The sequence below is a fragment of the Protopterus annectens genome, chromosome 6.part1 (genome assembly GCF_019279795.1).
Source record: "Protopterus annectens isolate FY-2018-M chromosome 6.part1, PAN1.0, whole genome shotgun sequence".
In the NCBI taxonomy this organism is placed as follows: Eukaryota; Metazoa; Chordata; order Ceratodontiformes; family Protopteridae; genus Protopterus; species Protopterus annectens.
The window spans coordinates 536,136,561-536,208,649 of NC_056738.1; positions in this window are offsets into that span (position 1 = coordinate 536,136,561).

Consider the following 72,089-nt stretch of genomic DNA (forward strand, 5'->3'; position numbering starts at 1 on the left):
CACAACAATATATCTCTTTGTTAAGATACAAAAATAAATAGCTAGGTAATACATACATACACACACACACACACACACACACACACACACATATAAATAAGTAAGTAAATAATGGTTGCCCCCCCCGCATTTGAGCACCAAATCAGTCTTTATAACCAAACATCCTCATCATCATCATCAGCCTCCCTTTTTCCCATTTTTTCTACATGGGGTCAGGGTAACGTGTTAACTGTCGCCAACTCTCTTGATTCAGTGCCACATTCCTGCCTTCTTCAACACTCATGCCTGACTGTCGCAGATCTTCTTTCACACAATCCATCCATCTCTTTGCTGGACATCCTTGCTTCTTCTTACCTTCTTCCTGTCTATCCCAAATCTTCCTCACCAGATTGTCTTCTGCTTTTTTACACATGTGCCCAAACCACCGTAATCTGTTCTCTTTGGTCTTTTCTGCAATTGGAGCTACTTTGGCTTCTGCTCTTATGTCCTCACTTCTTCTTCTTTCCCACAGTGTGCATCCTACCACCTTTATCAGGCACTTCATTTCCATCATCTCTAGCTTCTTCAACTGTTCTGCCTTTACTCCCCAGGTTTCTGTAGCATACAGTAGTACTGGTCGCACCACTGTCTTGTACACGTTACTTTTCAGCTTCTTTGGCATTCTTCTATCATAGACCACACCTGATACTCTATGACAGTTGGCTGCAGCCCCTCTGAGTCTAGCCTTGACCTCTTCATTCAGACTACCCTTGTCCTCAACAACCTCTCCCAGATACTTGAAGCTGTTTACCTGTTCCACTATCTTCCCTTCTAGCTTTGTTCTCAGCTTCTTCTGATTTCCCCAGTTTGCTGCCATTACCACTGTCTTATCTGTGCTTAGTTTCATCCCATGGGCCTTCAGATTTGCATTCCATTCTCCTATCCTTTGCTGAAGCTCTAGCTCAGAGTCTGCCTGTACTGCCACATTGTCTTCATACAGCAGCTTTGTTGATCTGTCTCCTCCAACCTTTTTGCTAATGTAGTCCATCACCAGTATGTGGGGTCAGAGCTGAACCCTGGTGTACACCGACTCCCACTGGGAACCCCTCTGTGAGGCCGACTGCTGTTCACACTTGAATCATTGGGTCCTTGTACATAACCTGTACTAATTCTACCAATGTTTCTGGGACTTCAAACCACCAGATCAGCTTTCTTGCGACCTTGTCATATGCTTTCTCCAAGTGTAGGAATGCCCAGTTGGACTCTCTTTTCCTCTCTAGCTTCTTTTCAAGTATCTGTCTCAATGCAAACATCAGGTCAGTTGTGCTGCATCCTGAGCTGAATCCAAACTGCTCATCTCCCATCTTACATTCTACTACTCTGCGTATCCGTTTATCAGTCATCCTCCCCAGAACTTTCATGGAATGTGGTAGAAGTTTGATGCCTCTGTACTGCTCACAGTTGTGGATGTCCCCTTTGTTCTTTTACACTGGCATGAATATGCTTATTCTCCAGTCATGTAGTATACATCTTTCTCTCCACACTGCTATTAGTACCCTCAGGAGCCATTTCTCCCCTATCTCACCCAGCATCTTTATCATATCTGCTGTGACCTCATCTGAGCCTGCTGGTTTCCCTGACTTCATCTTACTTAGTGCTGTTCTTACACTTTCGTCTCTCATTGTAGGCTGTTTCTGGGAAAGTACAGCTTCTGTGGGGTTTTCTTCATTCAGAAGCTGCTGTAAACATGCCTTCCATCTGCCTTTGATGTCCTGTGGACTGGTGAGCAGGTTGTTGCTGGCATCTCTTATGAAAGATGCCCGACTATCTTCTTTATCTTTCTATCTTTGCCTTGCAACCTGATATAGTTTCTTTGTGCCCTTTACTGAGTCACTTTCCAGCAGTTGGTAGAGTACCTCTGATGCCCTATTCTTTGCTATTGCAACTTCTTTCTTAGCATCTTTGTTAGCAAACCAGTAGTCCTTCCTAGCTTTGTCAGTCTTTTTTATCTCCCACTTCTTCCTGCACTCCTTCTTTCTTTTGATGACTTCCTGGACGTCTGCATTGCACCACCTCTTTATGTACCTTATTTCCATACCTGATTCTGGGCAACTACTGGTTTATGCTGTAGGCTGACTATATCACTGAGGATGACTCTGCAATCATGGATTCTACCCCAGTGCCTTTTCCTTACTAGGAGGAAGTCCACCTGAGTTGCATGTTGGCTGCTCTTGTATGTGATCTTGTGACTGTCTCTCTTTCTAAATCATGTGTTGGCTACTATCAAGCCATTTGCCACACAGAAGTCTAGTATGCTTCTCCTTCTTTATTCCTGTTGCCTCACCCATGTGGGTCCAGGCAGTCCTCATATATGTGTCCCGCGAGATGTACATTCATGAACCATGTGATTTGCCAGACAGAAGTCTAGAATGGCTTCTCCTTCTTTATTCCTGGCCCAGGCAGTCCTCATATCCTGTTCTGTCTGTCCCGATATGTGCATTCAAGTCACCCCATTATTAACACCAACATAGGTCCTGCAACTGCTGAATGTACTCTTTTCCTCACTATCACAACCCTGCTGTGGGGCATAGGCTGAGATTATAGGTCGGGTCCTCAACCCACTTATCACCGGTAACTATCCATGCCCATTTAAATCACCTAGAGCCATATTTTAGACCACCAAGTGGCTAGCCCTACCATGGTGCACAGTCTGTGATCTGTATTCTCCTATCTTGAGGATACTGTGCACAAAGTAGATGCCCAAAGTGGTTGGTCTGTACAACTGTTCCCCTATAGGGCACTATGTAGAGTCTGATCTGTTCATTAGTGAGTTTGGGATGGAAACATTCAGCATGATTTTTAGACATAGGAAAACACCATGGAAGTACAGGGAGAACATGCAAACTCCAAGCAGGCATTGGTCAGAGGTCAGAATCAAACCTTGTACCTTGTGCATGGGAGGCGAAGACCTTAAACATTATGCCATGTGGTCTCTTTTGGTTCCTCTCCTGGTTTATAACCAAACAACAGAAAGATAAACTAGTATCCTAAAAGTTGTTATGCAATAAGAGGCCACCATATGTGATGTTCCTTTAATACCATTTTGAGGACACTAATTAAAGTAGAGTTTAATGCTATTGTATGCTGAAATTGTATTAGAATATCAGCTAGCTGCTGAAAAGTATACTCAGTATGCACAGTGCATAAAGTAAGCACTCATAATGCACATCATTTTCAGCACCTCTAACTCAAACAAGAAAAGCATGCACACACTGATACAAATTAGACATACAAATTAATTGTAAATATATATGCTATGATTTTATTTTTGGATTGTAATTGCTGAAGGCAGCATTATGCCATTTTGCAGATACTTTCATATTAGGCCTTTAATGATTCCATCTACATTGCTTCACTATTCTCCCAAAGCAGAGCTAAACAGAAGTAGTTACATGCACATTTGGTAAGTAGCAGTACAACTTACTGTGAAAAAAGTGCAAATCATGAGAGAAGCAAAAAAGACCCACAGTGATTTTAACAACTGTGTAATTCTTCTATACTTAATCTTCATTTTCTAAGAATTGTAATACAAAACTGTGTGTGTTTTCATTGTAATTCTTAGTGAACATATAAAATTTTTAAGGACAGTAAAATATTTTTCACCTTAAACCAGGACTATCTTGTGCATTTTAAGAAATCAATGTTTGTTCTGAAACATTTAGCTTTATTAGTGCATTTGCCATTTCATCTTCTTTGCAGACATGATATTTAACAAGACATTTCTGTAATAGTTAATATCTCACTGCATACCTAATGCACGCCAGTTTTGGACTTCATCACATATGCAGAATTCATCTTCTGGTATGTGTGTGTGTGTGTGTGTGTGTGTGTGTGTGTGTGTGTGTGTGTGTGTGTGTGTGTGTGTGTGTGTGTGTGTGTGTGTGTGTGTGTGTGTGTGTGCACGTGTGCATGAGTGTGTTTGAGTGTGATTACATTGGAAAAGAATTGTGTGATTTATCATCTGCAGTTTAGCTAGATGTGATAGTAATTGGCAGCTGCTGTCAATAAAGCTGAAAGTGAAAACACAAAGGGAGAAATTATCCATGCAAGCCAACCAAACGGAGAGGGATGAATCTGCTTTCTCTATATCAAAAGGAAAATTGTGTGCCAAGACTTGCTAAAGGTGTTGTCAGAGGGGCATATAAACCTTGACAGGAGTCAGTCACCTAAGACAGAACTTACTTAAGTATGAAAGACTTCTTAATCTACACTATCTAAGAAATCTACCTCATGAAGGAAGCCATGCAAGAGGAATACAGAAAAAAATGGACTGCACTGAGAGATTACAGAGTAAAGACCACTGGCAGCAGGGTCTGTAGGCTAGGATTTAATAGAACATCAGGTGGGGGAATTCTGTAACTCATCCGTGGCTTACTGAAATTCCATATGAACAGGATGAGCATCCATCTAAATGAGGAAGAAGACAGATTATTGAGTTATAGTGGTAAAATTACAACTGGGAAAAATGTCAGAAACTACTGAAAGCAGCAAAACATATAAATGGGAATAAAACGGGGAAAAAAGCAAAAATGTTCAACTCATACACTCATTAAATGCACAATATGACATATACTAGTTGAAACATAACTCAAACTATAATGGCGCTGACGGAACAAAAATACATGCATAAATCATGCCAACCCTGACCAAACTCAATAAAATCAAAGTGTAGTCCATCTCATTCATTTGTAATTTTTATTTATTAATAATGAGAGATTACTAGGCAAGACTGCATTTTTTCACTTGCAGTTGAGGAGCATTGTCTGACTCGATTTGCTGAGACTCATAGGTTCTACAAAGGCAGAGGAAACAACATTCAGAACTATTTGTCATAGCGTTCATCACTGAAGTTAAGTTACCAGTTCTTTTAAGAAAGCTTCCTGTTAAAGAATAATGTATACAAACCTCATGCAAAATGAATAAGGGATCAGTAGTGGCAATGACAGTTATAAAATAGTCACAAGAAGATGACAGAATGTGAAGGCTACTGGTACACATTACATCTGTCATATAAATTAAAAGTGCTTTCTGAAGCTTTGTTGAATATTCTTTAATTTGCATTCAGTCAAAAGTTCAAACATTTGTCATTTGCAGTTCATTTATTTCTTAAAATAATTTCTAAGCATGATTTGCAATATACACTCTAACAAAGAGAATGTAATATATATTGTTCTGGGTTGCTTTAACATGCAATGAACAATATTAGTGAGTAATACAAGCAGGCTTGTTAGCATAAGAGTATGGCTAGAATAATACTACACCAGATATTTATGCTGTACTCTGGTCACACTAGGATCCTGCTCATAAGACTGGACTCCATAATCATATAGCAATAAAAATGAAACTTATTATCCCATCTGTCTAAACATGTTGAAAAGCTTCAATGCGATGGCTTGGAAAAAAAGCAAACTACTGCCAATCAGGAAAATGGGAGACAGCAATGAAGCCAACAGATTTATACTTGTTTATGCAGAGGGCATAACTTGCCCAGAATGGTGGTCTACTCTTCCTCTGATTGTGGTACAGGAGCCCTGAATCTGTTTGTTGTCAGATGTGCCATTTTCCTTAGCTGCCTTTTGCCTATTTGTAAATGATATAGTCAGCTTCAAGCAATGCAGAATCAGAGTCATTTTAACTGGACTGACAACACATGAGAAACCATCTTGGATATCACATGGTTGACTACTTGATTAGAAGAACAGAACCGAATATTACTTTTTTTTTTTTTTTGCTAAGATTCTGATACTTCACAAAAACACTAAAGCCACCTGGCTTTACATTAATTCAAGGAATGTAGCAGCCATCAATACACCTTTAATTAGGGGTGTGCAAACTGTTTGCCATCACAATAACTTCTGAATCGTATACCTCTAGCTGCATATATTCAAGTTTGGGCTAGCCACTTGGTGATATAAGCATTGACTCTGGGTGATTTGGTCACTGTTGATGTGACTCTTAGATAGACCCCATATAGAAATGGAAATAAATAGGAGTTGATATTGATTCCAAAATTATATGCCTCTAAATTCTAGAAAAAAATTGTCCCAGTCCCCTTCACCAAACACATCACACCTAATGATGTTTGACGAACTTTATTAAACTTCCCTAAACCATAATTTGTTAACCAGTATTTATTAATTCAACACATAGTACAGTTGAGCATAACATCCATGTAACATTAACGACAGCATGACCCCACTCATCTTGACTCAGTAAGCAGCGTCCATACCACCACTCGCTTACTTATGAGGCAGCGTACCACCACTCATTCATTTGCCATATATTGAATTACACATCCAACCAAATAAGCAGCTTACCTCTGCTCACTTATTTTACTTATCAAGCAGCGTCCAACTGCTCTCTTTCCTTCCTAAGTCATTGAATTGAGCATACAACACCAGATGGGGAACAGAAGAGGAAAGCCTGCCCCTCTTCTCCACCCTACCTAGACTGATAATAACCACAATCCCCACTATTCCACCATCAAAAGGGAGAGGGAGGGAGGGCAGGTAGCAAGTTCATGGCAAAATGTGATTCTTTCCCCAGTTACACTTGCCTAAATCCCTTAAGCCCCTCCCTACCCTTACCTCATTTCCTCCAGTCATCCCTCCTTCCCATTTAATCCTTTCATCCCCCACCCTCTTAATACCTGCTACTATATTTATCTGACTCCCCTACCTTGAAGATGTTCCTGGACAAATTGGCTTGTTACCAAACCTCATTTGTCCCAGTCCCCTTCAATAAATGCATCACATCAAATGATGTTTGACGACCTTTTTTTGAACTTCCATAAGCCATAATTTGTTAACCAGTATTTATTAATTACAAGCAACACATGGTGCAGCCTGCCCCTCTTCTCTGCTCACCAGCTTGACCAGGCTGTCCCCCCTCTCTCTGACCAAACTTCCAATAACTTAATCACCATTAAAAGGCATTAAGCCAAACATCATTTGGTGTACCCCATCCTCTCTAACCAAAACTGGATCTGTGTCATTACCTCCCAAAACCCTATCACATAAAAAACAAAATAACCAGTTACCTAAACATCTGAAAGCAAACCATGGACCCCTCTTCAATGCTAAAATAAACCATAATCTCCTAACCTAGCATGACCACAGTATGAGCTCAATGCTCACTTACATATCTACCAATAAAAACTTCATAATGATTCCCAGGTCATTAACAGCCAAGTGAACAACCAAGCTATAACCCCAATGACACTTGAAACCACACAGAGGCAATTGCATACCATCATGCAAAAGTGTAGCCCCATTTTACCCCCCAATGAATATAATAACCCGATGAGGTCTCTTTTCAAAATTCAATTTGATAGCAGTTCTGCCATCACACCAACTATCCAATATAAACAATAGGACAGTTAAACAACCATCATGGCATTGATACCTCATATCACTTCCATACTAAACAAATGTAAATGAACCCTAATGCTCAACCACTCCAGCTGAACCTCCTATGCCAGCTTAACAGGAAAACTCCAAATATTGAACATCCCCTCAATCATCTGTCCTTTCATCCAACAAGCCACCAACCACTAACCAAACCACATATGCCTCATTTCTCAAAAAATGGAAAATCCCCATCAACCACCCTATCCATCTGCTAAAAGGCCCAACCAGGCTGATTCCCAAGTAATCAACTAACAAATGCACCACAAAACACTAAACCAAAGTTAGACAAAACCACACAAGCATAAGCACCATGTACCACCAGAACCCTAAAATGCTCAATCTCACCAAAACAAAACAAGGTTAGTGACATGCCATCACCTGACATGCCTTGACTGACAGCACCATCAAACCATGCCACTGTTGTATCAACCAATGGATATATATATATATATATATATATATATATATATATATATATATATATATATATATAGTTAGATAGCTATCCATACCCACGCTAAGGCATCTACCCACAGCTTTTAAGCCCTTAACATCCTGTTAACTAAACTATAGCAACCATAAAATTGATACATGGACCTCCAACCCTATACATACCCACCACTAGCTCCTCGGTGCCCACCAACCTTCACACAAAGCCTACTGGATGCACCCAGAACATACTGGTCTTTTTAGATGTACTACTTGGTATAGCAAGTTCACGCCAAAATATTCTTTCCTCAGTTAGACTAGCCTAAACTCCTTAAGCCCCATTCCTACCCTTACCTCATTTCCTCCCAATCATGCCTCCTTCCCATTTAACCATTTCATCCCCCACCTTCTTAATACATGCTATTATATTTATCTGACCCCCCCTCCCTTGAAGATGTCCCTGGAAAAATTGGTTTATTACCAAACCTCATTTATACCATATATCCAACTCCTCCTTGACCCATGCAGGAACTTTTCCTTGTTGGTGCTTCGGTACCTTCCTTTTCAACATAGTGCCCAGGTTAGACAATGTTCCTTCCTAAAGCCATTACCCTACAAGCAAAATTTAACATCACAAGGACAGGCATAACCCTTCCTTCCTGACTTTGGATTTACTGCAAATGCAGTCATTCTTGTCTATCAGCAACTTATTTTTGTTTACATTAATTAGAAAAAAGAATAATAGAAGTACAATGTGGCAAACTTGAGTTTTATTAAAAGAGAAAACCTCTCCTAGTCCATCAGTAAGAAGCCTTTCAGGGAGGAAAAAAAGTTTATCCTATTGCAACCAGAAGGAATCACTGGAAATATTCACTTGTGAACCAAGAAATGGTCATATGTTTTGTTGTAACTTCCAAATTATTATCTGCTAATAAAAACCTAAATGATCACAAGCTTATCATACATCCTTGTACCAGTAGATCTGTCTCTCTTCCTTCTTGCTGTGGAAAAAAGCATCCCAACAGTGAATTGCCCATCCTCCTTTGCTCATACATCTTTCACATTCAATGAATGGTTGTACTAACCTTCTCAAGGATGGTACAGGTTACTGCACAACCCACTGGTGTGGTCTTATCATAATAACACATGTCATATGACCAAATCTCCAACAAATAATTTTCTACATGAATGGGAGCAACCGATAGACTGCCTTTATACTTAATTTCAAAGTCCAGGGTTCAGGCATGGCCCCATTGGCCCACATTATTCCAACTGCATCACACAGAGATGCTAATTGCACTTTTGTGACCTTCTTGTCAATGGTTTTACAGATGGAACCTCCCTTTATGAAAATGGTGTATTAGGTGAGGTTTCTCCTGGAGATTTTTATGTACAAAACCCAAAAAAATACCCTGAATTGTCTCAAACTTGAAGTATCAAATTGCAACATCTTCCATTTTACTGATATGTAACTGAGCTTCATGTTCTTGAATCCTTGCCACTAATGGGTATTCTTACCTGGCATCCTATAAAGGAGACTTTGTCCTGAACCCATAAGTTCCTTATGTAACCCCCCACCAGAATTCCTGGGTACTGGTACCTTTGTTAACAAGTACCCCACCTTTTTGAAACACTTGAAAGCCAGAAGTAACTCACCACTGACTGACCTTGCAAGCTGACCAATAATATCTGCTGTATTTAAAGGCACAAAGAATGTTTTTTTTTAAATGGCAATTGGTCTGATGAAGTCTGGCTGTTAAACTGGACGAAAAACGCTTTACCTGGATTTGTTTTTACTATTATTAAATTTGAAGTGTGCAGATTATCGCTCCATTTGAAGATTTTTTTTTTAGGTTGTTTCCATTTTATTGTTTTGAGTTTGGTCTGTATTTAAAGGCATAACATGGCTTACCTGGTGTCATGTTGTTCTTCCCAACCAGAGAGGACTGACTGTACCTTATCCACTGTAATAGTTAGCCAGATGTGAGGATTCCTTATTTCCCAGTGCAAAATTTTGTTTGTTACTATGAATCTGCTAAATCTCCCATCATTCTAGAGTCAAGCCTGGTCACCTCTTCCTTTATACATCTTCCATATTTCTAGGGAATTGTTCATATTACCAAAAGTGTACCACAAGGATCCATTCTTGCCTTCCGCTTTTCCATATTCATTAAACAACTTCCTTGTGACTTCCCTCATCTCCCACGTATTCCTCTAAGCTGATGACATGGTCATTTACCAATCAGGTCACTCTCACACCAATATTCAATACCAACTCCAGTCAGACTTACATGAGCTCCACCGATGGCTCATAAAACATAAATTACTTCTCAACCCCATCAAGACAAAAACTATGCTTTTTGGTGCTCCACAGAAAAGTAAGCAAGCACGTGACTCTTTAACTGTCTTTGATGTACCCAACCATTCCATGGAGACAACCTTCATCCTCAAATATCTTGGAATATAGCTTGATCAGTCATTAAACTTTCAGCATAGACAAACTGAGAACCAAAATAAACTCCTTCCTCTTCTGGGCTAAAAAGATCTCTCCTTTTCTATCCCAAGCAGCCAGAGCAGCCATTGGCAAAGACGTTCTCCTTTCTCAATTTGAATATGGGCTCCCAATTTTTACTTCTGCCTCCAAGAAAAATATTCCCAAACTCCAGACTATCCTTTCCACGTCTTTTCTCCTCTCTCAAGATTCACTGAAGAATGACCTAGAAACTAATGCATATATATTGTACATTACACTCTGCTTGATTGTATATTGCACTATGCTTGTTCACTAGAATGTATAGACACAATTATTTATATGTAACTAGCTTCGACTATTGCTTACATTTCTGTACTTTTTGGTTGTGAACTGTTGTGTATTTCAATCAAAATTGGTCAGCACTGATCAGTGAACTATCCCAGTAAACAAATACAAGCAAACAAACAAACAAATTTAACTAACTAAATAACTAACAAACTAGATCTTTCCCTGAGTCAGAGCAATAAAATAAATAAAGTCTAGTGCTCAGTTCTCCTATGCTCTATCCATAAATTTTGAAAACTTGACTTACCTAAAGCTGCTTGTGTGATTGCTAAATCCTTAATTCCCACTTCATCCAGCACCACTATTCTTTCTACTCTAATGACATTCAAATGCCCTGACAGTTCCATGAATTTTTTCCCTCCAACAGTTTTGTCCAGTCTGTATGATATGAAACCCAATGGTATCATACTGCTGGGAAGCAAGACCTGTCCCATGAGTCGACATTTCTAACTCAACTCTTGGGACTCCATCCATTATAGACTCCATTTGGAATCCCTGGTGATTTACCTGTCCCCCTACTACTGCAGCTGCCAGATGAGAGAGTGTATAAGTACCTACGTAAATGAAAAAAATTGGTCTCCATCACCAGCCCTTACTCTAAACATAACTCAAAAACTTGAATACACCCACACACTCAGCCTCAATAATAAACCGCTCTAAGAGGGGAAACTAGAGTGAAGTGAAGGGGGCTGCTGCCCAGCTGCAAAATGTTAAGGGGGATGATTGACTGATATTGGTCAGTCTTTAATGCATCACCAGCATTCAGAAAAGAATGCTGGTATTGTATTTGCTGTAAAGATTGAAGAGCTTTAGTGATCTTCATGTGATACTATTGAGGAAGCCAATCACTTTTAAGCAAGCAATTTGCTGCAGTTGATAAAGAAAGAATCCCCATCTTAAAGCTGAGGGTGGTTTTCAGACTTAGATCAGGGAGAAGTACATTCTGTCTTCCCAGCTGCAACCACAAAAAAAAACAACATTTAATGTTGCAAGCTTTGTTTCTTTCTGTAATCAGCTAGTAGTACTGGTTACAGACACTGACTGTTATATAATGAAAATAGAGAACATGCTGAACACACCTGAATTTTATTCTAAATATTCCTTTGAGGATCTTAAAACTGCATATGTAGAATGGAAGGTAAGCTAACCACACTGGTTAATAAAGAACTTATTAGTGAAAACTTTTTTTGTGTATTTAAACACTCCTCACCCCAAGTTACTTTGTTTTTTTGGGATTCCCAAACCCCAAAAGAATAGGTAATTTCCACCTTACAGACCTGTTATTGCAAGTGGAGGTTCCATATGAGAGGCCATTGTCATATACTTAGATTTTATTCTACAGCCTCTTGCTGAAAAGAACTAATTTTTTTCTTTAGATTCACTTGATTTTTTTAAGAAAAATAAAAGAAGTGTATGTGAATGAACAAAGCATATTGGTAACTATTGACGTTGAAGTCCTATACACTGTGTTACCACACACGTACTCTATTTTAGCAGCTACAGAGTTTTATAGCAGAAATAACAATGCTACAAAAGGGCAAACTGAAGACTTGGGAAAACTAATAAACTTGATGCTCCAATTTCTTTCAATTTCAATGGCCAGGCTTATAAACAAACAAGGGGGATTGTCACGGGTGCAGATATGGTTCCTAGCCTGGCCAATGTAGCCTTAGGCAAATGGGAGGAGGAAGTTGTGTTGCAAAGTGAATACTGGAGATTTATGACCAGCTACCTTTGGTTTATTGATTATGTATTTATTGTCTGGCAAGGTGAGAAACATAAACTCACTGAGTTTATTCACTACATCAGTAACTCCATCTCCTTCCTGAAATTTACCACTTATATTAGCTTGGAGTCAGTGCAGTTCCTGGATATGACTGTCAATATTAATAAAGGCAGAGAAAAATTAATTAGTAACTTATACAGGAAACCTAGAGTGAACTACTTCCTTTACAGAGACAGCATGCATCCAGGAAAAACTAAGCACAATGTAAAAACATTTCAAGGCTACAGATTAGCATGCATTACCACAAATCTGGACCCTTTTCTCAAAAATATGAGTGATCTTGAAAATCATTTCATAACCAGTGTAGATCAGTGTGTGTGATATACCTTTAAGATGCTTTCCAGTTAGCCAGTACATGCATATAAGTATATGTGCAAACAACAGTGCCATTTTGAGTGAGCAGCCAGAGTGAGAGCATGCATGTATGTAGTCTGTTAGTTAGATACTTTAAGTTCAATGTTACTGCTAGGTGAGAAACATAAACTTGCTGAGTTTATTCACTACAGCAGTAACTCATCTCCTTCCTGAAATTTACCACTTATATTAGCTTGGAGTCAGTGCAGTTCATGGATATGACTGTCAATATTAATAAAGGCAGAGAAAACTTAAATAGTAACTTATACAGGAAACCTAGAGTGAACTACTTCCTTTACAGAGACAGCATGCATCCAGGAAAAACTAAGCACAATGTAAAAACATTTCAAGGCTACAGATTAGCATGCATTACCACAAATCTGGACCCTTTTCTCAAAAATATGAGTGATCTTGAAAATCATTTCATAACCAGTGTAGATCAGTGTGTGTGATATACCTTTAAGATGCTTTCCAGTTAGCCAGTACATGCATATAAGTATATGTGCAAACAACAGTGCCATTTTGAGTGAGCAGCCAGAGTGAGAGCATGCATGTATGTAGTCTGTTAGTTAGATACTTTAAGTTCAATGTTACTGCTATCCATCCTGATGTGTTTCTATACAATAAAATACTTAAACACCCAAGCCTCAATCTCTTCTTAATGCACATAAGAAGAGTGACATGATGCAGAATGGGATCCAGAGTTACAGCCATGAAGCAACCGGTTAAAGTTGGAGGAATATACAGGAGTGGATCATCCCTACTGCTGAAATAACTCACAAAACAGGCCAGAAACAAATTCCAGGTACTAAAACCTGCTTAAATGATCTCTTTCTCTATAAATATAAAACAAAGCACTCAGAACACTCAAAATGAATTTCGTATTAAATTAAATGTCCAAAATTGTGACATATTGATAAAAATATTCAAAATAACTGCAAGAATATTTGAAATAATATCTAGATCACATAAAATATACAAAAAGAAAAACAACAGTATTTTTTATGTGCTACATTTTCATATTAACTAAAGCTATTCAAAGTATCCAAAGTGTGTAAAGTGTTTGCAAGTGTGTGCAGTATTACACTGCAGTTAATTCACAGAGTACAGTTATTTCAAAGAATATTTCACAAACTACAGTTATTTCAAAGCATATTTCACAGAGTGCAGTCTTTCAAAGAGTTTATTGTGCATTTGAATATTATTACAAGTACCTGGTGTGTGTGAATGTTTATACATAACAACAAGGGCCATTCTGCATTGTGTTTTACTATAATCTGTGGGCATGGCAGAAGGGTTTTGCACCACTTGTGTTTGATAACAATATTGCAGAAAATTGGACAGCGTTTGAGCAGGAATACAATATTTTCATACAGACTGCATTTTCTGACAAAGACGCACATACAAAAGCATTTATTCTGCTTAATGTAGCTTGTACAGAGGCCATTGAAAGAGAGCATTCATTTGTGTATGTACCTGCTGTGTTTGCAGGAAAGGTGGAAGACCACCATATTGTAGTACCAGCTGAAACAAATGAAGAACCAGCATGCATAAAATGCAAATTCAGAGAAATGTATAACCCCCAAATACATTTTACAATGGAATGCCACTTATTTTGCACAATGTGTCAAAAGCCTGGTGAACCTTTTGCAGCATATATAACTGACTTCAGAGAAATAAGGCTAAAATGTGCAGATATGGTGATTTGAGAGATGAGTTGATAAAAGACAGGCTTGTGTATGGTATTAATAATGACACAGTGAAAAATGTTTTGCTTTGAGACAGTGATTTGACATTGAATAAGGCCATTGAGATTTGTCAGATATACGCACTTACAGAAAAGCACACAAGTATTCTTACAAATGAGAATAGTTGTGGAAGGCACACTGACAAAGCCCATGTTGATAGTATGCAACTTGTGGTTAAAAGAAACAGGCCCAAGCACATGGCAGCTTCTGCAGGTCCTGTAACAGTCACTGGAAAACCCAGAGTTTTTCCAGCAAATTCCAGAGCATGCTTAGTGAAACACAAGGATGAGTCAGCAAAGTCATATCATGTGTCCCCACCCAGCTTTACAGTCAATTGTCTTAATTGCTGTGTTAATCATGAACCCAAAAGAGAAAAGTGCGTAGCTTTTGGTCAGCAGAGTCATTCTTGCAATAAAAGGAATCATTTCAAAAGGTTTTGTAAGTCAAATAAGGCACATCATTTTATTAAAAGAGGACATTCCATGAGGCAAGTTTATTAATTAGAAAGCTGCAACCCTACTTTTTATGTTGATGGTGCGTCTGCACTTGGTGAATGCAGTAGATTTGTGGGCAAAGAACAAGATCTTTTGCACTATTTGGATTAATGAAAGTCCTGTAGAACTCAAAGTAGATACCGGCTCAAAGTGCAAAGTTATGTTACCCAAAACATTTTCTAGAGTAAAAGCTGCAGAACAACTTGATTTGACAAAGTGTGTGAAGCTGGTTTGCTTATGGTGGTGAAGAGATTTAAACTGAAGGCTCAGTGGTGCTTTCATGTTACTCTGCTGGGAACAGCAATGACTTGCAATTTTTCATAGTCAAGAGACATGTGCAGTCATTATTATGCCTCAGAGACAGTTTGAAAATTGGACTAATTTCATTTAATAAAGAAGTTCACCATGTAATCTTGAATGACAACAGCTCAAATTTCCCTAAAATATTTTTATGAGTATACTGACATTTTTGCAAACTACCAAGTGTGTTAGTTGAAGTTAGACCCAGAGGTCAGCACAGTTATCAGAAACCAGCACGGAACATTCCAGTAGCTATGTAGAACAGAATAAAAGCTGAGCTAGACAGAATGGTCCAGCTAGGAATAATTTGTTCAGTAGAAGAACTTACTGAATGGGTATCCTCCATGGTGGTAGCTCATAAGAAAAGCTCAGATAATATAAGAATATGTATTGATCCAAGAGATCTGAGCAAAGTATTAAAATGTCCTCATCATCCAATGCGCACAGTTAGAGAGGTTGATGCCCTCATGACAAACGCCACTGTTTTTTCTGTCTTAGATGCAGAGTTCATTTTGGCAAATTTTGCTTGACTAAAAATCTTCATTGTTACCCACATTCAGTATACCATTTGGAAAATATAGATTTCTGAGAATGCCATTTGGAATAAATTTTGTCAGTGAAGTTTTCAGCGTGCAAAGGAGCAATTTTTTTCTGGCTATCTGTGTGCTACTATACTAGATGATATTCCAGCAGGAGGCAATGGTGAAGTCAAACATGACATAAACCTCAAGGAAGTTCTGGAAAGAGAATGTGAAGTGAATCTTAAGCTAAATCCTCAGAAGTGCAAATTCAGGGTATGAGAAGTTACTTATGTTGGTCACTTGTTTACCAGTTCAAGTTTATGACCAGATCCTTCAAAGCAAACATCAACTCTAGAGATGTCAGCTGCAGACAATGTTCAAGCCCTACAGTCTTTTCTTGGCATGGTCAACTTTCTAGGCAAGTTTATTCCAGATTTAAGCAAACTGTCAGCACCATTATGAGAGCTGACATGCAAAGATGTAATTTGGTCATGGTCAGAAAAGCACCAAAGAGTATTTGATGCCATGAAACAAAAAGATGCTAACCCACCAACTCTCAGCTACTATGATGTTCACAAACCAGTTAATCTTTCCTGTGATGCTTCTAAGTTTGGTCTAGGTGGAGTCATTCTTCAAGGGGGTAAACCAGTAGTCTATGCATCAAGAACTCTTCCCCAAAATGAGGTGCAGTATACCCATATTGAGAGAGAGTTATTGGCAATTGTGTTTACATGTTTGAAGTTCCATGATTATATTTATGCTCAATGTACCCATATTGAAAGTGACCACCAACTATTAGTTATGATTTTAAGAAAGCCTAGGCATGTAGCTGCAGCTTGACTGCAACACATAATGTTCAAATTGCAGAAGTACAATTTCAATATTGTTTACACAAAAGGCAAACTTCTTTATCTTGCTGATACTTTATCCAGATCACCAAGAAAAAACTCAGAACAATATAACAATGAGCAACTTGATTTTAAAGTCATGGAAGTGGGACATTTTGATTCCACAAATCATGATGAGCTCAGAACTCACACAGCTTCAGAACCATTTCTCCAGAAACACAACCACTTTATCAGTCAAATATGTCCTTCAAAGCTTTCTAATTTACCAGTAGAAGTGCAACCTTATTTTCCATACAGAAATGAGATTTTGTCAGACAATAGTATCATCATGAAAGGTCCTAAAGTGATTGTTCCAAAATCCTTGCAACAAGAGTATAAAGATCTTGCATTGTGGCCACCCAGGTACATAGGTTCATAGGTAGGTACTAGGCTATTGGCCCTAGGGCCTATACAAGCCTAGCCAAAAAGGTACCCTGGCTTTCACCATCCAAGAAAATTATTTTCCTGTGTCCCTGTCAAGCAGAACCACAGAAGTGGTCCCCGGGGTGAATTTCCTATTACCCATCAAATCATCAAGATTTTTCTTGAAGAGTGCTAATGAGGATCTCTGTTTGACATAGATAGGTAGTCTGTTCCAGAGTATGGGAAGTCTCTGGGACAGGAATCTATAACTCCAGCATGTTCTCTTTATTGTGGTGACAAGGTTTAGGTCCCTAGAGCGTGTAGCTTGGAGGGATTGGGATTTCTTTAAGTGGAGCATGTCCAACAGCTCTGCGTTTGACATAGCTTTGTATGTTAGGCAGAGATTGCCTCTGAGTAGGCGATATGCGACGGAGTAAATTTGGAGTTTTTTGAGATGGTCTACATAAGGCATCTGTCTGAGGCCAGTAATCCTCTTTGTAAGGTATTTTTGCGGCCTTTCCAGTTGTTGTAGATGTCTTGTGAGGTACATACCAAAAGGGGCTCTGTACTCTATAATGGGTCTAATGAGTGATGAGTAGAGGGGAACAATGACCTCTTTTTGTCTGGATGAGAAACCTTTTGTGATAAGGTGTGCCACGTAGAAGGATTTCCTACATTGCTATTTATGACATATCTGAAGCAGTGTCATGGTTCTATCTGGACTCATTCACAGATGATCTTTCAAAAACAGTGACAAACATGAGCACTACACCCCTGTTGTGCTCTTTTACACACTTACCACCCTACTGATCCTGTGTGATCGGTCAACAGAGTATGTCATCATAATATCCTGGCATGTCCGAAGGTCGGTGTCATGTGTACTCTCCAGTCCAGCTGGTGATTATTGGACTTTTGACACAATGTTACAACTACCTCATGTACACAGACAATCCTCTCCACCTCCCAACAAACTCAGATATATGTGAGAGATGCAACTATATAGACGAACAGGGGGCTGAGCTCTCTTGACCCATGACTGGCACGGTCTATCAGGTGGTGAAGGTAACCACACACACCAAAACTCCTGTCTCATATAGACCTATAGCGATAGCACAGACAATACATTACCACACATCGGAGGCTCTACATAAACTCAGCCTAAGCAGCAGAGACCTCCAAAGCAGTCACACAACCAGCCATTACCCCATAATATTACCCACATATCACATAGTTCACAAAGTCAGTGTGCCACACAGTCACTGCCCTTAGGGTAAAGGAACACACCTATTACACTTCTCATAGGTGACTCTTATTGTCAGACACACTGACGTCCCACTCACCAGACTGTACAAGGTGAAGGTCACTTTGAGCTGTTTGCCGGGTGCCAAGATCCTCCACATAACACATGCACTCAGGTCACTCCACAGCAAGTACATATATGGCTCCATCATTGTCCATGCTGGTGTGAATAACCTCAGACGTTCCTCCCTGGACTACATGACATGTGACATAGATGAGCTCTCTGATCATGTCGCCCAGGACAGTATGACCCTGACCTTGTGTAGCATCTTACCCTCATCAGGACTGATGTCACAGTATACAGACAAACTGATCACTTTTAACAGTTTGCTGACATATTGATGTCATTCAAAGGGGATCCAGTGTCTGTCATCCTGGGATGACATGCTCGACATGCCGCGTAGCTTCGCTATGGGCGGCTTGCACCTGTCACACCTAGATTTTTGAATACTGGCTGAGGCTCTTGCCACCCCCATAATGGCCTTTTTAAGCAAGGCTCATGACACAACCCACCTCCATACACGTTACAAGGTTAGAGAAACTAAGGGTTATGCTGCTCAACACCTGCTGTCTAACCCTCAAATGCACACTCAGGACTCTCCTCAGTATGGGGGATGTCGGTGTCTGTGCAGTGACAGACACCTGGTTCAGGCTCACGACAGCACAACAGCACTACCAGGTTGTACTTCATACCATGCTTTTCGGACACGTGACTCAGACCGGCCAACATTACTGGGGGTGTATTCATATACATCACAGATACACACACCTCCAGGTTATTAGCACTGCACGAAACATCAGAGACCATTCATGTGCAACTGACAGTCAGCAAACCTGTCTTTCAGTTTGTAGCCTGCTACAGTCCACCCTCCCAAACCCGGGTACCACACTCAGTATTCCTGGGAACACTGGGGGATATGTAGGTCTCTCCAACCACCATTATATTGGGTGACTGCAACTACCCAAACATTGACTGGGAATACTACTCAGGCACCAACACCCTCACACAACTGTTGCTAGCATATATAGACTCAAATGCTATGGCACACCTGGTCACCACACCCACAAGTGGGGAGAACATATTGGACCTGCTCATCACCAACATGGGGACTCTATGTTCCACAACAGAGGTATGCTCCTCATTGGTGAGGTCAGACCATACATTTATCTCACTGGACATCCATATCCCATCCCCACACCCATAGTAGGCTATCCCTGTGAAGAACTTCTCAGAGCAGACGTCACACTTCTACAAACCAAAGTGGTATCCTACAAAGACCCTGGGACAGTGGTAACTACGGCTCAGATGGCTGATTCATTTACGTACGCATTCTCTGGACACCTACTGGAATGCATGGATTGTGCTATCACAAATTACAACATGACTCACTCCTCCAAAGGCAGGAGACCTGTCTGGTGGACCCCGGACATTCATAAGCCATACAATGTAAGGGGGAGGCTACTACATGATAGAGCACAATACCAACATGGGAAGGCATCTCTGATCAGTACTGGCAGAAAGCTATGATCACTCATGTATTCATGTAAGGGCCACTGCTAACAGAGATCTGCACCAGAGACTGAGGACAATCACAAGGCCTTCTTTAGTTATGTCGGGAACCTGTATGGAAATTCAAAGCTATGCCGTGAATTACTGCATATTGAAAAAACATACACTAACCCGCAGACATTGCTAACATCCTGGCAAACAGGTTCAGTGCAAATGTCCCCACCCCCATCCCCCCTACACAGCCAATGTCCATCCCAACGGGATATAGCCTCCCTGACATCACAGCATCAATGGGACTGGACAGTGTCCCGGCCTGTGTGTTACACAAGCTTCATGACGAATGTAACCCTCACATTAGGTCATTGTTCCTTTTCAGAGTCACTACTGGATGTGTACCCAAGGAATGGCATACAGCAACAGTGTTCCCGCTCCACAGGGGTGGTGGCACAGTGGACCATGGAGAATGTCACCCTATAAGCCTAGCCAGCCTGGTCTGCAAACCTATGGAGCATATCATCATGGAAGTTATACACATAGACATCGGGAACATACAAACACTGGATCCTACACATCTCGCCTTAGTTGTAGGCAGATCTTGCCTCTTGACCCTGTTCAACTTCTTTAAACAGTTAACAGGTCCATAGATGTAGAGAAAGATGTCCACACAGCCTACCTGGGCCTCACATACACCTTCAACACAATATCCCACTTAGACATTTTACATAAGCTGACCAGCTTCGATATTGACACATATGTCACAGAATGGATTGCTAACTGGATCAGGGTTAGCACACACATGGTAAATTTTGCAGGTGCCATGTCTGACTATACACCAGTTACATGTGGCATCCCACAAGGCTCAGTCCTGTGACCTGTCTTGTTCAGTAAATATTTCTCTGATGTACAGGCTATCACAGGAGTGATATGGCTGACTATGTTCGCAGATGACTGCATACTGGGTGCCATAATCAACTCTCCAGCTGGCACAAGCATCCACAAAAAGGGTCTCACAGAGATGGATAACTGGTGCCAGAGCCATGGCCTACAGCTGAATGCCATTAGATGCATAGTCATCCCCTTTGGGAATGACAACGTGCCCACACATTACCATTTTGGTGGTAATCCATTATGTACGGTAGGAGTTGTTATGACTTTGGGTACACGAGTACTTAGTACTCGCGCCATTGACAATCACGTTGCCAAAGTGGTTAGACAGACCTTCTATATAGCCCACCTTATCCCATGAGGTTTCACATCTAAATCAAGTGGGTCATTGTGCCCCTATAGTCATCAGGCCCATGCTTGGATACAATGCCCCATTTGGTATGTACCTTACCCGACACCTGCAGCAACTGTAATGGCCATAGATTACCTCACCAAGTAGATCTAGGGACTCACATAGATGGCCTGCGCACTTTGGTGACCGTATCTCCAGCTATACTCAGTCGCTTACTGCCTGTGATCTGTGCCTGTTGTTTAAAGACATGTCAAACCCAGATTCCATGGACATGATCCACCTCAGGATATCCACATCCCTTGGAGCTACATGCTCCAGGGATGTAAACCTCAGCACGGATGTTAATAAGACATGCGGGATGGACAGATTGCTATCCCAGAAGCTCCACTCAGTGTGGAATGGGATCCTAGTCCAGCATACGCAAGGACCACCACTGACCACCTACAGGAGACATCTAGATGAGTGGATGGGTGATCATATGTTTACCCCTGGGATATCTTCTGTGTCCCTGCTAGACAGAGGCACATTAAAGTAAATGTAAATGGGCTATCTTGTGTGACCTACTATTCACAGGCACAGTCTACTAATCTAACAGGGTTGCAATAGCCAAACACACTCTGGCTAGGCTTGAACATGCCCTAGGGCAGATAGCCTAATATCAGCCTCTGGACCTGTGATAGTGTTTGGGACGCACATTGTTTATTGATGATACTGATTGCAGGTTTTGTTTCTTCTTTGCTTTCCCACTTTCTATAAACAACCTAAGTATCTGCAGAACATATTTGATTTTGACAGGGTTCCTCTATATTATATATGTGTCTGTTGTCATTTAACTGTGTGCACAAGGCAGATTGGTGGATAGTGTGAGGTTCCTGGGTTAACACATGCAACTGCTGGATATGTGTGGCCCACTGCTGTACTCAGTCATGGCCTAAGTGTGTGAGCATGCCCAGTTCTGCCTTTCATTGTTTTGTTGCCTGACATTTGTCTCATTTATTCAAGTGTGTGAGCATGCCCAGTGTGGCCTTTCATTATGTTGCTTTCTGAGGTCCACTACATTTGTAGATGTGTGTGAGCATGAGCATTACTTGACATTTATACTATCTTTGTGTTGAAGATCAGGTTCTATTCTTACTGCAGGGCTCACCTTTGTGTCATAACTTGACGGGGATTATGCTATGCCTGCAGGGTTTCCATGAGATACTTTGCATAGACCTATCAACATTCCTTCATACAGACTGACCACTGACATATTGTTGTGGTTTAGTGGCTCAGTACTTTGACTATAGTGCACAGTATCCTGGGTTCGAGGCCTGTCATTGCTTTATATATTCATATTGAGCAGACATGACTGCTTACGGGCCAGTGGGCAAATATGAGCATGTTGGCTTTTGTTCAGACATGCCCAACTTAGACCATTGCTCAATGTTAACCAACATTGCTGAACATTGGTCAATATTGGTCAACATTGACCACAGTTGTGCTAGTTAGTGTGTGCAATTTTGTTTACATATACTGATTGGTGGTGAAAGCTGTTTAGCACTGCTTTATATTGCTTAACAGATGGCAATCATGCCTCAGGTGGTGCTGCAGGGCTGCCTATGTCGGATGCACATACTACACTCCCTATACGTGTTTGAGGACAGGTAGTGTCATGTTAGGCATCCCTTTTACTCTTTGTGCATGTCGGAGAGAGGTATCATTTCCAGGGTTCCTACTGGGCCAGTGTATGTGCTATGCGTTGCCTCTTTGCCAAGGCCAGGGCATACTGGGCACTCCTCCTTCTGCCTACTGAGGCAGGCTCAGCTTGTTCCTCCTCCGAGTCATGCTCTGCCTGTGATGGCCTTAGCAATGGTGGGGGGCTGTTTGACCCAGGCCTATGCTGGTCCTGCTGCAGCTGTTTTCGCAGGATCATATTATGTAGCATAGTACATACCATGACAATTTGGGTACATGTAGTTGGTAAGTACTGCAAGGCTCCACCAGATGTGTCCAGGCACCAGAACCATGACTTGAGCAGCCCAAACACACGCTCAATTACATTTTCTGTTTGTTCGTGTGCCTCATTATGGCGTTCCTGTTCAGGTGTGTGTGCGTTTCTGATGGATGTCATCAGCCACGGCTCCAGTGCATAGCCAGCATCCCCCACTAGGGGACCTTGAGGGATGTCCCCATTGGCATATGTCTGGTACAGCTGTGTCAGATGCCAAATATGGGAATCATGGCAGCTTCCAGGGCAGCCAGTACACACATTCAGTATTATGCCCTGGGCATCACACACAACCTGGCAGTTGATGGAGGGGAAGCCCTTGCGGTTAAAGTAGACCGTACCCCACTCACCGGCTGGTGCCTTGATGCGTATATGCGTGCAGTGGATTGCACCCACTACCTCAGGGTATTCCGCTATTTGCTGGAAGTGACACATGTTGCTGGCCAGTACCTCACGGGAATTGGGGAAGTATACATGATCACCGACATGTGCTGACATGGCATCCAGGAACTGGTGCAGTACCCTGGATGCTGAAGTCTGTGATATCCCCATCATATCACCAGTTGGTCTCTGGAAGGTACCTGTTGCTAATATTCTTAGGGCAACACATACCTTGGTTTCCACTGGGATGGCTTCCCCTCTGTTGGTTCTGTGTGTGAGGTGTGGCCTCCACAGCTCAACAATTTGCTGCATGAGGTCTCTGTCCACTCTATAGTGCTCCACTATCTCCAGCTCATGTAGCCCCTGATAGGTTACCCTGGGCCTGTACACTCTTCTCCGTCTCCTCACTGTGGGTTGTCCAGCAGCATTTGCATTGTCACCACCCTCAGCATGTTGCATATGTCACGTTATAACAGCAATGGCAGCACCTAATATTTCTTTGTGTCAGTAAAGCTTTTTCAGTTTTCACTTCTATTAGCTTACTGCAGTGTTCGAGTGTCTCTGAGGGAAACATAGTGGAATGTTGTTTGCAGAGTTTTAAGTGCTGGGCTGGGCTAGTGTACTGCCTATGTAATTGTCTGATTCTAATTGTTTTCACCTGCTAGCTCTGCTAGTACTCCCTGGTTAACTTCCTACTATTTGTTGTGCTTCCTTTTCCCTTTCTGCTTCCTCAGGGGGCAGCGCTGCGCAAACAAGAGCAAACACACGCACACGAGCTCACACGAGCGCACACATGCTTACACGGACTAACACTTGCTTATTCTTGCTAAAACGTGTGCACACGGGCACATACACACTTACACAACTTTAAACAACCTTACACATGCTTACTCCAGCTTAAACGCGTGCACACAGGCACACACGCATGCACACAGTCTTACTCGGTTTTACACATGCGAGCACACGTGCATACACGTTGCAAGCACTTCTACAAGAAACTTTGGTGTTATCCACGGCATACACCTTCAATTTCTTGACTTTAGCTAGGATACCTTTTGACACACCTCTTCCAGTGATGGGCAACTGACAGCATACACATGCCACTCTGCTGCAATGAGCTTCACTTTTTACATACATGCCCCCCCCCCATGATATCACCTATATTCTACTCTGATACTCTCCTTATCCTACTCCTTCACTCCACTGACTGTGCTCATTTGCTATGTAAACTTGGGATTCACTATGCTTACCCTCATTTGCATAGGATTGCCTACTAATGCTTGGTTACATGTCTTAGACTGAGCTTCCTCCCTTAGCAACCTCTACTCGGTAGCCATGTTGTCTCTGGACTGCCATTCCCTTGCATTATAATTTAGGTATTACTATTAAATCCACATTTGTGGATTATTAATTCTTGTTTTTCTGGTTTTTAGAGCACACCTCGTTTGTGCGGCGCTGCACTATGCTTAAACTTCGGCGATCGGGATAAAAAAATTATTTTATTTTTATTTTGCATCGGTCAAAATAGCCAATGGCCGCATTTTTGGCCATTGGCATGCTTCCTCCACTGGATGCATCCTTTTTTTGAAGCTGTCACGGCTCCATTTTGCTATTTGCAGAACCATACTCAGTTGTCAACAGAGTACATTTCTGCAAATAACACTACACTTATTTGGACAGGTTCAGCTATCCAGGATTGCAAATTTACCTCATTTGCATAGTTTTCAGCTGCAAATGAGGTAATTTGCATATCCTAGCCCTGTCCGTTTAAGACTCGTTTTGGGAGCTCTGTTGCATGCCCCTACCAGTTGTTCCTGGATCGCTCGGCAGACATGATGGCTGCATGGAGTCTTACTCTACTCTTAGACTCCATGCAAGCCTTCATGAATCCGGCCCATAGTCTAGCTGATGGTGTAATTGATTTTGAAGAGGGGATATCATGAGAGATGTCATGGATGGTGAGTTGGTCAGATGCTGTGATTTACCTGATGAATGTGATCTTATAAACACTGCTCTGACACTGCTATGGGAACAGGACCTTGAACGGGAGGTTCTGCTAGATGTAGATGAATGCTAATGTGCCCTGCATGAAATCTGTTGTGTTTGCACCCCTCCCCCCCAAATGATTGCATTACTGTCTTGATAAGCACTTGTAGTCTCATATGATTTTCCTCATATGTCCAGATAGTACCCCATCCTCCTTGAGTCTGGTAAATCCTAACTAGTGTGTCACCATACTGCACCTCACTGTGGCCAAGGCATTGTCCCTAATCTGTGCCACTTCCATGTATTGATGAAAATCCTTATGTATGCCCTGGGTTGACTCTAACCTTTTCCAGCTGACTCTCTGTACCAGTGTTGAGCCCTAAAAGTCTCATGGCATATTTGCTGTCGGTAGCCAATGCTTTTCGTTTTTCCTGGGGTTGCTGTTCAGGATGCCTCTCTGTAAAGGTGTCACTGCTGATACCATTACTTCTGAATATCTGCCATTATACTGAAAGTGTCTATCAGGGACTGGAGATACTGTAGAGGTGCATGAGTTTTCCTCCTATAGAAGCATGAGTGTAATGCCAGCATGTGCTTGACTTTGTGATGCACTGTTGCTTCCTGAAGAGTTACTAACATGTTGTTGGGTGAGAGATCCTGTCATTAAACCTGGGGACTGCATGCCACTTTCCTCAGGCTGTCTCATAAATACAGCTGTGTTGACTATGTCATCTTCCTCATCATCTTTAACAGCCATTCTGCTGTTGATAATCTCCAAAGTAATTGCTGTAGTGGAACTGTTTTGTTTCCACTGTTCTGACTTCATTGGCATTCTCTGCAGATGTGGAAGGTTCACCTGATAATAGTGGCTGCCATGTGTTTAATGTAATCATTCCATGTCAGCATTCAATTATCTATATAAGTATGTGTTACTGTTTTTAAATCAAACTTCCTGAGAAGATGTGTGTTGCTGCTGCAGATGTTGGTAGTAGCCAGTGACCACACCACCTCTGATTATTCCAGTGCCACCTTCGTCTGTGTCATAGTCATTCCCAAGAATGAAAAGAGGTATTCCTCATCTGGTCTTAAAGGGATAAGTGTTGTAGTCCCCCCATACTGGTATGGGTAATTGAATTCTGCCTCGCTTTGGCTCTATCACTTCCTCCATATAATTTGCAGTCTTCTTGCACTGTGCTAATGTGTGGTTCCATCCATCAACTGCATTAATGTTAATTGAACTTGATTTCAAGCTTTTGACTATCAGCTTGTTTGGGTCTCTCTTAACCAAACCAAAGTTTTCCATATGTCCTAAGTGCTGCCATGAGGATGCAGTTTTCCTCATGGCTAAAGTCATCCTTTCTCTGCCCTGATCCCCAGTTTTGCATTATTATTGTACATAAAAAATATGTCACAGTGATACACAAACAGATTTTAGGTTCATAGGTGTTTACTAGGCTAACGAACACAAGGCCCTTTTTAAGCCTAGCCATGCATCCAAAATCTCTGACAAGTTCTGATACCCTTGATTAGTGTAAACATGGGCCTGGAAGCTGAACCATTTACAGGTTACCTGTGTCTATTAGAGAAATAGGTGCCAAACGAGGGATGAATTTACGGTTTCCCATCTAGTTGTCCAAGTTGCACTTGAATTGGGTTAGAGAGAAACTCTGCTTCACATGGATGGGGAGCCTGTTCCATAGACAGGGTAGTCTCTGGGATACATGCCTGTCTCTCCAGCAGATTCCATTTATATCACAGGCAAGGATTAAGCCTTTAGAACAGGTAAATCTGGTGTTTGTTTTGTGGATATATAGGAGGTCCATCAGAGTGGGATCTTTTAATGTAATAATCAGTCAAACACCACAACAAAGAAGGCATGCCTGCCATCCTCAACAAAAAAGTCAGGTGACACAAATCCTATAATTATATATGTACAGAGAGTCTCAGTCCATCCAAGTAAAGCAGTGCTGAAGTAATGTTTACACTAACATGAATACATTCACAATAGTAGGGCAAGCTCTTTGTTAACATACATCCTTCCTTGACCCCTACTACTTTCTTGTAGCCATAATACTGTCATTTTTCATTCAGTGATGACTCTCAGAAATCTCCCAGTAAAGGCACATGTATGTTAAGCTAACATCACATCCTTGCCACTTCAGTGGTTTACAGTTAAATCATTGCATTTCTTTTTTTAACAATCTATTTATTGACATTATTTAAATAACATTTCCATTGAGTTTAATACCAAGAACAAAGATATCAAACCAGAAAACAAAAATAGTTAGATAACAGTGTTAAGTACAATGAAATGTAATAGAGTGACAGGATGGTGTTATCACATATGATTAGCAAAAAAGTTGAGAAAAAAATATTAAATCATTCAATAAACTATATACATATATACTCCCGGATTTACTAATCTCCCGTGCAGGACTAGTGTAGTCCTGCATGGAAGCAGCCGCTTAGGAGCAGGACGGCAGTGCACCATGCTTATTAATGAAGGTGCACTGACCGACCCCCTAGGCATACACGGAGCATATAGGAGTGTAGGGGGCATGTCTGAGAGCAGAGAACACAGAATAAACACGCCCCTGCAAAGTAGAACAGCAGAAAGTGGAAATAAATGAGCAAGGCTGCTCATAGGTGTCCTCATATCCCCACCAACAGTTCCCCATGTGTACAACAGCAACAAGACATAAAGATGAAAAGAAGAAACCCCCGTATTGTTGTCTAAAGCTTTGAGTACAGCTAACCATAGGTGCGCGGGTGTGCCCATTGCTCAGCCATGGTGAAAGCAGCCCAAAAGGCTGAAGAGGATAACAAGGATGATATATGCAAATGAAGCATGTCAGCAATAGTGTAGTGGGAAGAGTGTTTGCCTAACGAGCAGACATTCCCAGTCTGAGTCCCAGCACAGCACAGTCTATTTTACATGGCAAAGCATGGTATAAGCAATATTTGTAATGCAAAACCCACTAAATAACATCATTTTTATGAACAGGAGTACTGCAGGAAATGCACATGTGAAGAGTCAGTATTATAATGAATAAGCCAGCAGTAAGCAGACGTAAGCACAGATAAGCAGTAGTAAGCATATGTAAGCACTAGTAAGAGTGTGTAAGTGCATTTGCGTGGGGTTAAGCACTGCCGACACAGATTAAGCAAAGGAGAAGTTAACTGGGTGTAAGACACTGTGACCGGAAGTCAGCAGTGCTAACCTCTGCACAAACCTGCTTACAACCACTTGAAAGTGCCTTAAGCACACCATATCCAATGGCCAGTGTTCTGCCCAGCAACAAAACAAGCAGCTTTTGCAAGGCCGGAACCCAGGACCATGCACACCATACACAAAATGATTTACCACTAAGCCATGCCAGATATGCAAAAATCATATGTTGTCAGAAACATAACCTCAGCCCAGTCGTGCAACAGTACAGAGAATGTATACCTACAGCTAGATGGGCATGTGTATGCAAATATATCACTATCTAAATGGATAAAACATATCTATAGATGTAGTCACACACACACACACACACATATATATATATATATATATATATATATATATATATATATATATACATAAATATCCAGAGATATATACATATATATACAAATATATGAACAGATATATATGCAAATGCCGACAACAACACATATATATGTCAACATCTATATGTCCACATAAACACTTCAAGTGACATATATGTACGCAGATATATGTCTCAGTTGGTATATACGAACACAGTTAGAAATATGTAAGCAAATATTTATACCCAGAGAGGTAAATATGATCAGACATCTGTAGATACCAGTGGCAGATGAACAGAAACATATATGTCCACATGCACCGCCAATGGGCCTGAGAGGACCCAAACAATATACGTCACGTACGAATTTGCATACCACCCGCCCAGCCAGACATGTCCGCCCTGCAATAGACTACCGAGCTCATTGCATTGTATGTCTGTCATTGAACTAGGGAATTAGGTTAGCCCTCTGTTATGTTTCACATGTTGACATCACATACCCCTCTCCCCCACCCACTAGGCGGGCCGAGCAGTACAGGCCCATCCAACCCTGGCCATCCCCAACCCATACATGCATAACCTACAGTTCTGCTTCCCCCACCCACAGCACACATGTGCCGCCACCATCACTACCCTGGTTACCGGCCCTTAGTTACCACACCACCACACATTGCCCCCCAACCCCCACCCCCCTCGGGACCCATCCTGTATGATGTACCGACCCAAGTATCCTAGGTGTGGCACACACTGTAGTCCATGCACATAGCCAGGGGTACCTATGTAACCCTGGATGTAGACGAAGGTTGAATACCCAATGTTTGAGTTGTCAAGCATAGGACAAATGTATTCCTGGTACTAAAAATAGATTTTACGTGTGACTCTGTGTACCCTAATGGATTTAGTTGTAGGTATCGCAAAGCATATGTGGCACACAAGGTTGGCCAGTATGCAGACGAAACACAGTATCCAGCAATACCGGTCAACATTACAGAATATGTAGCTAAATATGTAGAGGTATGTGTGTTTGCATACATACCCATAACTAAATAAATGTATACCTCTCCCTCTCTGTAGTACAAATTTATGCATACATAGATATATATATATATATATATATATATATATATATATATATATATATATATATATATATATATACCCACATATAGATATATACATATGCAGACACCCACATGTCGTTTTTTATACACATATATATATATATATATATATATATATATATATATATATATATATATATATATATATATATATATATATATATATATGGGTCTAGGACTTTTGATCGAATGATCAAAAGTTCAAAACCCAAATGATGGCCGGGCATACTTATGCAAAAGTGCTTTTCACTGAAGAAGCACTTTTGCGTAAGTATGCCTGTTGCCGAGGCCGTACTACGGTGCATATAAGGGAAAATTCCGTTTTCCCCACTGTAGTGTGGTCTCAGAGGGTGAATATTAAAGTAGGGGGTGTAGGGGATGGGGGGTTCACCCCCCTGCTAAAACGTTAATGTAGTGTTTTTTTTTTAGAAACACGCTTTAACGAAAGCGCTTTTTCGATAAAAGCTCTTTTGTTAAAATGTGTTCGGTGGTTATGGATTCGGACGTTTGATCATTTGATGAAACGTCCTAGATCCATAAATATATATATATATATATATATATATATATATATATATATATATATATATATATATATATATATACATATATATACAGACATATACATATATATAGATATATATATATATATATATATGTGTGTGTGTGTGTGTGTGTGTGTAGATATACACAGATATATAGCTATGATATGATACAGCACTTAAGAATGACATTCACAGGCCATGCCAATGGAGGTGAGGGGCCCAATCAACAAACGTGTAACACATGGCATGAACCCCCCCACCCAGACAGGGGAAGCATGCAAACAAACACAGAATGTAAACAATCCACTGCCTCTCAGACCACAGGCAGTATACAACCGGGGGGGGGGTATAGTGGACCCGAGAAGTCTAATCTTGGAACAGAGACAGCAGCATCCCTTGAGGGACACCCCAACAATTGTCTTGTTATAGGAGGACACCCATGAGATGACCTTTCAAGGGGGGCATATACATACCCTGACTACAAGGGTGGGAAAGCCTGATGACTCATAGGTTGAGATAATGCACGAGATGGGTCCCATGAAGTGGAGAGTGGGCAGTGTGTAGTGGTGTGTTTAGACCCGACCTGCACCCAGAGTAAGGATGAGTGCTGTAGAGGAGGTGTGGGTGGGGGAACTATGGGTATGCAATTATGGGTCTAGACATGCATGTGTTTGCTGGAGTGGTTCTATTCGGACCGTCCCAGGGATGTAAGCAATAGTGTTCATTGGGCCGAGCCGTCACCCAACGAGCAGCCACTCCCGCTATGAGCCCCACTGCAGCACAGTCTACTTTACAGGCAAAGTACGTTATAACCAGATGTATTGTTGCAAATCCCATTAAATAACACCAAAGAACACATGGTTGCAACAACCCACTGTAGGCAAGTAAGCCAAACTACTTGGCATCCCAAAGTATTATTGTTGTCCCAACCCCCACCTAGGGGTATGAGTGGCCAAACCTACCTCCAAATGCAGTTTATATACACAGCTGTTGCTGCAGAAGAAATGGCCACCTGTGGACCTTCCCGTCAGCCTACCTGCACATCCCTGGACATTTCCCCTACTATCTGCCCCTCTGTGTGCCTCATTAACACCACTTACCTATTGACCCCCATTTCATTACTACTACTGTTCACAGTCACAGGTAGGTGTCACCCTCTTCTCCAACTATATTGGCGGAATCTGGAACCCCCTATCCATGTGTATTACCTCAGCTGTCCTGCACAACACATGTAAATAACACATGAAGGAACACCTCAAGCACACTTGGAACAGCACATGCTCACCACCTGGTGAATCCCCCCCCAACTAACACTCCATACCCCTACACCAACTAGTGAAACTGACACCTCCTCTCCTGTCCGCATGCAAATCCCAACATCCTGCATACCTTCCTTATTGCTTCACCACCAATCATACCAACAGCCTACTATACAGTTACAATGCCCCCCCCTCTACGGCTCTACCTACCCCTTCACTATTCACTTCTACTGTAACACACAGGTATGGCATAACTAAACCTAACCTGAATACCTGAGTGTAACCTATCCAGAACTATTAAACTGGAATCACAGTTCACCTTTAACTGACCGATGTCAACAGTCATACCTGACATGTAAACTTGATGTTTGCATGTATAATATCGACATGTTAATGTGAACTAAGCATGAAGAATGTGGTACATATCTATGTTAAGTCTGTTACTCTCTATGAATGTGTACACCTCAGTACTATGTGTAATGTGTAGCTGGGGATTACTGTGGAGCTTCACTCCCCAGGCCACCATTGACAATTGACAAGCATTTAGTTGGATTGTCCCGGACAACAAATGTGAACTAAATACAAGAAGTAGCGCTGGAGTATGCTACAGCAAGTGGGATTATGCTTGTTTGGGTGGCTGTAAGCAATGCCCAATCTGGTTAAGCAATGTGGAGGCCAACCCAGTGTAAGATGCCATAACCGGAGGTCAGCAGATCTGAGCCTTGTGCACACCATTGCATACCCACCTACACTTTCTCTACAGTGCCTTACATCCTCTGTAGCCAACAGCTCTTATCATACTCATTAACAAAGTAATCTGCACTCCCGGGTCCCAACCCCCCCACTCTGCACACTATAGTCTGAGTTACCACTAAGGCATTGCAGATAGGTTCATAGGTTCATAGGTTGATACTAGGCTATCTGCCCTAAGGCATTTATAAGCCTAGCCAGAGTATGTTTGGCTTTCGCCACCCTTTTAGATTAGTTGACTGTGCCTCTGTATAGTAGGCCACAGAAGGTAGCCCTTTTAAGGTTTGTTTACTGTACCTCTGTCAAGCAGCGACACAGAAGAGATCCCAGGGGTAAAACTACGATCCCCCATCCATTCGTCAAGATTTCTCTTGAAGAGGGTCAGTGAGGGGCTCTGCCTGACATGGATTGGGATTTTGTTCCAGAGTGAGGGGAGCCTCTGGGATATGAATCTGTCCCTCCAGCATGTCCTATTTATTTCTGTGCTGAGGTTCAGGTCCCTGGAGCGTGTAGCTCTAAGGGATTTAGACTTCCTGAGGTGAAGCATGTCCATTAATTCTGGGTTGGACATGGCTTTATATGTCAGACACAGATCGCCTCTGAGTAGGAGGTACGCAACTGAGTAGAGTTGGAGTTTCTTTAGCTGAACTGCATAGGGCATCTGTTTGAGCCCCTTGATCCTCTTGGTGAGATACTTTTGGGGTCTTTCCAGTTGCTGAAGATGTCGGGTAAGGTACATCCCAAACAGGGCATTGTACTCAATTATGGGCCTGATAAGTGATGAGTAGAGGGGCACAATGACCTCTTGATCTAGATGTGAACCCTTTCATGATAAGGTGGGCTATATAGAAGGTCTTTCTAACCACTTTGGCAACGTGATTGTCAAAGGAGAGATTGCTATCTACTTGTGTCCCCAAGTCCCTAATTACTTCTTCCGTACTTAATGGAATACCACCTATGTGGTAACTTGTGGGCACTTTGTTTTTTCCAAAGGGGATGACTATGCACTTTTTGGCATTTAGCTTTAGGCCATGGCTCTGGCACCAGTTATCCATCTCTATGAGACCCTTTTGGAGGATGCTTGTGTCAGTTGGAGAGTCGATTATAGCACCCAGTTTGCAGTCATCTGCGAACTTGGTCAGCCATAGTCCACCTGTGTTAGCCTGTACCAAGGAGAAATATATACCGGACAAGAGAGGTCCCAGGACTGAGCCTTGTGGGACACCACTTGTAACTGGTTTAGAGTCTGACATGGCACCTGCTATTCTGACCATGTGGGTTCTATCCCTAAGCCAGTTTGCAACCCATCTTGTGACACAGGGGTTGATATTTAAGCTGGTGAGCTTATTTATGATGCCCGAGTGGGGTATTGTGTCAAAGGCCTTTGCAAGGTCCAGGTAGGCTTTGTGGACTACCTTCCCTTCATCTATGGTTTTGGTAACTGTTCCAAAGAAGTCAACCAGGTTCAAGAGGCAAGATATGCCCTTAATGAAGCCAAATTGGGTAGGATCCAGTGTCTGGAGGTTCCCAATGTCTTTGTTTATGATTTCCATGATGATACATTCCATAGCTTTGCAGACCAGTCTAGTCAGGCTTATAGGGCAATAGTTTCCGGGGTCTGTTGTGGCACTACCTTTGTGGAGTGGGACCACTGTTGCTGTACGCCATTCCTTGGGAGCATATCCTGTAGTAAGGCTGAGATTGAACAGTGACTTTATATGAGGGTTTAGTTCTTCTTGGAGCTCATGTAAGATGCAGCCCAGGACACCGTCTGGTCCCATTGATGCTTTGTTTTTTGCTTTGAAGAGGGAAGCTCTCACATGTGCATCTGTGATCTCAGGAAGGCTACACTCTGTTGGGATAGACATTTGCTCTTTTGGGAGGGAAGGGAGGAGAAGTTTGCACTGAACCTTTCTGCCAGGATGTTGGCAATGTCTGTGGGTTCAGTGAATTTTTTGTCATTTTGCACTAACTCAGAGCATATCTGGGAATTGCCTCCCAGGTTTCTGACATAACTAAAGAAGGCCTTGTGATTATCTTTAGTGTCTTGTGCAATTTTTCTTTCAAAGCTGGCCTTAGAAGATTTTATGAGGGATCGTAGTTTCTTGCTAGTACTGATCAGTGATGCCTTCCCTTTTTGGGATTTTGCTCTGTCGTGTAGTAGCTTTCTCCTTCTGTTGTATAGCTTATTTATGGCTGAAGTCCACCAGACAGGTCTCCTGCCTTTGGAGGAGTGAGTCTTGGTTTTATTTTGGATAGCATGCTCCATGCATTCCTGTAGGTGTCCATAGAATGCTTTTGTAAAGGATACTGCATTTTGGGCCATATTGTCCACTGGCCCAGGGGCTTTGAAGATTCCACCTCAGCTTTGAGAAGTGTGAAGTTTGCTTTTGAGAAGTTCTTCGCTGTGGTTTCCTTGGCTAGAGGTGGGGATGGAATATGGATGTCCAGTGAGATTTGTTTATTGTCTGATCTTACCAATGAGGGGTATACCTCTGGTGTGGAACATAGAGACCCCATGTTGGTGATGACCAGATCCAGTATGTTTTCCCCTCTTGTGGGAGTGGTGACCAGTTGTTCCATAGCATTTGAGCTTATAAATTCTAGGAACTGTTGGGCGAGGGTGTTTGGGCTTGAGTAGTTTTCCCAATCGATGTTTGGGTAGTGGAAGTCACCCAATATAATAGTGTTTGGAGACACCTTCATATTCTCCAGTGTTCTCAGGAAAGCCGAGTGAGGTTCCTGTGTTTGGGAGGGTGGTCTGTAGCAGACTACAAATTGAAAGGCAGTTTTGTCCACTGTTAGTTGAACATGGATGGTCTCTGAAGCTTCATGCAGTGCCACTAGCCTGGAGGTGTGGGTATCTTTGATAAATATGGATACTCAGCCTCCTTTTGTGGTTAGGACCAAGTTTTGGGGCCGGAAAGCATGGTATGAAGTATAGCCTGGTAGTGCTGGGGTGCTCTCGGGAGCCTTGAACCAGGTTTCTGTTACTGCACAGATATCGAAATTCTCCATACTGAGGAGAATCTCGAGTGCATGCATCTTGAGGTTTAGACTTCTGGCATTGAGCAGCATTACCCTTAGTTTTTTTTCTTTGTGATGTCTATGGGGGTGGGTTTGTCTTTTGAGCCTTGCCTAAAATAGGCACTATGGGAGAGGCAAGAGCCTTAGCCAGTATTTGAAAACCCAGGGGTGACAGGTGCAAGCCGTCCCTAGTAAAGCAACGTGGCTTGTCAAACATGTCATCCCAGGCTGACAGACACTGGATCCCCTTTGAATGACACCAATACTTTAGCCAATTGTTAAAATTGATCATTTTGTCTTTATACTGTGGCATCATTCTTGGTGAGGGTAAGATGCTACTCAAGGTCAGGGTCATACCGGCCTGGGCTACATGATCAAAGAGCTCCTGTATGTCTTTTTTCATGTAGTCCAGGGAGGTACGTCTCAGGTCATTCACACCAGCATGGACAATGACGGAGTCATACTTGTACTTGCTTTGGAGTGACCCGAGTGCTTGTGTTATGTGGCGGATCCTGGCACCCGACAGGCAGCTTACAGTGGCCTTCTCCTTGTTCAGCCTGGTGAGTGGGACGTCAGTGTGTCTGCCAATAGAGTCACCTATTACAAGTGTACTAGGTGTGTTGTTTAGCCTTAAGGGCTGTGGCTGTGTGGCACACTGACTTTGTGAGCTATGTGCTACGTGGATATTGTTTCGTGGCAGGTGTTGCTTGGATGTCTGCTTTGGAGGTCTCTGCTGCTTAGGCAGATTTTTATTTAGAGCCTCCAAGTATGTTTTTGTGTGTTTATGTGTTTGGTTTGCTGCTGTGATAGGTCTATGTGAGACTGGATTTGTGGTGTGTGTGGCTACCTTCTCCTCCTGACAGGCTGTGCCAGTACTAGGTTGAGAGAGCTTAGCCTCCAGTTTGGCTATATAGTTGCATCTCTCACATATATTTGAGCTTGTTGGGAGGAGGAGAGGGTGATCTGTATACAAAAGGCAGTTGTAACATTGCCTCAAGATTCCCAGATTCACCAGCTGGACTGGAGAGTAAACTCGAAACTGATCTTTGGACATGCCTGAATAATATAGGGAACTACTTATTGACTGATCAGAAAGAACCAATAGGGAGCAAGTGCTTTGAAGGAGTATAAGAGGATGTAGTGCTTTAGTTTGTTTACCTATGAGATTACTTATACGAGCAAGTGCAGGGCTTTAGAATGAGAGTAGAGTGCTTAATTTGAGATTTAGAGCAGTTCTAAGGGAAAAAGTGAAGAGTAGACTTTGTGGAGTCGGGAATAGTTTAAGCTTGTTTAAGCGGCATTGCCCGATGCTGCTATGTGCGCAAGACCGCGCTAAAAGAGGGTTGCAGGGTTTTAAGAGATAGAGATCAAGGAGTTTAGAATTGACCCAAAATGGCCAATAAAACTACAGCTTCAAGGCAGTAACCACTCCTACAGGGACAGGCAGGCTGTTCAGTGTTAACCACTGCCACTGGTGAACACAGAGACTTCCCTTTAGTCCAAGCAAGCACTGGCCTCCAAGAAACTCACAAACAGTTCAGAAAAGCAAATCTGTAACTGAACATTCTTAAATTTCAGAAAGTGGGAAAAAAGAAAGATTATTTTTTTCTTTTATGTTTTAGTTTAAAGGTAGCAGAGATATACAAGTAGCAAAATAATCACAACAGTGCAATAAATGACCCCACAATTGAGCGCTGGGCCAAAGTCAGGTAAAATGCAGTTTTAAGAGAAAAAAAAACAATTTTAAATTAAGTGCAACACAGGAAATGCAGTAAACAGGCTCTAGTTGTGTTCTAAATACTGTTGCTAATACAGATATAAACTTTAGCAAGCTGGAAAACGCTGAAAAGTAGGCAGAAAAGCAGTAAATCCTAACAAAAAAGCAGAAGAAAATACTTAAAATCTCAAAAGTGGCTCCTTTCTCCTCTCAGCATTTTCTCCCCTTGGTAAGTGCTTCAGCAACAACTAACAAGCCTGGAAAGATGCCAAAACCACGAGGCAGCAGGGTTTTAAGAGATAGAGATCAAGGAGTTTAGAACTGACCCAAAATGGCCAATAAAACTACAGCTTCTAGGAAGTGACCACTCCTAAAGGGACAGGCAGGCTGTTCAGTGTTAACCACTGCCACTGGTGAACACAGAGACTTCCCTTTAGTCCAAGCAAGCACTGGCCTCCAAGAAACTTACAAACAGTTCAGAACAGCAAATCTGTAACTGAACTTACTTAAATTTCAGAAAGTGGGAAAAAAGCAAAATTTTTTTTTTGTTTTGTTTTAGCTTAAAGGTAGCAGGGATACACAAGTAGCAAAATAATCACAGTAGTGCAATAAATGACCCCACACTTGAGTGCTGGGCCAAAATCAGGTAAAATGCAGTTTTAAGAGAAAAAAAGATTTTAAATTAAGTGCAACACAGGAAATGCAATAAACAGGCTCTAGCTGTGTTCTAAATACTGTTGCTAATACAGATATAAACTTTAGCAAGCTGGGAAATGCTGAAAAATAGGAAGCAAAGCAGTAAATCTTAACAAAAAAGCAGAAGAAAATACTTAAAATCTCAATAGTGGCTCCTTTCTCCTCTCAGCATTTTCTCCCCTTGGTAGGTGCTTCATCAACAACTAACAAGCCTGGAAAGATACACACTCAGCTGCTGTTCTCACAAACATATCATCCAGCACAGTTATTCAACAGTATAGGAAATGTATGTAGGTATGTAGATTAATACCAGCAAATGTACATATCGCTCAATCACAGTATTCTGAGCAGTCTATGTGTATCAATGAACTGTGCATGTCCAAACATAGTGTGAGAACAGTAGTCTTGCATAATACTGAAGAGAACAATGTGGGGGTGTTTGGGTGTACTTTATGCACAGAATGTCACACCTGGGGCGTTGGTTCCGCAGAACCTGGAGATGAGGCTGGCCTGGTGTGTTAGCAAACCGCTGCTTCCCGAACCCCTGGCAGGATGCTACCAGTGGAATAAACAGTATAGACCACCAAAGTCTACCCATGACACAACAACAGGTCTGTCCCTGGTGGGACAAACCAAACCATGTGGGTCACATAGTTGTTTCCACCAGTATCGTAGAAGGATCAATGGAAGGTTCGAATGTATGTGGACTAAACAGATGACGAGCCTGCTGAGGCTTGGGACGAGACAGTATAATGGAGGAGTACTGACACGTGCAGAGAGGGAAATGTGTGGAGGTATGGTATGGTTTGGCTAGCAACTGGAGAATGGATGGATGCTGTGTACGTGGAGCTCGGGGGCCTGGGGAAGGAAACATGGGTATTAAAATATGGTAGAAATATGCAAATAAAGCAGAACAGCAATAGTTTAGTAAGTAGAGCATCCGACCAATGAGCAGGCATTCCTGGTTCGGATCCCTCTGTAGCACAGTCTATTTTACATGGCAAAGAACGTTATGAACAATATTTTTGTTGCAAGACCCACAAAATAGTTGAAATATATGAATTGGAGTAGTGCAAGATATGCACATGTGACGTATCACTGTCAGACAGAATATGGCACTAGTAGACAGATTTAAGCACAAATAAGCAGTAGTAAGCATATATAAGCACTAATAAGCGTGTTTAAGTGCATTTGTATGGGGGAAAGTATTGCCTACACAGAATCAGCAAAGTAGAAGCTAACTGAGTGTTAGAAACTGTAATCGGAGGTTAGCAGTGCTTAGCTCCACGCAAACCCACGCACACCCGCGTACAACTGCTTTAATGTGCTGTAATCACTCTGTACCCAATGGCCCATGTTCCGCCCAGCAACAAAATAACCAGCTCTTACAGAGCTCGAACCAAGGACCCTGCACACCGTAGACAAAGGGATTTACCACTAAGCCATAAGAAATACAAATGAAGTAGATGTTGTCAGAAACATATCATCCAGTCCAGTCATGCAACAGTACAGAGAATGTATACCTACAGCTAGATGGATGTGTGTGCAAATATATTGCTATCTAAACAGATACAACATATCTATAGTTGTAGTCACACACACACACACACACACACACACACATATATATATATATATATATATATATATATATATATATATATATATATTTATATATATGGGTTCACTTCAATTCACTGAACTTTCAATTCACTGACTTTCATTTCACTGACACCATTTCACTGAAATTCATTTCACTGAAACTTCATTTCACTGAAAGTTCATTTCACTGACAAGTATTATTACAAAGTAAATGGAATATGCCCCCTTCCCCACTGTAGTGAAACCCTGGAGTTAGAATATATAGTTAGGGGGGTGTCGGGGCAGATCCCCCATCGGGGTGTGGGGGCACAGCCCCCACTTACTTTTCTTTACTAAGCAATATTATATCAAAATGTAAGAATATCATATGAAATGAAGTGGGGCTGTGCCCACACCCGATGTGGGCTCTGCCCCCACACCCCCTAACTATATATTCTAACTCCAGGGTTGCACTACAGTGGGGAAGGGGAATATTCCATTTTATTGCTAATAATAGTTGTCAGTGAAATGAACTTTCAGTGAAATGAAGTTTCAGTGAAATTAATTTCAGTGAAATGGTGTCAGTGAAATGAAAGTCAGTGAATTGAAAGTTCAGTGAATTGAAGTGAACCCATATATATATATATATATATATATATATATATATATATATATATATATATATATATATATGTATATATATATATATATATATATATATATATATATATATATATATATATGAAATATCCAGAGATATACACATATATGTACAAATATATGCACAGATATACTTGCAAATGCCAACTACACATATATATGTCAACATCTATATGTGCACATTTGCACAGCAAGTTACATGTATGTACGCAAATATATGCCTCCATAGGTATATACGGATATAGTTAGAAATATGTCAGCAAATATATATATATATATATATATATATATATATATATATACCCAAGAGGTATATACGGCCAGACATCTGTAGATAGCAATGGTAGATTAACAGACACATGTATATCCACATGCACCATGAATGGGTTTGAGAGGCCCCAAACAATATACGTCATGTACGAATTGGCATACCCCCACCCAGCCAAACACATCTGCCCTGCAATACACTACCAAGCTCACTGTATTGCACGTGTGTCATTGAAATAGGGATTTCAATTAGCCCTCTGTAATGTTTCACATGTTGACCTCACATCCCCCTCTCCCCCACCTAGTAGGCGGACTGAGCAGTACAGGCCCAACCAAGCAAGGCTATCCTCAACCCAGACATTCATTACCCACAGTTCTGCTTCCCCCCACATGCCGCACACACGCAGCCACCATCCCTACCCTGGTCACTGGCCCGTAGCTACCACACCACCACACATAGCCCCCCTCCACACCCCCCCTTGGGACCCTTCCCTTATGTTGTCTCGGCCCAAGTATCCTAGGCCTGGCACACACCGTAGTCCATACACATAGCCATGGGTACCCATGTAACTCTGGGTGTAGATAGAAGTTGTATACCCAATGTTCGGGCTATTCCACATGGGACGAATGATTTCCTGGTACTAACAATAGATTTCATGTGTGACACTGTGTACACTAACGGATTTAGTTGTAGGTATCGCAAAGTATACGTGGCAGACGAGGATGGCTGGTATGCACAAGAAAGACAGTACCCAGCAATAACAGGCAACATTACAGGATATGTAGCTAAATATGTAGAGGTATTTGTGTGTATATATACCCACAACTACATGGAGATATACCTCTCCCTCTCTGTAGTACAAATGTATACATACATAGACAAACATATATATAAATACCCACATATAGATATATACATATGCAGACACCCATACATCCATACGTCATATATATATATATATATATATATATATATATATATATATATATATATATATATATATATATATATATATATATATATATATATATATATATATATATATATATATATATATATATATATATATATATATATATATATATATATATATATACATATATATGTGTGTGTGTGTGTGTGTGTGTGTGTGTAAATATACACATATATACAGCTAGGATATGATACAGCAGTTAAGAATTATATATGTTCACAGACTGTGCCAATGGGGGTGAGGGGTCCAATCAACAAACATGTTACATGTAGCATCACCCCCCCCCCCAGCTATACAGGTGAAACATACAAACACAGAATAAAAGTAAACAAACCACTGCTTCCCAGACTACAGGAAGGATACTACCAGTGGGAGAGACCCGCCAAGTCTAATCTTGAAACAAAGACAAGAATGACCCTTGAGCAACAACCCAAAAATTCTATGGATATTTGGGTTTCCAGGCATTACACGGATGTCCAGCAGCAGGGCATGCATGTTCTCAGACTACAAGGTTGGAGAAGCCTGATGATCCATGGGGCAAGACAACATACATGATGGGTCCCGAGAAGTGGGGAGTGGGCAGTGTGTACTGGTGTGGCCAGACCCGACCTGCACCGGGATTAAGGAAAAGTGCTAAAGAGGAGGTGCGGGTGGGGAACTATGGGTATGTAATTATGGGCATAGGCGTGCAGGTATTGGCTGGGGCGGCTCTATGTGGACCACCCCAGTGATGTAAGCAATAGTGTGCATTGGGCAGACCCGACACCTAATGAGCAGCCACGCTCAGTATGAGTCCCACTGCAGCAATGGCTAGTTTACACAGCAAAGGGGAGAATAACCAGATGTGTGGCTGCAAACCCACTAAATGACTCCAAAGAACACATGGTTGCAACACCCCACTGTAGGCATGTAAGCCGAACTAATTGGCATCACAAGGTATTATTGCTGTCCTCAACCCCAACCAGGAGTGTGAGTGTCCAGACCTACCCCCAAATGCAAGGTATATACACAGCTGTCACTGTAGAAGAAATGGCCAGCTGTGGACCTTCCCATCAGCCATCCTGCACATCCCTGGACATGTCTCCTACTATCAACCCCTCTGTGAGGCCCAATAACACCACTTACCTATCGACCCCTGTTTCATTTGTAGTAATGTTCACAGTCACAAGTAGGTGACACCCTCCACACAACTATATTGGCAGAATCTGGAACTCCCAACCCAGGTGTATTACCGCAGCTGTCCCAGACTACACACGTAAATAACACATGAAGGGAAAACTCAAGCACACTTGGATCACCAGCTGCTCACCACCTGGTGAAGTCCACCACCCCCCAACTAACACTCCATACCATTACACCAACTACTGACACTGACATCTCCTGTCCTGCCTCGCATACATATCCCAACACCCTGAAAACCTGCACTACTGCTCCCCCACCAATCAGTTAAATGGCTTACTATACAGTTAAAATGTCCCCCCTCCACCTACCACCTACACCTTCACTATTCACATCTACTCTACAACACAGGTATGGCATAACTAAACCTAACCCAAATACCTGAGTGTAACCTATCCAGAACTGCTAAACTGGAATCACACTTCACCTTACATTGACCTTCGTTAACAGTCATACCTGACATGTACACCTGACTTAAGCATGTATAATACTGACATGTACATGAAATAGCATGGGGGTATATGGTAGCAAGTGGGAGTACGCCTGTCTGGGTGGCAGTAAGCAATGCCCAGACTGGTTAAGCAATGGAGAGGTCATCCCAGTGTAAGACACCATATCCAGAGGTCAGCAAGTCCGAGCCTTGTGCACACCAGCGCATACCTGCCTACACTTCCCCCCGCCATGCCTTAGGCACGCTGTAGCCCACAGCCCTCGTCATTGCTAGTAACAACATAATCAGCACTCCCAGGTTCACCCCCTGCACACTATAGTCCAAGTGAGTTACCATGAAGGCATGGCAGATATACAATCAGCTGCTGTTATCACAAACATATCATCCGGCACAGTCAGTCAACAGTATAGGAAATATATGTATGTACATTAATACCAGCAAACATGTGCACAGTGCTCAGTGACAGAATTCCAAGCAGTCTATGAGTATCAATGAACAGTGCCTGTCCATGCATACTGTGAGAACAGTAGTCTTGCATAATACTGAAGAGAGGAATGGAAAACGGGGCACGCCATGGAGGGGTGTTTCATCCATGGAAGTGGGAGATGAGGCTGGTCTGGTGTGTGAACAACCCACTGCTTCTCAAACCCCTGGCAGGATGCTATCAGTGGGAGAAACAGTGTAGACCAGCAATGTCTACTCGTGACACAACAACAGGTCTGTCCCTGGCGGGATGCACCAGACCTTGTGGGTCACAATGATGTTTCCACTAGTACCAGAGTAGGATCAAGGGAAGGCTCGAACATACGTGGATGGATGAAGAGCTTGCAGAAGGTTGCATAGAGACAGTAAAATGGAGGAATACCAAGACATGCAGAGAGGGAAATGTGTGGAGGTGTGGTATGGCAGGGCTAGCAACTGGAAAATGGATGGATGCTGTGTACGTGGAGCTCGGGAGCTGGGGAAAGGGATCATTGGTATGACATTAAGGTAGAAATATGTAAATTAAGCAGAACTGCAATAGTGTAGTGGGTAGAGCATCCACCTAAGGTGCACACATTCCAGGTTTGAGTCCCAATGCAGCACATTCTATTTTCTATGTGAAATCGGTATATCAGCATTGTTTTGCTGTATAACCTACTAAATTACATTTTCACTTGAACAGGAGTACTGCATTACACATAGACCCACTTACTATTCAAAGGACATGAGACGACATGCAGGTATGTATACACAGACAATCTTTAATGGTGTATTTTACAATAATGTATGCCATTACCTACAGCACATAGATCTGGACTTATTTAATCAGTGAGGAATGCAAGGCCCACACAGAAAAGTAGATGCAGACAGTGCGGATACTATGCTATCCAGGCCAAGTCCGTCAATTCGTACAACTGTAGACAAAGTATTTACCGTCAAGATGGGTAACAATAAACAATAACAGATGTAGTTCAGTAGTCGCCAGGTACACCCTGTAGTCAAGGCCTAGGGGGACATTTATTATCTGTGATAATGTCTATGTATCTGTCACATGTATGGACCCTGACCAATAAATGTCGTGGGAGTCCAGAATATGACTGGGATGATAGCAGGAATGCTAGCAGTAAATAATGATAGGCCAATACCGAACAAATCCTAACTGTATCACAGCAGGACAAAGCCAGCCATATATGTGGAGGACAGAGGCAGGAACACTGGGCCATACTCGTAATATTGCTGTTACACTCCCTGCAAATTTCTGGTGATACAGGATTTGTTGCAACATACCCTTATGCAGGAATAACACATCAGGAACACAATTGGAAGTAGCCATGTACTGATAGCATGCAACAGACAGATTGCCAGGGATATATCTAGGACAAGACCTGTGTAGTGCACAGGCAAAAGCAAACAGACAATCTACTGGCCATCATGTGGATAGGCCCACTCTTGAGAGCTATGCAGACAGACTGCATTCCATCGTAAACTACTATGTACATGCAAACACTGCAAGGACAGTAAAATACAATGCACATAACAACACTACTCACTCTGTCTGTAGGTCTGGAACTTCTTAAGATTGTGTAGTTGTCCTGTATCTGCAAGCCCCGCTTTAATAGGTACTGCATCTTGCTGTCTGTAACACTGCTGCCCACATACAGGAAGGATGCCCTCCATACTGGAAAGGTGAAGGATCAACGCCCACATGAGTAAGCAGTTTATAGTACTGGGTTGCCATGACAATGGTTAACTGAATCACTACACAGCAGGCTGCACACAGTCAGCAACTGTTGCACACTGATTGGTGCAGAGCCCATCACATGATCATGTGCATCACCTACAAAAGCCATGTTGAAATTCATTCACTGGTGGTGGATGTACTGCCATCCTGATAGACACATGGGTGTCAGAGAACACCACTTGCAGGACAGTCATGTTAATGTGTAATGTAGCATGCACAAATGCCATAGGTGTGTAATAGGTGTACCAGCAATCTCACACCATATTTACCACCCTAATGTTAGTCTGTGTTCACATGTGGCACCTGTCTGTGTTGCAGCAAGGCAGAACAGTGCAGCTGTGAATGAAAGACAGTTACACAATGCGAACCAGATGTCTGTATGCACTCCACATATCTGTATGATACAGAATGTGATGTGTATGTGTACAGATATGCAGACACTCACATATACATAGGTATATCAACAACGTACAACATATATCTACACATATATGTACATAGATGTATATTTATACACATATATATAGTGGCACTGACAATGGCGTGCAGGTGAAATAGTCTGTAACAGGCCATCAAAGATAAGTGTCCTCACAGGGAGCATGGCTACAAACACATAGCACAAAGCATAGCACAAAGCATGGCACATACACATAGCACAAAGCTTGGTACAATACAACATATGTCCCAATGGTAGGTAAGCAGCTGGCATAACAATTGCAGTCTGTGAATGGTTTGTTGTAGCTGATATGGTGTGGGGAGACAAATATGTGTATTAAGAACTATGGTAACCCTGCTGTATGGGTGGCTCAGACCTGTTTCCATCCTTATGTCTTCCAGGAAACATGTCGCATAGTCATCCTCCTGCATACAGCGCCGATGAAACAGCAATCATTATCGTCCACCTGGTACAGCACTACATACTGCTGTTTGGCCAGACAGCCCATGACCAGCAGGAGAAGACTGCTCTGTGGAACGAGATAGTCTACAGCATCAATGATGTCAGATTGCATAACCGCAGCTATGAGCAGGTCCGGCATCATTGCACCGACCTGCTTCACCATGTACGTCGGCATGCAGCTGCCATAAGAGGGGACTACCTCGCAACTGGGGGCAGGTAACCCACCCATCCACTGCTCACCCATGTGCAGGAGCTGCTCAGCAGCCTTGTGGCAGCTGTCCACCTACAGCATCAACACCTGGCAGGGCAAATTTTGGAGGTGGGTGCCAGCAACACACCAGCTGAGGAGTGTTCAGGTAAGGCCCCATGGCACATCGGTATCCCACACATGTGTATGCATCTGCATCTGTACAGGTGCATCATGCAAAACTGAGATGTCATATACATAGTCTGCTGCTGTGTAGTAGTAATTAACAGTTGTGTATAAGCTGTAATATTGTGTAATTCTACTGCTGATGTAACGTAATGCTGCACTCACCTTTTATGAATGCCACAGCTGTGACCACTGACATCAGCTTTCTCACACTCCTATGTAGGTCCCTCCAGGATACCACTACGGCAGCAGCCTGTAGCCGGTTAGTATGTTTCGTGTTCATGCATGATAAACTGGGCATGTGATAGATATGGGATATCCTATGCACATGTCTAACACACCTACCCATACTGCATGCTGTACACATTCACGTTTTGTTGCTGTGAAATGCACTGCATCACAGTAGAGACCATGCTGGGGTATGGGAAGGGTACAACAGACACATGCAAGATAACTAACATCCTGACAATGTGCAATGTGTCCATAGGGATTTGAAGTGTGGTAGGACACATGGCCTACAGTAGGGACATGTGTGACTCACACCACCATGGCTGCAGCTGCACACAATCAAATTAAGTAAATGTTGCAGACGTAACCCTGACCCTACAGCACTCATGCAAGCAGTGTGTGCACTCCAAGGGATTTGCATATGAGTAGACCTTGCAACCATGCAGAGGTCTGGGACATGTGTAGGGCACCCCTCACAGCCATGGTAAGATCTGCTGGTTGTCAGTGTAATAGTCATGTACTGGTTATACATGCACTGCTGATGTTGTGATCTGTAACACAAACATCAGGCATCCACAACTGATAGCTGTTCACATATCATCCCAGGTATGAGTTGTTACAACACATAGGGGCTGTGAGCATTGGAGCTGACATAACCAACACAGTACTACAGAAGCATCAATGGTTTCTACACCTGCGAGATTTGGTGCACAGTACAAGGCAGGGTGTGGAACAAGTCCACAGTAACACTTTGCACATGGGTGCAGTGTTAACACAGGGAAGAGCCATCACCTACCAACAAAGCCCACACCTCACACACATGTATACTGCCATTAGCATAATGTCACTATAGTTGCACTGCATGCTGTTGAGCTCCATATGTAATGCATGTTGATAGAAAAGTAATGGGAGGACTGTGTGTGTGTGTGTGTGTGTGTGTGTGTGTGTGTGTGTGTGTGTGTGTGTGTGTGTGTGTGTCCATGTATGCACAGGCGATAATGGGATTGACCACATGGCGGTACTTCCACTTGGGATTGTGCTGTACATGAAGTGAGACATGGAACACCAGGACAACCTGTCAGGTATGTGAACACAGGATGGCTGATAGCATAATAAGGTCTGTAGCATGGAGCATGCATTGGGAGGCACAGTACATACCAGGTATACACATCATATATCCGGCAGCAGATAGATAACTGGCTACTCACATATGCAGCGCGACAAATGCAATGGGGAATTACCACAGCACATCAGTGAGTGTATCCAGGTAATACTGTTGTCCAAATGATGGGTCGCTTGTGCAGCAGATGTGGCATGGACTGAGCAAGACTGTAGTATGAGGCTCTGGTGTGTGACATATGTAGTGAATGTAGCAGCCGCAACCATATAGGGACATCGTACACCATTACTGCCCATACACAGGGTTATACAGGGTGACAGCAGTGAGGCCATGTACAACCTACTCCACCCAAGTCAGGGAGGTGATGGAGTAACAGGTCAGGTGTTGTAATCACACGTGTAGGCATGGAGAGGAATGATATGTTAATGGGCTGTAGTGATGCATGTATTTTAGCAAGTGCCATGCAGGATGGGGAACATATGTAACTGATGGTGGGACTGTCTGTAAACTCAGGGAAAGTGAAGTAATAAGGTGGCTGTCAGTGTGAGTGTATGTGACTGTATGTACTGTTATGCAATGCTGTACAGGTCTTAACATGTGTATTTATTTCCCCCACAGGTGATGAGGTGGGTCAGGGCCCCCCCTGCATGCAAACTGAGGTAGGTGTCCCTAAAGACACTGATGATGATAAAGGTACAGGTGAGGCAAAGGTGGAGTTGTCACCTAGCCACCCCAAGCCCACACACAGTTACTGTTCCCCTACAAACCCCATCACATGTGGCCATAGCAGAGGGACAGTTGATGCTTGGTGGCAATGACCAGAAAAGTGTGGTGTCTATGCCAAATATGTTGGGTCACAGTCAGCATAGCCAGATGTCTGGAAGACCACCACATAGACAGATGTACCATGGTGCTCATGGGTGGACTGCAGGTCATTATGCCCCTGGCAGAGGTGCCACAACTGGTGCCATCAGGAGCATGTTTCAGGGCATAATGGAGGCACAGGCAGGTATGGAAATGCACACCAGACAGGACCTGAGGCTGCAGAAGTCTGCTTTCGCAGCTGTAAGTGGCATCCTCCATGAACTCACTGGTGCCTTCCGTGAATATACCAAGGTCATGGTTAGATGGTGGGGTGAGATGGTTGGCCTCCTCGACTGTGGTATGTCTGTGCTAGAACGTGTGGTGGGAGTGATGCGACGGCCATATGGATGTAGGCCAGAGACACCAGAAGCTGGCGGTCATCATGGACATGCCAGGATGCACAGACGCCCCTGTAGTGGCAGTACCAGCCCCAGCACACCACAGGGGCTGCTGTCCACAACACACCACAGCAGGCCTCATGCACATGGCCCTGGCTAGTCCCAGGTGGGACATGGTTCCAGCGGACATATGTCATCATCAGGGGAGAGTAGCACCTCAAGGTCTGTACCTGCACATGCCCATGGAACCCCTGGCAGGCACAGTCAGTGTGTCCATAGCTGGAGGCAGTGAACTGCACACCCTGCCAGGTATGGTCTGCAGCTGTCCAACATCACCCATATAGGGGAGCCACATGATGGAACTGTGTGCATGCATGCATACCCACTCACTATGCAACCACACCTAGGGTGACCCCATACCGACACAGACTATACCACATCACCATGCGCCCAATCAAGGAACCACACCCCTCACTCACACACATGGTGACACATGCTTGGGCCACCCTTGGCCTTTGGCACACCTGCAACATACCCTGTGCATATGATGATACCTGTGCCACAACCCTGTCATCCATAACAGCGATGCAGGGGCAGGCTAACATGATTCTGATGCACACGGTGACTGTAATGGAGTACAGCAATTTAATGCAGTGTAGAATGTAGTCAGGGGTAATGTGTGCTGCATACATGTCAGGTAGTGTAGTCAGACAGCTATGAAGCATCTCAGCTGTTGTTAACTTCAATTGATATCCCAATACTGTCATCCATTTGTGCTGTAGGCACATATGTGTCAGCAGGAGGATGGTCCGCAGTCATATTCCACAAGGGTATGTCAGTGTGGTGACACCATGGCTATGACATATATGGTGTACAGTTGCACACATGCCACAGGTATGTATAACAGTTACTGGCTATGCAAACTTGAATGGTGGCCTGTTGGTACAGGTATAATCTGTACCCTTATGCAACCCATCCACATACACACACATCCTTACTTGGCGACACTGTGTCTAGACCCCAACCCGGGTATGTAGTGCTACTGATCTGTGTGGCTGTATTTGCACAAACGACACTATCTGTAGGGTGATGTGTGTACCAGGTCATGTGCTACATGCAGACCATCCACAGACATGTTCAATATGGTAATGGGGGATGTAATGTTTGTATATGAAGAATACATAGTGTGTCATACCATCATATACACATTGACTGACACATAACAGGTAGACACACATCTTAGAGACCTGGTTGTATAGTTGCTAACTAACTAGTCCATGTGTCCAATGTGTTACAGGTAGGCTGCACACAGCACATGTGTAACTGGGCTGTATACTGTTATCTGTTGCCTGTATGGGTGACAGTGACATTGGCCACCTGAGAATGGTACGTGGGCCATATACCAGGTGTACTATGGTGTAAAGACAGTGTACATAGCACCCACATCCACCACTGGATATTGTACACACTAGAAACCATCTTGATACTCTGACATACACACTATCACACATTGGCCATGACGCAAAAACAACCCATTGCATATCACAACAGTGGTACCACAGGGATATGCATGTGATGCACACACCACAGGCATAGTAGGGTGTTGCATTGCATTGACACACCTATGGGTGACAACAACAATATCTGTACTACTGTGTGGCAATGTGTATCGTAATAGGAGTATGTGGACTCGGAATGGAGTACCCTACATTTATGCACACATACATACACGTGGCAGACCTCAATGGGATTCCCATGCCTACTGACTCATTGGTACAACACTGTTGTGCTGGTACTGCAAGGCACATGTAGCTGTTAGGGAGAGGAGTGTAACAGGCTACATGTTACGTTACTGGGGTTGAGAGGCACCACTCACTATATGAGTTGTACAAATAGGCATCCCCGCAGCCAAACACGTCCACCCTGCAATACACTACCAAGTGTTGGAGATCCCATAATCAGGGCCAGTGACAACATGGGCACACGGTGTTACCTGTACTAAATCCCTCCTGTATGATGTCAGGCTGGAATTGGTAACATATCTTGAAGTACAGTCTGGCTCCCATGGGTAATGTATTATGTGGAAGCCATCAACATTACCAGGCTTCAGATACACAGACACAGATATGCAGATACAGGTATACATACTTATATATATATATATATATATATATATATATATATATATATATATATATATGTGTGTGTGTGTGTGTACATATACATGTGACTACAAATACACACGCAGTTATATGTACAATAAGAAACATAAATGGTAGGTGCACACAATATGGAACGGCCACTATGCCTACAGTTGACCCCTGAATGACTGGACACTGTATGTGCCACCCATACAAATGACAATTGTTGCCTGTAACATAAACCCACAGAGCAGTCATAGGTAAAACCACACCCACAGGTTTGCAGACATGGAAACCTTTCCTCGTGTACCATTACAGTTCTACATGCCATGCGATATAGCTGTTCAGAAACTGACAACTATATAAACGGAGTGATACTACAGTGGACCAGTTACAGTCATACAGTAGGATGGAAAGGTTCACAGCCGTTGCTGTCCAGACCAAGCCATTCAATTTGTACAATAGGAAAGAGACACTGGGCTACAGGATACCTAACAATCAACAGTGTGTACTCCAGCTGTGTAGTTTAGCATCCTCTAGCTACACACTGTACGAACACAGTAGATGGTATAGATGTCATATGGCCACATGGGTTGTAACTGCTACATAACATGGCATAACTGACACCATCATGAGCACACCAACACACATAACAGTTTGTATGGCAGGGGGCAGTAGTCCTGCAGTACCCAGATCCATGCCAGTAATGTGTATATAGGAGAAGTATATGGTACTGTACATCCAGATACCTTAAGGTAGCTCAGCCCTGATACCCCCATATCTTGTAGCAGCCTAGGTCATTTCTGGTGCTCCCCCCAGACTCAATAACACAGGGCCATATACCACTGTTACATACACTGGGCTCTGCAGTGCATGAGGGCACACATGTATTGTGTAGGTGGTGCCCACACATATATGGCCACAGCCCCACCATATATGTGGGGGTTAGAATGGCAGTGGACTGATGGCAGACATGGCAGTGTGTTATACTCCCAGCCCACTATGGATCAACCACCGACATCATGACATATGTGCAAAACTTGGTATGTAGGTGATGGACAGAGGCTGGAATACAGGCACATATGTGGACAACTGTTGCCATGCACTATGCAAGGTGCAGGTGTTACAGGATAGTCTGTAACATACCCTTAGTCATGGAATTGATGGTAGAGATGGACATGGATGTAGCCATGTACTGGTAACATGCAACATACACACTGCCAGTGTATTATTTGACACAAGATCTCTGTGGCGGACAGACAAGACATGATAGGCACAACTCTGGCTGGGGTGAATGTCGGCCCACAGCTGTGTGCTTTGCAGACGGACTGCATTCCATGGCAAACAAATATGTACACCCACACCCTGTAACAACAGTACTGTACAAAGCATAACACAACTCCACTCGCAGTCTGTCTGTACTTCCTGATCCTCCTACAAATATGTGGCTGCCCTGAGTGTGCCGGTTCTCCTCTATGGGGTATTGCTGCACTGCTGCCCACACACAGGATGGATGCCCATCACACAGGAGATGTAATGGGACCATGCACAAATGATGTGGGAATCTATAGTGGATGGTTGCCATGACAGTGTTAATTGGGTGTAGTACAGATGTGTAATCGTATATCTGGCTAGCTGGATATGCATATGTACATATATTTCCACCATATGCCCTGGGCATGACGTGAAGACCAACCCCAGCCTGTATGTTCCCAATGATGTAGTTGCAGGGGATGTCAGGTATGTATAGCAGGTATACTAGTAGACTATTGTTACTGTCAATGAGATTGTCTTCACAGACATGGTGTGTGTGGAGGTCACATCTGCTCATAACATGTATGCTATTGGTTACTGAATGACATCCAAAGGACATCAGTGTACACTACCGCTGCTAGCATGTGGTGTAGGGTGTGGGGAAAAATGGAGGGGTAGGTGTTTGCATAGTTTATAGTGGCATTCTGGGCTGGGCTGGTCTGCTGCCCTGTGTAACTGGCTGGTTCATATACGTTTCACCTGGCAGCGAACCTAGTACCCCTTGATTAACTTCTTACTGCTACTTTCCCTTCCCATTGCCCTTCTGATTCATCCCAGGGTATGCCACTCAATCGGTGTACTCCAATGTGCACACTGCTGCTATTTCCTGGTTCACTTCCTTTATCTTCGTGTAGATCCTGTTGTGCAGTGCGCACACTCACACTTTGTCATACATGCTGGGCAGGTTTAGACACACCCCCTGGCTTTGCTGTGCTAAGCTGGATGTAACCCTGAGCCACAGGGCTCCAATCAGCTGACAGTATGCCTGACACTCCCGCACATGGTGTCACCTGCCTTCTAGTCTTGCACTCAGCTATTCATACTCATACACTTTTGGGACCTGCCTCACATACTGGGGAAAACAGGGATTCACTATCCTTCCCCTCATTTGCATAGAATTGCCTGCTAATGCATAGTTACATGTGTCACACTGTGCCTCCACCCTTAGCAACCACTACTCACTGGCCAGGTTGTTTTTGCCTGCCACTGGCTTGCATGGCAGAATACTGATTTTAGTTAGACTACTTTTTTTAGGTTTATTTTCTTATTTCCCCACCGATCCCGTTTGAGCGCCGCTGCCCTATGCTTCAATGGCCATGATCAGCAGACATATCATAAAAGTTGTATTTTGTACATTTGGCATTGTTTGCAATGCCAATGGCCTTCTACTTGGCCACTGGCATGCTTCCTCAATGATATGCAGCCTTTATTTGGAGCTGTCATAGCTCCGTTTTGGAGTTTGCAGTACTGTACTTGGTTACTAATTGAGTACATTTTTGCATATTACGCTAGTCCTGCACGTCCTGATTCCTGCTTCCTGGATGGCAGATTTACCTCATTTGCATGTTTTTCACCTGCAAATGGGGTGATTTGCATACGGGGGCTGGGAACGTGCAGCACTAGTGCTATAGCACTAGCGCACATCAAACGTGCACATATGTGGATCACTCGGCCGCCATATTGGTCAATTTCTACCATGTATGTACAATTACTAAATGATACAAATGCAAATGATTTTCTCAGTGAGCACTAATCATTTCCACTACTGCTGAAATGATTTTCCATTTACAAATGACAGCTTCACAGTATTCATTAAAGCCATTGAAATATGCCTATCATAAGAGTAAGCAAACATTTATTAAAGTAGACTCAATAATCTTGCATAATTTTGAACTGTTTCATATTAATTTGCAATATTTATTTTATTTTTTCATACTTTAAAAAGTTTGCATTTTTTTTTTGTGATGCAAATTGATTAATCAGTAGCAGTAGAGGCTGGCGACTTCAAATCAAAGGTCACTGCAGGAGACACTTGAATGCAGTGGGATCAATTAGAACAGGGTGGGATTAACGACATGGGGTGGAGATATGTTACAGTGGGAACAACACTGATCATGCTTACTATGTTACATAAAATAACTGCTCGATCACGATTCATGCTGCATAGTCATCGAAATACTAGACTAAATCGCATTTCAGAGCTAATAAGGTTATGCTATAACAGTACAAAGCCAAAACATCTCTAAACAGTAAAAAAGTAGTTGGACTTGACTGCATGAAACTATTATGAGTACACATGATATAGTAAACACACATTGTACTGTATCAGGTAATCTGCATTTTATACAATGCCAAGTGGAAATCCCACTGTAGTCTTAATTTATTATTCACAGTTCAAGGTCACTGCAATGCCTAATGTGCCAGTAGTTCTGAGAGATAGTAAAACAGGCTTGTATAACAGTCAACTTTACCAAAATACACATTAATCTTGCCAAGCTAGAATTACAACAGTAAACAGCAGGACCAGTCTTCCCATTTCATTCACAAACAGCCCCTTCCCCATTACTGAACAAAAGTATCTGCTTTGATCCTGCCATTGTTCAAGTAAACATAATATTAACATCCATGTTACATACTTGCATTAATTTCATTTTGTTGACAGAAGCAGCATTAGTCACAACTTATGTATGCCAGCTTGCATTACACAAATAAAAAATTCATTTTATTTTACTTTTGTTTACCCAGGTTTGTCCAACTGTCTTTAGTAAAAAAAAAAAAAAAAAAAAAGCTTTTCAGCATGTGTTCTGGGAGAAAAGCTCTAACATATTACAAAGATTTTAAAACTGACATTCAGTATATACATGAAGCAATATATTAAGAATGACTCATACATTTGATAATTAGATTACTTTCATTTGAAATTACAGAGAAGTATTACAGTCTTACAAAGCCAGAATTACAAGAACAGTAAACAGCAGGGCCAATTGTTTCATTCACACATAGCCCCAGTCCTTACTGCCCACCCCATCCACAGTATCCAATTTGATCTTTTAAGGATAAAGACAACATTGTTATTAATATATGTATTTTTTCACATAAACAATAGCCAGAGTTCAGAGCTTGTGGTTGATCTTACTTCCCACAGATGCACATTACTCTTGCAAAGCAAGTCAGAAGTACAGCAGTAAGGCCAGTCATTTCATTCACACATACTAGGGATAGCCCCCAGTCTGATTCCCTACCCACAGTGTCTGCTTTGAGCCTACAAGGTTTAAAATAATGAAGACAGAAGACAATGGTTACATTTTTGTATTTCTTTTGCATCACATAGTCAAGAGCGTGCAGATGATCTTACTTCAGCTCATCCATACACACTTTAGTCACCACTCAAGGCCAGAGTTTCAACAAACACACACACACACACACACACACACACACACACACACACACACACACACACACACACACACACACACACACACACACACACACACTCTCACCATGCTAATCTATCTTGGTTGACCATGAAAAAAAAAATAATCCAGAAACAGACCCCAAAACACACTGTGTATCTAGTATCTGTTTGATCCCTGCCAGGATATTGTATTAGATAAAGGACATCCACAGTCAAGCAGCCTCCAAACTACACTGCCTTCTTAGTATATGGTTCACCCTGCCAGGATATTATATTAAACAAATCATCAACAGACCCCAAAACACACTGTCTTCCCAGTATCTGGTTACCCTGCCAGGGTATTATATTAAAAAAAAGTATAAATAGCACCCGAAACACACTGCCTTCCCAGTATCTGGTTAAACATGCCAGGATATTATATTATATTACTTTATATGATTATGATAAATGCTTTTGGTAAATAGCAATATAATGCTCTGGGTGTCATATAAAGTATATATTGGGGGTCTATATGTAGGACAAGAACATGTAATAAGCCCTGTTTTATACAAACTGGTGACATATGTATTTTTGCACCAAACTGCCTATATATATATGTATTGAACTATTATTATCCATAGAATATATATTCTATGGTTTGAATGGGTTGCCCAGAGGTATAGAGTTAAAGTTATGTATATTATATTTCTTTAGAGTTGAGCCTTGATGTATCCATATAATGTGTCAAGTGTTTATATTATATATACTTGACTGACATATGAAAGATAGAAATGTAACAGTATGATTTGTTTCTATGGGGAAAAGTATGAACCTTCCTTGTTTAAAACTCCTTATATATATGAATTTGTGACTTGGTGTATTTTAAATCATTTACCAATGATATATATTTTATAATAATTGGTTTCTATTGTAATTAAATGAAGAAAGTGAGAAGAAGTAAACGGAGCATCTGTCGAGTGTGATGATGTCATTGCACATGCACAGAGGTGCTGCAATGACGACGGACACACTTTTTTCATTTCTAACATTACTAACTTGTGGAAATGGAATATAATACAACAAGGGTGTAATATAAGTATATCTTAAGTGGAACACACTCGCTGAACAAGTTTAGCAGTCGACAATGTGATAGGAAGAATTTGAGTTTTAAAATGGAGTTTGAATACATGGCATTGGTAACTTGCTTGCATTTAAAACTGCAGCTTTATTTACACTGTTAGAAGTAGCAGGAATGTGTAGAAGGCTAGATCTATATTTGTTATTGTAATAATTTTTAAGTAACAGCATATATCTGAAGCAAAGCAGATAACATAGAGCAATATAATTCTAGTAAATAATATATAATGAACAGAGACTTTCAGTATCATTGTTGTTTAAATAATGATGATTAGCATAATATATTGCATCTGACATGCTGCTGATAGAAGCAATGTTCTGAAATGTTTCCAAATATTAAATGCTTGTAGATGCCTATGAATGCTTTGACTGTTAAAATAGACTTTTAATGTGCTATAAGAACTGTATTTTAAAAGTAATACTATGCAATGTAGATGAATGTACTGATGCTTTTAAAAGAGGGTGTGTCTATAGTAGCTTGATTGACTGGGAGTGGTCTTTCAGATTATTGAGGTATGCAGGGACAGCTTTATAAACCTCTTTGTGTGTGTTTTTATATTTGTATATGGTCTGAAGAAGCCACGGACAGTGGTGAAAGCGCTTACCGAATATTAAAGTTCTTGGTTTATTTTATGTGGTCTGGAGCTATACTTCGTACAACTGCTACCATATTTTTCTTTGCTGCTACCTTTACTTGTTTGGTGGAACAGTTAACATTTACCAGCTGGTCGTTTGCCTATTTCTTGTTAAAGAAATTATCTGGTTAACCCTGCCAGGAAAAAAAATAAATACAGAAAGTAACTGCCTGACCCTGCCAGGAAAAAAATGCAGACAGTATTTGGTTGGCCCTGTCAAACTAAAAAAAAAAAACAAAACACTCAGAACTTAATTCATGAGTTCTTTTTTTTAAGTTGATTAAAAAACTTCCTTGCCAAGGAATCCTTGGCTTCTCTTACTTACCAAAAAAGTCTTGATTTAACAAATTTAATAATGATCCACTCAGTCCTGGTTTCTCGATCGTGATCATCCATCCATCTAACTCTCTCACGCTCTCCCTCACAAATTAACTGCAACTTAATAAGCATGGGAAGAAAGTGTGAGAGCAACAGGAGGACTAATCAACAGCCACATCAATTATGTGACGTTGCTGCTGACTTAACAGTCCAGTCAGATTTTAATTTACTGTGGTTAAAACTGCAATGACTTCTGTGCATCTTCACTGATACCTTCAGTCTTCATAATATGGACTGTTTTTAAAACATTTATGGGGAGAAAATAGGTTTTTCTTTTCTTTTTTTAAAAGGGGAACACAAGCAATCATGCGCACAGCTCTGAGTTCCGTGAATCATCCCATCCTTGACATTAAACACTAGTTTGTAGTTTGCACTGCTACTAGTGTATAAAAATAACTAAAGTTTTTGACAGAATTGGGGGCAGCAGCCCAGCAGTCTGATACCATGAGCTGCCCCTGATCCATAGTTAATATTGTGCTGTTAAACTTATTCATGTAAGTTTTGGGTTATGTATAAAGTTTGTAAGCAAATTAGGCCATGCTTATCTCTATGAATCACAGTAATATGTGAATGTCTACAGCAATTTATCAGTGCAACTAGGTCTCAGCAAGCTGTGAACATGGCTTCAGGTTTATGTGAACATGCTGGGGATAGTAGTGGAGACCACAGAACTCTTCAGCAGTCTCCAGAATACCACAGAAATGCCTCATTTAGTCTCTAACCTGACCATGTTTAGAGAAAACCAAATGGAGTTATATGCATGTGAATTTGCACAACCATGAAGTATCATCCCTGCCCATCATCTGACACACCTTTTCACCTCAAAGCACTCAACATTTACTAAAAGCTGTTACTCACACTCACACAGGAAGATTTATCTCTGCAAAAAGGAACCACTGGAAAAAAAAAACAACTACAAAAAAAAAAAAGGAAAAAAAAAACATTAATACTGTTGGTATACTGCATGAGAAATGTATACATGGCATTCAGGTGTAATACTTCAAAAAGGAAACAAAAACAATGCATAGCAGCAGTAGTAATTGTAAGATTAAAATAAAATGATGATTTCATTAATGACTTTCATTTACCATATAAATGAAAAAAGCCGCGGTGGTACAGAGGCAGCGTTGTTGCCTTCACAGCAAGAGGTTCTCCTGTTCGATTCTCAGGTGGAGTGCCTTCTGTGTGGAGTCTGCATGTCCTCCCCGTGGTCAAGTGGCCTCCAAAAGACATACGTGAATGGGCATGCCTTTGCTGAAGGTTGGGTGTCAGGCTGGCAACACGACACCATAAAAATCGACTGCCAATCATTAGTAGACCGGAGTTCCGCTGTGGCAACCCCTAACTGGGAAAAGCCAAAAAGACAAACATTTACCATATAAATGAAATGTGAATGTATTCCTTTAAAAAAGTAGCATTTTTGGTAAAGACAAACTTGCCAGTAATAACAGTACCAGGTCTAATTCCCCTGCTTGTTAAGTTGGTTTGGTTAGGTTGATGCTCATCACAGAAAAAGTGGTTCTAAACCTGTGAACCACAGTCCTGCTTATACTTTCTTCATTTGGGTGCTAGTATTTCAAATGATGGCAGTACCTGTGAAGGTATGAGGCTGTATTCCAAGGAGGTCAGACAAAGAGACCAAAATAATGCTGCACCTGCTGAGTGATTCATACCTGGATAGGATCTAGAGGTGTATGTTGGAAGGTCTGGATGGAAAAAGATAGAAATCTTGCAGGAGTTGGGTAAATACCCCAATGCAAACATGGGCATGACCATTTGGCTGAGTGAATTGACCAGGTACCAGAGAGAAGGCCAGAGTTCTATAGTAAGTATTATTTTTTTTTTTTTTGGTCATATTAAACATAGATTTAAAAAACATATAAGAAGGTTGCATAATGTTATGTACTTGCTTGAAGAAATAAGCATTTATATTGTCTGCTGCATACTTTGTACTGTATGTTATAGCTATAAACTAATCTGCACAGTTTTATTAAAATTGTGTGTCTCACAGGGACTGATAAATAAGTTTTTTACTGTCATGCTGTTTGTACATTTTTTCTAGCTAGTTTCACTGTATGTGAGGTATTAACTGGAAATTTTCTCCATTTGTTAAACATCTGTCTTTGTTTGTTTGTTCTGATTTCCTGCCAAGGAGTGTATCATATAACTGATTTGTTTGCAGTAAAAAGCATTCTCTAGAGTCTCCTTGCTCCTTTATCTGTTTAAAACTTTCATTTGAAGGCTCATTGCTGTTCTGCTGTGATAAGCATTTCTGTAGTGTTTTTCTACCTAAGTAGTGTAGGTAGTAACTGTAGCTTTATCCATATTCAGGCTTGTGTTCTAGGCCCAGTTGTTTGTTTGCAGAGGTTGTATGTCTGAGCATGTGTTCAGACCATCTTAGTTTAGCAAAAGCCATTTTGCATTTCAGTGAGAGTGAAGTGTTTATGGTCATTGGCTGATTGGGGTTACCTGGGACTACAGCTTTGAGTAAGCACCTCATTGGTTCTTTCGAGTTTTTTTTTAAGTTGTTTCACGTTTCAACTTTCTGTTACTTAAGAAGATACCTTGTGAGTGTTTCTGCCATTTCACACAGAGCTAAGTGGAGGAAGGGCACTGAGCAAAACTCTGATCTGTATTATATAACATTAAGTATCCTGTTTTTTGTTTATTTTTACTAGTTATTTATAGCACTTTTATTGTCTGCTGAATACCTTTTAATGTATTTTACAGCTATAAACTAATCTGCATGGTTGTATTAAAATTGTCTCACAGGGCCTGATAAATAATGTTTTTACTGTCACACTGTTTGTAAATCTTTTCTAGCTAGTTTCACTGTGTGTAAGATATTAACTGGAAATTTTCTCCATTTGTTAAACATCTGTTGGTGACTGTTTGTTCTGGTTTCCTGCAAAGGATTGTGCCATATAACTGATTTGTTTGCAGTTAAAATCATTCTCTAGAGTCTCCTTGCTCCTTTATCTGTTTAAACATTTTATTTAAAGGCTCACTGCTGCTTTTCTGCTGTGATAAACATTTCTGTAGTGTTTTTCTACCTATGTAGTATAGGTAATAGCTGTTGCATTGTCCTTATTCAGGCTTGTGTTTTGGGCCTAGTTGTTTGTTTGCAGAGGCTGTGTGTCTGAGTACATGTTCCAGGCCATCTTAGTTTAGCAAAAGCCATTTTGCATTTTAGTGAGAGTGAAGTGGTTATGGTCATTGGCTGATTGGGGTTACCTGGGGCTACAGCTTCGAGTAAGCACCTCATTGGTTCTTTCAAGTTTTTTTAAAGTTGTTTCAGGTTTCAGCTTTCTGTTACTTAAGAATATACCTTGTGAGTGTTTCTACCATTTCACACAGAGCTAATCTGAGGAAGGGCAATGAGCAAAACTCTGATCTGTGATATATAACATTAAGTATCCTGTTTTTTTGCTTATTTTTACTAGTTATTTATAGCACTTTTAATGTCTGCTGAATACGTGTTACTGTATATTATAGCTATGAACTAATCTGCATGGTTGTATTAAAATTGTCTCACAGGGCCTGATAAATAATGTTTTACTGTCACACAGTTTGTAAATCTTTTCTAGCTAGTTTCACTGTGTGTGATGTATTAACTGGAAATTTTCTCTATTTGTTAAACATCTGTTGGTGTTTGTTCTGATTTCCTGACGAGGAGTGTGCCATGTAACTGATTTGTTTGCAGTTGAAAGCATTCTCTAGAGTCTCCTTGCTCCTTTATCTGTTTAAAACTTTCATTTAAAGTCTCACTGCTACTTTTCTGCTGTGATAAACATTACTGTAGTGTTTTTCTACCTACATAGTATAGGTAGTAGCTGTAGCATTGTCCATATTCAGGCTTGTGTTCTTGGCCTAGTTGTTTGTTTGCAGAGGCTGTGTGTCTGAGCACATGTTCCAGGTCATCTTAGTTTAGTAAAAGCCATTTTGCATTTCAGTGAGAGTGAAGTGTTTATGGTCATTGGCTGATTGGGGTTACTTGAACTATGGCTTGGAGTAAGCACTTCTTTGGTTCTTTCTAGCTTTTTTTTAAAGTTGTTTCAGGTTTCATCTTTCTGTTACTTAAAAAGTTACTTTGTTAGTATTTCTGCCATTTCACACAGAATTAATTGGAGGAAGGGTGTTGAGCAAAACTCTGATCTGTGATATATAACTTTAAGTATCCTGTTTTTTGTTTATTCTGATTTCTGCCAAGGATTGTATCATATAACTGATTTGTTTGCAGTTAAAAACATTCTCTAGAGTCTCCTTGCTCCTTTATCTGTTTAAAACTTTCATTTAAAGGCTCACAGATGCTGTTCTGCTGTGATAAACATTTATGTAGTGTTTTTCTGCCTAAGTAGTATAGGTAGTAGCTGTAGCATTGTCCATATTCAGGCTTGTGTTCTGGGCCTAGTTGTTTGTTTGCAGAGGCTGTGTGTCTAAGCACATGTTCCAGGCCATCTTAGTTTAGCAAAAGCCATTTTGCATTTTAGTGAGAGTGAAGTGTTTATGGTCATTGGCTGATTGGGGTTACCTGGACTATGGCTTGGAGTAAGCACCCTTTTGGTTCTTTTCAGCTTTTTTTAAGTTGTTTCAGGTTTCAACTTTCAGTTACTTAAGAAGTTACCTTGTTAGTATTTCTGCCATTTCACACAGAGCTAATTGAAGGAAGGACACCGAGCAAAACTCTGATCTGTGATATATAACATTAAGTATCCTGTTTTTTGCTTATTTTTAGTAGTTATTTATAGCACTTTTATTGTCTGCTGCATACTTTTACTGTATTTTATAGCTGTAAACTAATCTGCACAGTTGTATTAAAACTGTATGCCTCACAGGGCCTGATAAATAAGGTTTTTACTGTTACACTGTTTGTAAAATTTTTTCTAGCTAGTTTCACTGTGTGTGAGGTATTAACTGGAAATTTTCTCCATTTGTTAAACATCTGTTTGTGTTTATTTGTTCTGATTTCCTACCAAGGAATGTATCATATAACTGATTTAGTTTCCCACCCTCCCTCCCTATTGGTATCTTGTTCTTATATTTGGTGGCTTTGCAGTTGCCCGCCCCTACTGTAAATTTGATTTGCGACACTCCCAGTCATGTTTCCCACCTTTCTTGTAACTAGTCTAGTCCAGATACAGATTTGCTGTACCCAGGACTATTTGTAAATTTCTGAGCGGTGCCAAAGTCTGTTCTTCAATTTTTCCCTTAGATCTACTATTCTCTCCTCTCCTGCACTTTTACTAGATTATTAGTCTAGCACTTTACCAGACTTCTTGTAGCAATTATTGTAGCACACAAAAGTGCTATCAGCACTAAACATTCTACAAGGAAACAGCCCCAGTACTTATTATTAATGCCCACCCCTCCAAGCATGTCTAAAGGTCAGTTCCCTGTGCATTCTACTATTAACCTGGTGAACTTGGGCATCCTGAGGCAATGTAGCAACTGCCTCATGTACAGTAGCAAACCACTCCTCTTACCTCCCAACACTCAGACTTGTGAGTGATGCATTTATATATCCAAATTGGAAGCCACACACTCTCCAGCCAAGTCCGGAATAGCTGGTCAAGAGGAGAAGGTCAACCCTTGCACCACACCAAATGGCAAACATAGCCCTCAAGAACACACACCAGCACTGTCTTCACATAAAAACACAAACCACACACCCACGTTTGTGGAGGCTCTCAATAAAAATCAACCCAAACAGCAGAGACCTCCAAGGCAGAAATGCACTTGACCACCACAACACAACACTAATCACAAGACACATAAAGCTCCTAAACAGCATGCCACTCAACCAAAGCCCCTAAGGCAAAACAGCATGCCCAACACACTAGTCATAGGTGACTCAATAGTGAAGTACACTGATGTTCCACTCACTAGGTTAAATAAGGAAAAAGTAACAGTCACTTGCCTGTCAGGCACCAGGATCCACCATATAACACATGCTTTCAGGTCTCACAACAGCAGGTACAAATATGACTCTGTCATTGTACATGTGGGTGTGAATGAGCTGAGACGTACCTCCCCGGACTACACAAAAAGAAACATGGAGGAGCGCTCAGATTATGTAGCCCAGGTGGGTATGACCCAAGCTCTGAGTAGCATCCTACCATCACCTCAAATTATACCACAGTACAAGCAGAAAATGATTGATTTCAACAGTTGGTTAACTTTCTGGTGTCATTCTAAGGGGATCCAGTATCTGTCTGCCTGGGATGACATGATTGACAGACCTCGATGCTTTGCCAGAGATGGCATGAATCTGTCACCCCTGGGCTTCCGGGTAGTGGCCAAGGCTCTTGGCACCCCTATGGTGCCTTTTTTAGGCTGTGTTCCAAAGACCAAATTACCACTGTAACAGCTACAAACAAATGCAGTCTGCGGGTCATGCTGCTCTACTCTAGAAGTCTAAATCTCAAAAAGCACTCACTCGAAGCACTCCTTAAAATGGAAAATATTGACATTTGTGCTGTAACAGAGACCTGGTCCAAGGCAGCAGAAAGCACCCCTGCACTACCAGGCTATAACTCATTCCACACCGTTCGGCCCCAGATCTTGGACCAAAGCTCCAACGGCATGGTGTTTCTATATTTATGAAGGATGTGCACACCTCTAGACTAGTAGCACAACATAACCCATCTGAGATATTTCAGGTGCAGTTAACATTGGGTAAGACAGCGATTCAGGTCATAGCCTGCTATAAGTCCTCAACCATGTCCCAAGACTCACACTCCACATTCCTAAGCACCCTGGAGAATATTAGGGTCCAACCTAACACTCTCATACTGGGCAACTTCAATTACCCCTCCATTAACTGGGAAAACTACTCATGTACCAATACACATGCCCAACGTTTCCTGGAATTCATTAATTCCAATGCCCTGGACCAGGTCATTCTTACCCCCACTAGAGGTAACAACATCCTTGACCTGGTCATTACTAACATGGGTGACAATTGCTATACAACAATAGTCAACTCCTCCCTGGTTAGATCTGACCGCAAACTAATCACCTTGAAAATCCACATCCCTCCCAACCCCCTGCAAAGGTTACCACCATGAAAAACTTCACCAAAGCTAGCTTTGGGCTCCTAAAAACAGAGGTGGCTAACTTCATGGCACCCATGCAAATGGAGATCAGTTGCATGACCACCAAATCATACTCTAATGTACTGTACGAACATGTACGCAAATGCATGGATCTCGCCATACCCAACAGAACCAAGACATTCTCCTCCAAAAAAAAGGAAGCCAATCTCATGGTCCCCTGCCATAAACAAACTCTACAACAGAAGGAGGAATCTGATGCAGAATAAGGTGAAGTTCCAAGACTGGAGAAACTCCTTTATGAGCCTCAACAAAAAGTTGAGATCCCTCATCAAATCCTCTAAAGCTAGCTATGAAAACAGAATTGCAGCAGATAGTAAAGACAACCACAAGTATCTCCACAGCAATACCCAGATTTGCTCTGAGCTACTGCACAATGGTACCTCCTATACTGAGCCAACAGATATTTCCAATATACTGGCCAACAGATTCAGTGCCAGCTTTACCCCCCAAGGGACCAGTCAAAATACCAATAGATTACAAGGCATCCAGTATTACTGCTGCACAGGTTAAAACAGCACTGTCCAAGGCCAAGAATACAGCTTCTGTGGGACCTGACAATATCACTGGCTGTGTTCTACATGAACTACAGAGTGATCTGGCACTTCACCTGTGTGCCCTGTTCAATCACAGCCTCAACTCAGGCTTTGTCCCTACGGAATGGTGCACTGCTACAGTCATCTCTCTCCACAAAAGAGGAGCGATTACAGACCCTGGGAACTATCACCCCATTGCCTGAGTCTGATATGCAAAGCTATGGAACACATCATCATGGACCTAATAAACAAGGATATAGGGAATCTCCAAACTCTGGATCCCAAACTGTTTGGTTTTCTGAAGTATAGATCATGCCTGCTCAACTTGGTCGACTTCTTTGAGTCAGTCACCAGAGCTGTGGATGAAGGCAAGGTGGTTCATACAGACTACCTTGATCTGGCCAAGGTCTTTGATTCCATTCCCCACTTAGGAATCATAGAAAAACTCACTAAATTAGGCATCAACCCCTATATCTCTAGGTGAGTTGCAAACTGGTTCACAGGTAGAACCCAGAGTGTGAAAGTAGCTGACTCCAAGTTAGACTGCTGACCAGTCATGAGTAGAGTCCCACAGGGTTTGGTCCTGGGTCCTCTCCTGTTTGGTATCTACTTCTCTGAAGTCCAGGCCAACACGAAGGGACTCTGGTTGACAAAGTTTGCAGACGATTGCAAGTTGGGAGCTATTATTAACTCCCTGAGTGATGTTGACATCCTACAGTAAGGCCTCGCTGAGACCAATAACTGGTGTCAGAATCATGACCTTAAGCTCAATGCCAAAAAATGTGTCGGCATCTCCTTTGGGAAAAATCCGGTTACCATGAATTGCCACATCAATGTTAGTCCACTGAACACAGAAGGCATTATAAGAGATCTGGGAACACAGGTTGACAGCAACTTCTCTTTTTACCACCACATTGCCCTGTGGTCAGAAAGTCCTTCTATGTGGCACATCTCATTACTAAGGGTTTTGCATCCAGGAAGAAAGAGGTCATTGTCTCCCTCTACTCTTCCCTCATTAGGCCAATCATTGAGTACAATGCCCCATTTGGCATGTACCTCACTAAACACCTGCAACAAATGGAGAGGCTGCAAAAGTACCTCACAAAGAGGATCCTAGGCCTTAAACATTTGTCCTATGTGGACAGACTCAATAAACTCCGACTATTCTCTGTCTCATATCACCTACTTAGAGGTAATCTCTGCTTGACTTATAAAGCCATGTCTGACCCAGCTCTGTTAGAAATGCTACATCTAAAGAAATCCCAATCCCTTCGCACCACATGCTCCAGAGACCTCAACCTCATGACCACAATCAACAGAACATGCTGTAGCGACAGGGTCATAACCCAGAGACTGCCCATGCTGTGGAATAGACTTCCCATACATATCAAGCAGAGCATCTCACTGGCCCTCTTCAAGAGGAATCTTGATGAGTGGATGGGAAATAGAAAACTCACCCCAGGCATCACTCCAGTGGCTTTACTTGACAAAGGCACTGGGAACTACGGTCGGGTGGCATGATGCCAGGGTAATCCTATGAGCTAGGCTTGTAAAGGCCCCAGGGCCATTAGCCTAGTACACACCTATGAACCTATGTGTAAATGTAAATATGTAGCTATAATGTTATTTTAATAATGCAAAAGAAAGCATAAACATATCTGAGCACAGAACTGCATCTGTATACAAATATATGGAGTTGTTATAAATACAAATGTAAATGTTTGAGTAAAGAAATATATGTAAATATGCACATATACTTCTGTAAATTACAGATATATGTCTGCAGGAGTACAACTATTTCTTCATGTATATAAATACAGTTTGTACACAAACAAAAAATATTTGCATCACCACATAATTTTAGTTACAGTATGTATTACCCTAGTTACTAGTTGAAGAACATGCAGGCAGTTTTTGTAAAGAAAGAATTTTCTTCGCATAGTCCAAAAAATATTTATTAGTATAGCAATTGTATAAAATACTAATTTCTTCCACAACATTAACAGCATATACAAGATGGCTGAACAAAGATAGGCACCACACCATAGTCAAAATGGAAGTTGGGAGAGGGGTCTGAGGGTCGCGGTGTCAAGTGAATAACCAGTGCATAGTTTTCTGAGAAATGACCAATTGTATCAATTCTGTATATATTTTTAAGCAATCCTCTTGTATGTTTATAGTTATTAAACAGAAAATTATGAAAACATGCATTATTGTCCCAAGGTACATGTACTGTAGTCACTTGTAACAATATTATGTTTTGTTTAATGAATACTGAATTGAAAGGAAGTAACTTCCTTCAGTTGCTACATTTTCTGTGTGTGTGTGTGTGTGTGTGTGTGTGTGTGTGTGTGTGTTTTATATATATATATATATATATATATATATATATATATATATATATATATATACAGCTTCTGCTTCTGCCTGAAGAAAATTCACAGAATGTTATATGAATCTGCTACTTGGGTATGTAAACCATAACCATTTAAATCAGAACCTAGACTGAAAGTGTGTAGAAAAATTACAGGCAAGGACCCTTTGCCAAAATGACAGGCTCTGTCCACATATGAAAGTGTAACAGTTTAAAGGAAGATGCAGTCCTACTATTTAACTTGCATTAAAGGAAATATTGGCACAATATGCGAATTCAGATATGAATACATATTTAGACAAATATATACTAACCAACTGCAAAGGTAACTGAAATGCCATGCAGAGTTTCAGTAGTTATATTAGAGATATTAAGGGGGAAAAGGGAGAAATTCAGGTAAACAGTACTTATATGTCCTCTATTTAGATGAAGAGATCGGTCATAATCATGCTCAAAAAAGAAGGAGAATAAAATGACACTGGTTGAAAATTATAGTTATAAGGGATAGCAATTGAAGATCTGAAGTACTTTCTGAACAGTATTGCAACCAAATTTAAAGTATATATCAATGTATAAAAGAATTTTGTGTTTAACTGATTTTATTATATAAACTGCTAGTATTAATAAAGGATGGTTTTAGTACAATGTTGCAACCAAATGTGTAGCAGGTACATATATGAAATGTATTAACACTTATGTTACTATCAGTAGACTGCAAATGTAAACACCACCAAGGCATGACAGCAATACTCTACCAAAACATGAGAGCAATACACTCATTCTTCCCATCCATGTATAAGCACTTCCCATACATTTTGTTTTAGTTCAACAAAGATTTAATAAAAACAAAATTGAATTATAATAAATTGAATGCTGTCTAAGAGTATCAGTGAATTTATTGTGTGCATTTCTTCTCTGTCTCACCCACTTATTCTCCTCTCTTTTTTATTTATTTCCCATTTCTATTCAATATTTAAAAGATCCAAATTCCTTGGAAGCATCCCAGTTAAGTACTTCCCAGGTTAGGAAACGTTCACCTTCTGTTCATCCAGGTACGTCCTCCCTGGATTGGGACAGTAGCACCAGTCTTATAGGCACTCTGCCACTTGGCAGTCTGGCAAGCCTCACTGAATGGGGGCTTTGGGATTTAGTTTAGGACATACTGGAGCAGGTTATGGGCAGATGGCTTCAACTAATAAAGGCATTTCTTCAGCAGACAAAAGACACACTGACCCAGTCAGTAGTAACCAATGTGCCACCACAGGGCACTGCCCTCCAATATTGGAGTCCTCCTATGCAATACCATCTGGCAGTGGAAAATTTCAAAGCCCTGTGGAGGGGGGGAACTATTGTTGGGCACTGCTCCTTTTCATCCCGTTCCGTCCCTTATCCTCGCTCCTATGCCCTCTTACCTACTTCCTGCCCACAGTGCATTCTTATATAAAAAAAAATATGAAAAAATAGGGGGATCTATCCCCCAACAATAACATCACACCCCTCTTTCCACACCTTCTTCAGCATAGCCTCTTGATATTTTCATGCTGTGTTTCCATTTTTGTTGTGTCTCCCCTTTTTCAGTCTTAATTATCTCCCACTGCTGCGGTAGCGTTGTCACCTCACAGCAAGACATTGTCGCGTTCAATTCTCAGCTAGAGCGTCTACTGTTTGGAGGCATGCGTGAATGGGTGTGCCTTAATTGAAGGTTGTGCGTCAGAGCTGGTAACTCGGCAGGTAAAAATCCCACTACCAAACATTAGCGGACCGGAGTTCCGCTGTGGCGACCCCTAACCGGGATAAGCTGAAAGACAATTATCTCCCACTTTCCACTCTTTAATGAAAACAGCAGGGTGTCCACATAAGGGTACCATTATATAAAACATATTAAACCCCTCTCTTTAAAAAATAATAATAATTAAAGCTGTAAAGTCTGCTACCTTTCTTACGTCTGTCAAGTATGACTGCTCATAGCTGCAATTATCTGCAATATTTACAGTTTAATTCCTACTTTATACAAGCAATATTATCTCTCTTACACACTAATACATCTGCTCCCCTCTTTGTTCCCCTGACCAACCAAAGCTACTCAAAGCTTTTCAGTTTTTGACCAGTATCCCCCTCACTCATAATGAAGTTGCGCCTTAAACTAAAAACTACCTCTGTAGCTGTAGACCAGCTACCATCAGACTACCTAAAAATAGCCACAGAATACATAGCTATCCTTTCCTGCGTCCATACTAATTAGTAGGTCCAATATGTTCCATCACTGTGGAAAAAGTTCTACAACATACTCCTGCCCAAAGGTGGCACATCTACAGAGTTTAATAACTACAGACCAATAGCAATTCTCTCCTATCTCTGCAAAATATAGGATAAATGCTCTCATATGCAGCTGATGCAATACTTAACCTCAAATAACCTGCTCTCAGAAATGCAACATGGCTTTAGGCTCCAGCGTAGCACCACTTCTGCACTACTACATTTTACCAATATAATAAACCAACTTCATGCATGTTCTTAGACTTGCCAAAGGCATTTGATACTGTCTCGCACCAGCAACTACTCATTCAACTCTCCTCAATAGGACTTTTACAAAACTCCTTGTCATGGTTACTTAGTTAATACTTGGAAGGCAACAAGCTGTTAAATGGCAACACATCTACTCATCCTTTCAACTAGTTACCACAGGTGTCCCTCAGAGCTTTACACCAGGTCCTCTCATATTTAATATATTTATTAATAACGTCTACACCTCCACTCACCATGCTAGTTAGATCAGTATGCAGATGACTCAGCATTAATATGTGCAGCCTCAGCAATAAATAAGCTCTAGGACATTACCAAAAAATCTTTCTCCTCTGTAGAAACCTGTCTCAAAGAATTAAAACTCCTACTCAACCCCAAGAAAACTAAGTTAATGCTTTTTACATCAAATGGTTGCCAAAATCAAAAGCAATCTTTTGCCATAAAGTCAGCAAATAATACTGTAAATGAAACTGTAACTCACAATAAACTTCTAGGTGTTATAATAGAGACGACAATCTCAAATGTGATCACCATATACTGCACACCATTAAATCTACACATCGGAGACTAGGCTCCCTTTATAGGATCAACAGATTCCTTACAGATACTGTAAGAAAAACTCTAGCCACTACCTTCTTACTGCCAAGTCTCTTATACACTGCACCTATCCTAACAAACTTAAGTAATATGTAAAGAAAGAAACTTGCCTCCTGCTACATTAAAATAGCTACATTTGCCACCAATCTCCCTCACAGGACCCACCACTGTCATAGCTTAAAGCAGTTAAACTGGCATAAACTGGACAACTGCCTAACACATTCACATCTAACTACAGCACACAGACTCATTCATCATCCAGAAACATAGCTTGCAATACAAAATGTATTACTGTCCTATTGTCCAGCAAGGGACCCCCATTCTAGTAAGAAATTCTTACTACTTACAAATAGTCAAATAATGTTGCAGGAGACTCATTGTACTCCCAATATGTTGTTAAACTCTGCAGTTGTATCCCCACACAAATAAAACTGTCCGACAATCTTAATAGTTTTAAACCACTGCTTAAACAACATCTTAACCAATCCTGGTCCTGCACATGCTCATCACCAGGTTAAGACTTTGTGCTCAACATTCTCCAAATACTCTCCTTAAACAGAATACTCTCATCCTCTCACTGAAATGACAA